The 61199-nt window shown below is 35.2% G+C and overlaps 3 protein-coding genes and 1 long non-coding RNA gene across 4 annotated transcripts; 1 reads left to right on the top strand and 3 right to left on the bottom strand.

Moving 5' to 3' along the window:
• Positions 1 to 16540: 16540 nt before the first annotated feature.
• On the bottom strand, positions 16541 to 26735 carry LOC128216552 (uncharacterized). The gene is made up of 2 exons (XM_052923150.1): positions 25948 to 26735; positions 16541 to 18494 (listed from the first exon to the last, which is right to left on the bottom strand). Exons 1-2 carry the CDS (start codon positions 26280 to 26282, stop codon positions 17096 to 17098), a joined length of 1734 nt encoding a protein of 577 aa, XP_052779110.1. The 5' UTR covers positions 26283 to 26735; the 3' UTR covers positions 16541 to 17095.
• Positions 26736 to 31425: 4690 nt separating this feature from the next.
• LOC128216556 (uncharacterized) lies at positions 31426 to 33143 on the bottom strand. Its single transcript, XR_008258085.1, has 3 exons — positions 33060 to 33143; positions 32726 to 32789; positions 31426 to 31923 (listed from the first exon to the last, which is right to left on the bottom strand). It is a non-coding gene; the product is annotated as an uncharacterized LOC128216556 (long non-coding RNA).
• A 4159-nt stretch (positions 33144 to 37302) lies between these two features.
• Positions 37303 to 44842, top strand: LOC128216553 (uncharacterized). Its single transcript, XM_052923151.1, has 5 exons — positions 37303 to 37439; positions 38287 to 38362; positions 38952 to 39083; positions 42090 to 42772; positions 43827 to 44842. Exons 1-5 carry the CDS (start codon positions 37417 to 37419, stop codon positions 44077 to 44079), a joined length of 1167 nt encoding a protein of 388 aa, XP_052779111.1. The 5' UTR covers positions 37303 to 37416; the 3' UTR covers positions 44080 to 44842.
• Positions 44843 to 50065: 5223 nt separating this feature from the next.
• Positions 50066 to 60305, bottom strand: LOC128216554 (dual serine/threonine and tyrosine protein kinase-like). The gene is made up of 8 exons (XM_052923152.1): positions 60100 to 60305; positions 58759 to 58913; positions 57725 to 57877; positions 56597 to 56687; positions 54438 to 54516; positions 53521 to 53691; positions 52836 to 52954; positions 50066 to 51920 (listed from the first exon to the last, which is right to left on the bottom strand). Exons 1-8 carry the CDS (start codon positions 60112 to 60114, stop codon positions 51804 to 51806), a joined length of 900 nt encoding a protein of 299 aa, XP_052779112.1. The 5' UTR covers positions 60115 to 60305; the 3' UTR covers positions 50066 to 51803.
• Positions 60306 to 61199: the final 894 nt, after the last annotated feature.

Consider the following 61199-nt stretch of genomic DNA (forward strand, 5'->3'; position numbering starts at 1 on the left):
AATGTGTGAAAGTGATACTGAACACTTAAAATTATTTCTTTGTGCATTAAATGAATATATACCAGAAAAGCAATACTAAATCAAGTCCAAAATGTATAATAACATGAAGAACACCCCTTTATGAATATCTTCATAACAAATCAGAGTACATGTAAACAATAATCATTTATATCATTAGTATCAAATGTGTCTAGTTTAAAGTGTGTTTTCATTTGCATTAAATTACATTTTAATATATACCAGAAAAGCAATTATAAAAATCCTTAAATGTATAAGAAACTGAAGACAATAAAGAATAACACCCATTTATGATATCTCTAAAACAAATCAGAGGTCACCTAAACAATAATCATTCATATAATTAGTATCAAATGTGTCTAGTTTTTGTGTGTCTGTTCATTATCTTTAAATGAGCATCTTTAAAGTGAAACTCTTATTTGAAATCAATACATATAATTGTATTTATAATACACATCAAATTGAATGATAAAACAATAACTACTAACTAAATAATGCATTTACTGAAACATTGTTTACTGATAACAAGCTTGTGACCCTGTTTATAATAGCAGAAAGCATGACCAATATTAAATGATTGGTGATTGCTTAAAGATTTACTGTGGTCTACTATAGTATCACAAGGCAGAAATACCATGTTTTATGTTCATTCTTATTAGCAAATTGAACTCAAGATCCTTCATTAGAAACATTGTTGTTGACATATATCAACCCATTAAAAAAATCAAAACAATAATACAATAATATTAATTGTGATAAGTCTTATATGGGAGTAAGAGTGCCCCTGCGAGGAATTCTAGAATTATTCTAGAACAGATTCTAGAAGATAGTTCTAGAATAGTAACTGAACTCTAAATGGCAGTTCTAGAACTAAATGTTCAAGAACTTTCTCTAGAACTTCTTGAACCAAATTCTAGAACTTATGAAAATTTGTTCTAGAACCCAGTTCTAGAATAGTAACTGAACTCTTAATAGATGAGTTCAAGAACTTGTTCTAGAAGTTCTGGAGAAAGTTCTTGATTATCTAAGAGGCCATTTGTTGTTCAAGAACTAGTTCTAGAACTAGTTCTTGAACATTTGTCCTCAAGCACTCCAAGTTCTAGAACTGTTCTGGAACTGTTCTATTAGTTCTTGAAGAACTCCCGAGTTCTAGAACAGTTTCAGAACAACAAATTGCCTGAATTACCCCAGTAAAAATGTCAGTGGAATACCAGCTGTATGCTGGTGGTATACCAATGGTATTTCAGTGGTATACCAGCGGTAAACTTTTAGTGGAATACCACTAGAATCTGTGACATTAATTAGAAACAATATCCATATTACATGTTACAACATATTTACTTCCAGGCTTAATCAACAGCATTACAGAATAAAATCTTAAAGAACAAAAACATTTGAAATTAAAAAAAACTAAGAAATGCAATTGAACACATATTAATTTATAAAACTAATTCATTAAATTTTAATAATGGTTTAAGAAGTTATAATGAAACAAGACTAATCATTAGAAAATATGACAGTTCTATGGTTTTGTCAGAGAGTCATCCATTTATAACACTTCCACTTTTTATAACACATAACACTGTTGTGAGTATATACACATTGCAAAATGATTACATCATTGTAGATGATGATGGTTCTTCTTTAGGGTTGATGTGTAAGTTTGTAATTTATTTAATCACAGCAACTTGCAAGAAAAATTTTAGCATCTAGTTAGTGTAAACAAGTCTTTCACTATACAGGAACGGTTTTTACTTCTGCATTAGTTAAGATAGAGTAACTCTTATTTTTGAACAGTTTCCAAAATTGCATCTGTATCAATGTTGATGCCCACAGCAACTAACATGGAGTTGGTAGATGATTTGATTCTATACTGTGCACAGTGCAGTAATATGTATCGCCCATGTACTCCTTTTTTTCTCAAATGGCAGTTGTCTTCCTCTATTTTAAGTCCGTTTTCCCTGAAAAATATATGACATTGAATTTAGATTTTAATAATAAGAAGCAAGTTTAAAATAAAGTCTTCTTTCTTTAAATAAGGCCAATTGTAAATTATTTGAACTCAAGATTATAGAATTGATGAGATTTTAAGTTGTTCACATTGAAGTTTTACTTTGCAGTTGAAACAAAATTCACTAGTATTAATTGTAGGTACAGGGCGATTTACATAAGCCTCAAAGTAAAAGTAAACTATTTGCAATCTACTGTCAAGTCATATGACAGTTAACAGGCATTGTTCTCGTAGTAGAATGGCTATGTTTGAGAGAAATGGGTCCTCCCAGAAAAAACCCATAAATGTACGACTTTGTATTTACAGCTACACTCACTTCTGTCAAATATATATTTGGTTCCATTAAAATCCACTATGACGCTTTCATGACAAGAAAAAACTTCATAAATTTTAAAATTATCTTAACCCAAATCCTTACCAATAACTCTGGTGTCATAAACAAGTGAACACCTGCAGAAATTGTACAGGACATGTTGGTGGGTTGGGGGTCTGTACGGTGTCCAAGTGATCAGGGGTCAGGCGTACCGGAAACAGGGAAAATTAACATCCTCACTTAAACGGTCTGGTTGTGTATTACTCGTCTCCATTGAGTCTAAAATGGACAAATATTTCAGTGAATATCATAAACAATTATGAGTAACACATGGTTTCTTTACCCAATCACCCAAGAACATTAAATGAATGCAGTCACAAATCATGAAGTCTAAACTGTCACATATTTTCGCGACTTCTTTAAATTGTCTCTTTTCCGATCAAATGAAAGTATTACACAAGTAAAACTATTTCAAAGCGATGAAACGAAATTGCATTAAGTGATTATGATATTTTTTGTAAAAATAAATAAATATTTAATTATAAGAATTTAAATTAATTAAAAGAAAATTCAAACTGACGATTGACATTCTCTTTCCAGAAATTACAGTCACTTTATATTGTCATTGAATAATTTTGTATATTAAGTAAGGAGTCAAAACCAATTTAGTTCAACAATAGTCTACAAGTGATAGGTAAAAACTCACCAGTGTGCCATCGTGGTCAAATAAACGACACAAAAATTGAAAGCTTCATCCATTATCGTCTGCAAAAGTGTACTTCCGGTTCAATTCAAAATGGCGGCTTATTGTTGTTATTCAGTTGTTTGTACACATTTCGTCAGTGATTAAGACAACTAATGGACTTTGAATTGCTCTAGAGGATAGAAATCACATAGATTAATGATCTTACCAGCTATCAGCCAATGTGTTACATTTTCACGCTGTGGAGATTAAAAACTACTGTTTGGTACATTGACGTCATGGCAAACCAAAGACTCCAGACATTTGCTTAAACAAAACGTAAGTCCATTGTGAAGTTTAAAAGTCATATAAACGACTATAAATGCCTATCAATTATATATGTACAGCATGGTCACTAAAACAGAAGTTGTATGAGAAAACTATTTCTTAACCGATTAAAAAAATATTTTAGAACCAGTTGTTTGCGTTCATGAAAAAATCTTCTGTAAACGAAGTTGATAAACAAAAAAGGTAAAAACATCCCCTCTCAATCCCTGGTGTACCGGGGTGGGGGAGGGGGGGGGGGGCGCGGTTACAATTGTTTGACTGGTACATTAACAACTAGAAAAGCTATAACAACAACAAAAATAGACAAAGCTCAATATAACAGGAAATCTATATGAAAACACAAATCCTTAAAGGCCATAATTATTTTTAAACTGAATTAAGGTATAAGTAATACACACTTTTATAAAGCTTTTACCAACAACATAGTCATTATCATGGAACACTATGGGACTTTTATCCAAATTTTGAAGATTTTTTTTACCGTGAATTAAAAATACTTTGTCTATATTTGATTTTTTTTCACATTATCAGAGATTATGAAATAAATATAACAGTTTCTGGTAAAATAAACTTCAGTTAACAGAAAAATTAAGTTCAACCCAACATATTATTGATACACATGGAAAAAAATCATTTTCATTGATCTTGTGAGTCTTCGGAACAGAGCAGTATTTCGATGATTGAAAATATATAGCAGTTTTATAAATTCATAAAAAATAGTTAATAATAAGACAACCTGCTGAAATCATTTTAAATATTTTCTATGATGTCTAATGAACAATTAAAAAGACAATTTATGATAGTTTACCGTTCAGTTTTGAAGAAAATATACATAATGTCATGTAACTATACATTTTTATAACTAATAAAATGCTTAAAAATCAATCTTTTTCTTGTAAAAATTGATAAAGCTTAATTGGACTTATTCATATATGTAATCATTCAAATAAATGAATTTTACTTATAATACTAACTCAGAATTCAGATTTAAAAACAATGAATGTACTTTTAAATGAATATATATATGTAAAGAAAGAAGAACACTAAGTAGGCAGTAATGCCCCTCCAAAAATGTCAGAGTGAAAGATCTCAACTAATGTCTTTTTAATATTATAACATGTAAACAGTCTCTGTTGGTAATCGATGTCTATTTCAAATAGTATTTGTTTTATTTAGTCAATGGTATTCTAACATTTAGAATTTTTCACAATAATTCTTCACTCTTCAACATTTGAAGTTTGGTTTGTTCCCATGCGTTTGTACTTGTAGTGTGTGCACAGATGATAATTACTCAATGCTGAGTCAATGCTGATTTGGTTTTCATGCCCCTTCAGGTTCTTTACCCATCTAGAATGTTTAGTGCTGTAAAAGAAAAAAAGTACTTTCTAACTAATTTGTATAGATAATAATACTACCACACATATATACAAAATAAAATATAAACAGTTTAATATTTCTCAACATTATTTAAAAACAACAACAATAAGCTGATACATACATGTATATAATATAAAGAAAATTACTAAATTTATCAATAAAATTCATCATCACCACCACCATCACCACCTTCACCACTGGATTATTGAATACAGTGCGTTTATAAAACAACAAACACCAACTCAAATATGTTTTATATGAAATACTCACATCATCTCTATCAGATGTGACTGCCTTGTGGATAGACATGGATGTCAAATCTATCTCAATGATCCAACAAAGTAATTAGGGTATTTGTATTCGTGAGTTGAAGTCGCTGCATGCACTTTGCACGATTCCATTAAAATAAATATAAGGGTATATGTATTCGTTAATTGAAGTCGCTGCATGCACTTTGCAGGATTCCATTAAAATAAATATAAGGGTAATTGTATTCGTTAATTGAAGTCGCTGCATGCACTTTGCAGGATTTCATTAAAATAACTATAAGGGTATTTGTATTCGTGAGTTGAAGTCGCTGCATGCACTTTGCAGGATTCCATTAAAATAACTATAAGGGTATTTGTATTCGTTAATTGAAGTCGCTGCATGCACTTTGCAGGATTCCATTAAAATAACTATCAGGGTAATTGTATTCGTTAGTTGAAGTCGCTGCATGCACTTTGCAGGATTCCATTAAAATAAATATAAGGGTAATTGTATTCGTGAATTGAAGTCGCTGCATGCACTTTGCAGGATTTCATTAAAATAAATATAAGGGTCATTGTATTCGTTAGTTGAAGTCGCTGCATGCAGTTTGCAGGATTTCTTTAAAATAAATATAAGGGTATTTGTATTCGTTAGTTGAAGTCGCTGCATGCACTTTGCAGGATTTCGTTAAAATAAATATAAGGGTATTTGTATTCGTTAGTTGAAGTCGCTGCATGCACTTTGCAGGATTTCGTTAAAATAACTATCAGGGTAATTGTATTCGTTAGTTGAAGTCGCTGCATGCACTTTGCAGGATTTCGTTAAAATAACTATAAGGGTAATTGTATTCTTGAGTTGAAGTCGCTGCATGCACTTTGCAGGATTTCATTAAAATAAATATAAGGGTATTTGTATTCGTTAGTTGAAGTCGCTGCATGCACTTTGCAGGATTTCGTTAAAATAACTATCAGGGTAATTGTATTCTTTAGTTGAAGTCGCTGCATGCACTTTGCAGGATTTCGTTAAAATAAATATAAGGGTATTTGTATTCGTTAGTTTAAGTCGCTGCATGCACTTTGCAGGATTTCATTAAAATAAATATAAGGGTAATTGTATTCGTTAGTTGAAGTCGCTGCATGCACTTTGCAGGATTCCATTAAAATAAATACAAGGGTAATTGTATTCGTTAGTTTAAGTCGCTGCATGCACTTTGCAGGATTTCATTAAAATAAATATAAGGGTAATTGTATTCGTTAGTTTAAGTCGCTGCATGCACTTTGCAGGATTTCATTAAAATAAATATAAGGGTAATTGTATTCGTTAGTTGAAGTCGCTGCATGCACTTTGCAGGATTCCATTAAAATAAATACAAGGGTAATTGTATTCGTTAGTTGAAGTCGCTGCATGCACTTTGCAGGATTTCATTAAAATAAATATAAGGGTAATTGTATTCGTTAGTTGAAGTCGCTGCATGCACTTTGCAGGATTTCATTTAAATAAATATAAATGTAATTGTTTTCGTGAATTGAAGTCGCTGGATTTTTCAAAATACATCAAAATGCATAACCTGTTCAGATATTGAATCCATCTTGTATGTATGCGAGTATGAGAGAGATGAATATGTGTTGAAACTTATGACGTGGTTGTGGTTTTGATTCTATTCATAAATTGTCAATATTTAGATCGAATTGTAGCAGGAATTTAAAGAAATCACAGCTTATAGTTACATCAAGTTCTTTTTGGTTGTTTTTGATTGGTTACACATGGTTTTTGACACTAACCATCTAAATTCAAAAGTATGGCCGAAAAGGGTTTGCCTCCTCGTGGCTCGGCTGGGAACAAAACACGAAGTGCAGAATGTCAAAAACACCAAACAAGCTGGGGATCATTTTCTTGTATAGCTGACAAAAATAAACTTTATCACTTAAAAAAATGCAATGATCCTAAGCTTGGTTAATATTATTACACTTTGTGTGTGTTTTGGCTAAATAACCCGTTGCAGATTTCTATTTCTCTAAAAACTTGAACACATTTTATAGTTAAATAATTCATAATATACTTGATTTAAACATTGACGCCACGTGCCCCTCCGTGCATTATTTCATCACGAGCGGGCACACAGGAAGAACCACCGACGTTCCATAAGCCAGCTGGATGGCTTACTCACATGAAGAATTCTTCGCCACGCTTGAACCCAGTTTAAAAAATCTAACCACTCGGTCACGGAGGTCCCTCAAATGTTAATGTAGACCTACAGGTCTCTTCATTACCAATTCATTCTACCTTCTATGTCATTTAAAACAAAAATTAAACAATACAAAAATGTGTGATCAAGGAATACAAGCATATTCTATAAACAGAATGACCTATTATATACATGATTTTGCATGACGTGCATTATCGACATATTTCTCAGTTTTTTAATAAAGTCATAATTTCAAACTGTGTTAGATCAAGACGGTCTACACATTTCTGAATGCATTAAATGTGTTTTGTATCAGTTTTGTATATCACAGCTTCTATCGATTCTATGAATTATTGCACAAAACTTTCTCTGGTAAAATAGAAAATATAGCATTTCATATGCTCTAAATAGCTTTCTGCTAAAAGTCCAAAAGTCTTTGTAACTTACTGATTTAGGAGCTTTGGTTCGATCCCTACTATACTGATATTTTTGTGAAGCAGTAGTTACAATAGTGGGAGTAGTTAGTTATACATGTGTCATTTGAGTGATCAAAACCTGCATAGTATAGTTGAATAAGTAGCACCTGCAAAACGTGCGCTGACCCACGTCTGACTCCAGCTATGTGTATTGGAGCATGAATTTGTTTGGTGCGTGTACCAGAATCATGAAATAAATACATCATTGACTTTAACTTAACAATTCACAGAAACATCCTATCCTAAACTTCTTCATCAATTTTGTGAAAACTTTACGGTAATGATCCTCCATTCATTGTTTTATTTCATTTACCTTATTTGTATACATACTTGCAGTTACAATTCCACCATAAAACGGTTTCTTAGTATTGTAGGAACCCTTTGGCTCGATATCCCAGGGACCGGCCAAACTACTTTGAGCCTCGCAAATATCGAGCCAAGCGGGAATGCTTGCAAAGAGTAAAACAAAAGCGGTTCTTAACATCCAGTTCGTGCCAACGAGAAAATCGAGCCAAGCGATATCGAGCCAACAGGTTTCGACTGTATACTGTTGTAGAATATTTTTACTTAATTATGTTAATGATAGTTCAGCGTTGTCATGGCGTCATATTTGTCTTTCGCTGAACGTAAAAAATCGGCTTGATTCGCAAAGGAAATTTGCTTTTTTTTATATTTTTCTACGATACCAGGCCCCAATATAACGAAAATACTGAAGTCAAATCTCAAACTCATTCTCAACTCATTTTACCATGAACATGTACTTAATTCCATTCGTATGATCTTTCATTTTTGTAGCTCATTATTTAACATTTTGAAAATCAGCGAGACTAAGCCAAATGCCGCGTATAATGTGATTTTTTTTACTTGTTTTGATTACAAGATTGTTTTATTAGTAACATATTGTGATAGGCTGTGATTGGCAGTACTTTTATGTTTTAGCTGCGATTGACAGTACATGCATGTGTTAAGCTGCTTTCTGAACTTGACTTCACTCAAATTTTCAATAAGAATCTGCTCTTAATAGGTTTAAGCCTTTACATTTTCAATAGTTGATAAAAATGTACAATTTCAAACGTGACATATGTCTTATACTGTTTCACGTGTCCAAAACAATTTTAAAAACTTAGTCTATAACTTATGTTATATATCTTGTCTTGAAAGAAAATACACCAAGCAGCTATTGGCAGAATTTTGTAAATCCAAGCTTGAGGTCATTCCATGTTTAATGCTTGTCGGCACAAGGGGTATTTTCTGTCATATTAAGATAAATATTAACAAAACAGCTTCAATATGAATATTATCATCATTTTGTGGACATATAAAAATGAATGGATGTTTTTCTGTGATGTTTAAGCCTTAAAACGTGAACAAGCCTTTAACTACTCTAACATTTTATAAGATGTTCTTGCAATAATGTGTGTGACTAATTGTATGTGTTTATTTTTACTATTTATCAAACAAAATATACATAAATAACATGTTTGAAATATTTTATTTGTTCATATTTTAACAGTTTGCGCAGGTCATGAATGCATTGTTCCATACAAAACATATTGCCTTGCAATTTCTCAATTTTAAAATGCGTGTATTCATAGTTGAACAATTTAGTTAATAAATTATTGAATACAACTTGGAGAAAAAAGTTGAATTTATCAGTTGGTACATATGTATACTTTTAAGTATGGTGTTTATGATGTGTATGAACAAACTATTTTACATGTACCTCAGTATTTCAAGACCATTTCGAATAAATAATTAAGGAGAAACAGGTCCTAATCAAAATGATATTTTAAGTATCTATCATGTGTTTCCGGTACACACACTTGCCCGAGGGTCGGATTTTTCGACCCGGACCTGAAAAACATGGTTGATATTTTTTTCTTGCATATCTAAAATTATAAGCTTGTGGAAAAGTTGACGTAGAAAACGCACTTTTGTACAGTTCACCAAAAAGGGCGTGCGACGTTGTTTACTGACGTTGTAAAACGCAGTAATTTTAAATCACTAGTGACGTCAAATAGTTCCTCTAAAATGAGAGAAGTCTAGTGGAATAGCCTTACACCTTCAAACTAAAGCAAGTATGTGCCTTGCCTGAAGTTTCACCTCGCATCTCGCGAGATCCTGGTTTCCGATTTTCCCTTGCACTAATCTACCAGCTGGGAACCAATATAAAATTATACGGAATGCTGTTATGGCCATCGCCTATGAATGTGTTAATCTGAAACACGATACTTGATAGTATGATGATGTAAACGAGAAATCACGAAACTACGATAATGAAAACGCGACAATACATTGATGAAAACGCGATAGTACGACAGCGATACTACGGCAGTTCGATGGTGATAATGCGACTATCGTTTTTCACCATCGTATTGTCGCATTTCACCAGCGCTTACATAATCGTAGTATCGTATTGTCGCGTTTTCAACGCCGTACTGTCGCGTTTTCATCATCGAACTGTCGCGTTTTCATCATCGTGATTTCGCGGTTTCATCATCGTACTATCGCGCATTCATCATCGTACCGTCTCGTTTTCATCATCGTACTATCGTGTTTTCATAATCGTATGTTGTGTTTTCATCATCGTACTGTCGTGTTCTCTACATCGTTCCGTCGCGTTTCATCATCGTTTTGTTGTGATCCATCATCGTACTAGCCTTCCGGTACACATGCGCATAGAATAATTTGCCCTCCATGTGACAAAATGTCGGTTTCAGGAGTCCTTGCATTATGTCTTCAACTGAGGATTTTATCACGTATTTGACATTGATCTGAAATACTGTTTATTTAAAAGATTTAACAACGATTTAAACAATAAAGATTGAATTATGAATTGTCTTTAACAATTTTTGTTCAATATAACAAACCAGTCAAAACAATATCTCCGAACAGTTTTCAAAATGCAATACCTCTCAGTTCTCATCATCATCATCATCAGCAGCAGCAGCAGCAGCAGCAGCAGGAACATCATCATCGATATCGTCACCATCATCAACGTCAGTCGTCGTCGTCGTCGTCGTGATGATTATCATCATCATGATCATGACCATCATCATCATCATCATCAGCAGCAGCAGCAGCAGCAGCAGCAGCAGCAGCAACATCATCATCGATATCGTCACCATCATCAACGTCAGTCGTCGTCGTCGTCGTCGTGATGATTATCATCATCATGATCATGACCATCATCATCATTATCATCATCATCATCATTTACGTATTGTTATTTCTACCATTTCTCTTGTACAAAGTATTGAATCGTTGTTTATGAAACAAATCAATACACGTAACTCAAATCAACAAGCCACATCTTTCCGATATCATTTCAATATCATTATATATTCAAAACATATATATATACATCTTTTTCTCAAAAATAAATGCATTGACAACCCTGAATAGAATTTGACGCTTAATTTCTCAAGGCATTTTTAGTTTTAACACATTGTTTGGAAGAAACAACATATTTGTGTTTGAGTTACGTCTTCGAAGATGACAGGCTTATTAGAATCGATATGTCTAGAAGTCATTAAATTGAAATCATTTAAAGCAAAGATGTTTTTCAATATCTGTCATACAGACAGATCGCAATTCAGTATGAATATAAGATAATAAGACTTAAAGGCCCAACCCTTGTTTTAAAGGGACTCACTCATGGACTGTAAAATGCACTTTTTAATTACGAAATAAAATGTAGCAAATCGTAAGAAGTGTTAAAACAAAAATACCAAAAGCTCGAACCCTTCAGCAAATGGCGATTGAAAATTAATTACGGCTGTGGTGTTAGTTGATTGACATTATCTCGTGATGTCATCAATGTATCCTTAAGATGTTAACATATCCTCGTCACTTTTTAACGTCCCGGTGGCCGTTAGGACTAAACGGATGTACTCTACTTTTTTCTTGACTTTACCGGCGTGGGTTCGAACCCCACTAAAGCCAAAATACTTTTTAATGCTATAATTGTATATTTTCTGCAATTTCGATATCATAGAGTCAAATAATGATAAAATAAGTGTTTCCTGATGCATTAACAATAAAAGTAATTTTTGGTAAAAAGACATGAGCGAGTCACTTTAAAGTGGCACTCAGTAAAACAGAATGTCCTAGCTAGAGCGTTAATAAAGCTAACAGAAATATACCTGAAATACTTGAAACCAGTCTTATCTTACATGCAAATTGCTCAATTGACTATACATGTATAATATATAGGAAAAGTATTTATTGGTACCTGAAGTTGTCTGTTGGTAACCATACACAATACGGTGTACTTTAAGTATGTGCTGGCTGATTTCTAATTCGTTCAAAAAAAGTAACAATCGACAACATATCTTACATTAAGTTATGTACAGTTTGTATATTTGCTATTTTGTTTCAATTTAAATGGATGTTAACGCCATATTTTGCAATCTTTGAAGGGCCTAATAAAAAACATTTTAAGTTATTTTTGGTAAAAAATAATTCTGGACACAAAACCCTTTCAAGTGATATCAATATAATATGACGTCACCAGGCAACTGTAGTTCACATCTGCTTGGGTCGAATACCTTATTAAGGTTGTCTTATAAACCCGTTGGCTCGATAGCCCAGGGACCGACGAAATAATTCGAGTCTCGCAAATATCGAGCCAAGTGTGTATCCTTACATATTTTTAGTAAAAGATAATAATAATAATAATAATAATAATAATAATAATAACAACTTTATTTAACGAAGGTTACATACTAAGTGTACAATCATTACAGACATACTACTTATTTCCAGCATGGCCTTCACACAAAAAGTATTACAAAAACACATGTACTATACATATTAAGCAACATACAAAACATACAATCACACTATCACTATCATACATTTCTTCGACAAACACAACTCAGTTTAATATGATGATTATAAATTACAATAATTTCATACTGTAAATAATGTAGATATATTCAGTAAAACCACATTCAATCAATATATTTACATATTTGGTAGTATCCATTACAAGTTGTTGCAAGAATGTCATATACGTACATTAACACAATTCATGTAAACAATGAACTATTTATTATAATGTGATTTAAATAAAGTGTCAAGATTTTTTGTTCATATGATAAAATTATTTTGCCAATAAGTAGCCTTTTAATGCATGTTTAAAGGCTGGTAGCTTATCTTGACATTGTATGTATGTAGGAAGATTATTCCAAATTTTCATTGCTTTATAGGCAAATGTATTTTTGATATAGTTTGTTCTAGGTTTTACAACAAAAAGATCCTTGTTTTCTGAAGAACGCAAGTTATAGTGCTCATTTTTGGCAAATGTTAACAATTCTGTGAAGTACGAAGGAGTCAAACAATTCATGCTTTTGAAAACAAGTAATGAGAGATGATAATAGCACCTGTCTTCAAAAGATAGCAACCCAGACTGTTTGAACATGTTTCCACAGTGGCTAGTTCCCGACTTCATTATTAGCTTAATCGCTCTTTTCTGAATGTTAGTGATTTTTGTGGTATCTGAGGAATGTGTAAGTCCCCAGACACTACAACAGTACTCCATGTTTGACATGATATATGCATTATAATACAATGATTTCATCTCGTCTGTTAAATAATATGCTATTCTTCTTAAAAGTGCCAATTTTGAATTAAGCTTATTCACTATAAGCGGTTCACAACGTTCAGTTCCAGCCAGCGAGGAAATCGAGCCAAGCGATATCGAGCCAATGGGTTTCGACTGGATGATTTATAAAATATATATACCAAGAAGAGCGAGTTTGGCCCTTTAAACATAATGTAGATTACAGGACACGTTTCACTGGTGAATCCAAGGGCGGCGCCCCCGGAAGACCACCGCCCCCCCCCCCCAATTAAATCGCAAAAGTTTACTTTTTATTTAAATGTATGAGAAAAATAAAAATTGTAAAAAGTTTCTTGGGGGATTGTCGCCCCCCCCCCCCCTTTCAACACTTTAAACCAAATTCATTTGGTTCTGAGGGAGGGGCACAATTCAAACGGTTACGCCCCCTAAGTTACGACACTTGTACGCGCTCCTGCATTTTACTTCGACAAATTTCTGACGCTTCTAATAACTCAAAAATATCCGCAGGCTCTAATGAGTTTTATAACACCAAAAAATGGAAATAATGACAAGGTTTGACATTTTTGTACCTGCGATTCAGAGGTTAGTGGAGACCGCATTGACACTGTATAATTGTTATATTTTATACTTTCATTTTACAAACAACATGTCGAGCAATTTAATTCCTATATTTAGATATTGTATATACGACCTTGCATACTTTGTATGTTTTTCCTTTAGTAATAAAATATGTTAAACCATATGTCGAGCGTGATTAAATGCCTTTTACACTAGTGTTGACTTGAATTAAACTATTTACGTATTACATACAAATGTAAACGACTTACCTGGTATGCACATCCGCGCCAAACACTACGATTGCTTTTGTTATTTTTGCTGCTATTATTACACAGTGATTTGATGGGAATTAACTCCTGCTTTGGTGTCTTTTGACCTGTACACAATTAAATGGCATTTAACCTAAAATATTTTTTTTCTTCATATTTATCAAAGGGGTCGCTCCTACCAACTATCAAGCATAAAATAACTATGAATTACTGCAGTTTAACAATGTTAGAAAATCTCGAAATCCTATTAAGGCATTTCGAGATTTTATGACATTGTTAAACTGCAGTAATAGCACTGTCACACAGGACACGCATTTTACGTCCGTCCCGGGAGACGATTAGTATTTTATTTTTAGTGGCGCGGCGGGGATACGAACCTGCGACCCCTGGATTGACAGTCAAGTGTGTTACAGTAGACCACGGATCCGCCACGGTTGCAATTTTTATTAACGAAGTATCCTTTAAGTAGTCCATTGAATGGTTAAATGACATTCAGGGTCTTTTTATTCTTTAGAACTAATGAAAAATGTTCGCACTTTAATGTGTCTCTCAAGTTATAGGGGCATACAATTAAACATGCTTCCAGGGGCGTAGCTAGCCCTCTATTAATGTGGATTCATAATTATGCTATGGGATTCCGGGGGCATGACCCCTCGAAAAAAGGGGAAAAAATGGTCCAATCTGGTGCATTTTTGGCGTTCTGAGGTGCTTTATTTAGCACTGGAAAATGGACAGTTAATAATGGACAGGATTATGGAGTCAAGTACGCATACTGCAACTTTGGCTGATTTTTGTCAGAATCATGTGGATTTAGCCCCATACTCGCGTATAAGGCAGCTTCGCGCCTGGTTTCAGGTACGCCTATTATAGGTGAACGAGTGCTTCATGCCATCTTTGCTTATTTATTATATTTTATTTCTATTTTTTCAGACCGCGCATGTGCGATGCCGAAGCACCGATACATGATGCATTTTTACTTCAGCAGACAACCCGTGCACGTGAACGATTCGCTCGTTCGTGAACTCACAAACCGGTTCCGGTACGGATGAGCCTGATCAACACTACCTTGCGTGTGACGTCAATCTTGTGACGTCACAAGACCGAAAGCTCATGGTGCACTTTCAGAAAATGATGATTATGTATCCTTTGCACTTTTGTTTGACCATGGTCCATAATATCCTAAAGCTAACTGTATATGTATTTATTGTATGCTTTACGGTGGTTTTAAGAGATTAATCAGTGAAATAAAAATGTATAATTCACTGATTGAAACAGTCGTAAATGGATATTTTTCACTGTTTTGAAATTTTTGCCCGCTGTCAGTTCAAAATCAAACGTCAGCGCGCACAGGGCTAAGGCAACGACGCCATTTCCGAAATGACGTTACGTGAGCATACACATTGGCGTATTTTGAATATACGGGCGTGGCTGGACCCGTGCACTAAGCGTGTACGGACCCCGTACACGAATACGTATACGGAGCACCACGTGTACGGACTTCTGTACATCCACACCCCGAACTTAAATAAACTTAAATATATGGAGTTATTAATTTCTTAAATAATTTAACACTTATGCAGAAAAACATATTTTAACCGTTAATTTTTTGGCCAAAAAAATAATATATAAATATACATATGGATGTATGGAAGCCGTATCCTGGCATGCTCGGGACAAAAGAACGGACTCCATACATACAACGTGCACACGATGGATATACGGACCCCATACACGTAGCATGTACGGAAGGGATAAAGGGACCCCGTGCATGCAACGTGTAAGCTATGGGAATACAGACCCCGTGCATGCAACGTGTAAGCTATGGAAATACGGACCCCGTGCATGCAACGTGTACGCTAAGGAAAGACGGACCCCGTGCATGCAACGTGTAAACTATGGAAATACGGACCCCGTGGATGCAACGTGTAAGCTAGGGAAATACGGACCCCGTGCATGCAACGTGTAAGCTATGGAAATACGGACCCAGTGCATGCAACGTGTAAGCTATGGAAATACGGACCCCGTGCATGCAACGTGTAAGCTATGGAAATACGGACCCCGTGCATGCAACGTGTAAGCTATGGAAATACGGACCCCGTGCATGCAACGTGTAAGCTTTGGAAATACGGACCCCGTGCATGCAACGTGAAAGCTATGGAAATACGGACCCGGTAACGTGTACGGGGAGGATATACGGATATAAAACAGACTCCGAACAATGCAATATTATTATTTTATAAATGCAGTATTATGTTTAATTCATTTGATAATAATTACTAAAACAAACAATAAACATAATTTGCACGTTTTTGCACGTTTTAATGGCCACGTAGCTATTAATTAAAAATATTTTATTAAAGGTATTTTTTACTTAAAACGTATCGCGTTATGTTTGTTAATGTTTTGATCATACTGTCTAATGAGTTCAACATAATTCTGCATTTGATATAAAAACAAAATGTTTTTTGAATCCATCTTTATTGTGTGCCTTTAATTGAAAACAAAACCAACTATAATCATGGTATGTGTTGTTATTGTTTTTACTTTAAAGAAACTCTGCATAATTAATGCAACTACGTTCATCTAGGTTTCCAGTGAAAATAGTTAACATATAACTGGCTCTCTTGTAGTTGTAGTAAAAGTATTGAAGCTTTTTAAAGGCACATGGCAAAACGGGCCGTATTATATATTTTATTTTAACATTAAATAAAGAATAAATCTAAATATATATATATACGAGTATACATACACACTAACAACATATTGAATATACGGGAATAACATTATACAATAAACAGTCATTAAGTTGAATAACATGTGCACGATAAACATTATAACTATGTAGCTAAAAGCAAATAAAATACGTCAAATATAAAGGTATATGTACGTTTAAGCAAATATGATTCTTGTATTATATACATGTACATTTTCCATCCGTACTTATATTTACGAGAAAGGTTAAAGTAAAAATCAATCAGTTATAATAATTGTATTTTTTGCCACTTGTAATTGGATCTATTATTTATTGTACATTGATGACGAGGAGCGTGTTTTTCTCTCCGCCGACAACCAGAGAGGAAGAGCGGCTGCTGAAGAACAAAGCCAGAGAGGAAGAACGGCTGCTGAACAACAAAGCGGTAGGTGTGTACACTCCGTCTTGTTTCCTTGCCAGTGTGGCCAACTTCGTCTTCCCGTCCTTGTCAACCTGCAGCACTGTGTCGGACTCACAGCAGCAGACGAACACGTGTCCAGCAGTTGTCGCGTGTACTCCCCAAGGTCCCCACAAGTCCGGATCAGTGAATGTGGCCAGCTTGTTGCCGAGGTTGTCCAGGGTGATAAGTTGATTGTTTGTGATGTAGATAGTCTTCCCGTCGTTACTGATGGCAATTCTCCCCACCGTGCTACTACCGGTCTTATCCTCGTACAGCTTCTTAACAAGCTTCCCCGTCATCGTATAGACGTACAGCGCGGTGCGTGATGAAATGTAAAGGTTGTTCCCGTGATGAGTCGCGCTGTTACATTTATGGGAGAAACTTAACTTTCTCGTAGTCACAAGTTTCCCTTTTGTAATGTTAATGAAATGAAGTTCATGTCTATCATCATTGTTAACACAAAGCGCAACCTCATTCCCGCCAATGTGGCACACATCAAATGGATACTTCACATCACAGTGGTCGACAACCCTGTACTCCTGGTCCAGGAGTGTCACTTTACTGTTGTTGAAGTCTGTAATAACAATCTCTCCACCAGGCAGTCCACATATCCCGTCAATATGACAGTCATATCTGTCTGAACTCATCTTCAGGTTGTACTCCTTGTAACCTTCTGTAGCAAATACATGATCTCGCGGGAATAGCGATGTACATGGTTGTTTACAAAGAACATTCGATTCATTTAACTCTCCAAATGTCTTCATCGAAGACAAGTTATCTTCTATTCCATTATGTTTACGAAAAGTTAAATCGTATTTGACAACACTTGACATGTTTTGCAGAATTTCTTTTGCTTGTTTGATTTTTTCTTCACATTTTTTGAAACCAATATATAGGGGTGGTTCGCCTGATGAGTCTTTGCTTTGTATGTCATCTATGATGTTCTTTAATTCATCGTGCATCTGTGTGCAGGATTCCATATCTTTCTTAATGGACATTTCCTGATCAGCTACCAGACGGTCTAATTCTTGAACGGTTGTTTTCTCCATCTTGTCAAGAATGCCGTTGATCATTTTACGAATTGCTTTGATTTCATCAACAATGGCTGTTCGAGTCTTCCTCAATGAGGAACTATTTTTCTTTCGGTCGTTTTTCATATCTTCTATCTGCTTCCCAAGAACAGCAACCTGTTGAGGTAGTTGGCGAAACCCGGGATCTTTGCGGATGTCCCTTGCAACGTCTGGAATGTGCTGTATTGATGAACATAGTCTGCAATGAAAGAAGGAAAACTTGTTTTTCATGAAGACGCTTGTTTATAACATTTTTCTAAAATCACTTTGATTTAAATACTTATATTTCGTCGTCGTTTTCGTCGTCTTGCAAACAGACAGACAGAAAGACAGACAGACAGGCACAAACACAGACAGACAAACAGGCAGACCTACATAAACACATATATAAACACAGCAAAATAGACATACAGACAGACACGCAATCACATAGACAGACAGAAACACAGACAAACGGACACATATACAGACATACGCACAGGCAGGCAGACGGACAGACACACAGACAGTAAAAACCACAGGCAAACACAGACACACGGGCAGACAAAATACAGACAGACGGACAAACATACACACACAGAAACAGACAGACACGCACACAGACATACACATAGTTCGGCAGACAGACAGGCAGACATACAAACAGACACACTGATATACAGAAATAAAGACACACACAGACAAACAGACCGACACAAAGACAGACCGACACAAAAACAGGTGGACACACAAATAGACATAAACACAGGCAGGCAGTCAGGTAGACAGTAAGAAATACCGACAGACAAACAGACATACAGACATACAGACAGATAGAAACACAGAAGGACACTCACTCACAGACAGTCATACACACAGTTAGGCAGGCAGGCAGACAGACACACAGTTAGGCAGGTAAGCGAGCAGACACAAAGATAAAAGATACACATATATAGAAATACACACAGACAAACACATACAGACAGGCAGACACACCTACAGACAAACAGACAGACACAGGCAAAGACACAAACAAACACACTCACACACACACAACCTCACACACACGCAAACACACACACACAGACACACTCACGCACGCGCATTAACACGCAAACGTGCTCGCACACACAAACACACACACACACTCAGGCAGACAGACAGAGGAAGACACACACACACACACACACACAGACACAAAAAAATACACAAACACAGACAGACAGATAGACAGACAGAAAGACAGACGGACACATATACAGACATACGTACAGGCAAGCAGTCAGGCAGACAGACGAACAGACACACAGACAGAAACAAACTCAGACAAACACAAACACATAGTCAGACAGAAACATACACAGAAACAGACGGACACGCACACAGACATATACACAGTTAGGCAGGCAAACAGACAGACGGACATACAAACAGACACACTGAAATACAGAAAGAAAGACACAGAGGCAGACCGACGCAAAGATAGACGGGCATACAGAGAGACATAAACACAGGCAGGCAGGCAGACAGACAGAAATACTGACAGACATACAGACAGATAGACACACAGAAAGACACACACTAACAGACAGCCATACACACAGACAGGCAGAGAGACACACATTTAGGCAGGTAAGAGAGCAGACACAAAGATATAAGATACACATATAGAAATACACACAGACAGGCACACAGACAGACCGACACATATATAGACAGACACACAGACAGACGGACGCACAGACAGACATACACACAGGCAGTAAAGCAGGCAGGCAGGCAGGCAGGCAGGCACCGCGCACACACAAATACTCACATACACATAGAAAGAAACAGACAATCACAGATACACGGACAGACAGAATCACAGTAAAACGTACAAACAGATAGACATAAACACAGGCAGGCAGACAGGCAGGAAGGAAGAGAGATTGAAATAAAAACAGACACCGTGATATACAGAAAGAAAGACAAACACACAAACACAGACAAACATACACACAGACAGACCGACACAAAGACAGACGGACACACAGATAGACATAAACACAGGCAGCCAGGCAGACAGACAGACATACTGACAGACAAACAAAACAGAAAAACACACATACAGAAAGACACACAGACAGACACTCACCCACTCACGCACAGACAGACATACACACAGTCATGCAGGCAGGCAGACAGTCACGCACACGCACGCACGCACGCACGCACACACACACACACACACACAAAGAAACACAGACAAACATTAACTCAGGCAGGGTGGCAGGCAGACATACTTTCAGACAGACAAGCACACAAAAAGAAAGTCACACATGCCAAGAAATACCACTTTTCATTTCTAAACAAGAGTTAACTTCAGCTACACATTAACCCCTAATTGACCGAGAATCTTAGGTCAAATTCTCATGATATCATGTTTTGGGAATTGCTGTTGTTTGGGTCAGATTTGGTAGAATGTATTAAATTTGGCAATAAAAACATGAAGAAGTATTCGGTGTTTTACATAATTATTGACAAGTTAAACTTATTACAAACTTATATATATATATAATTTGTTGTTTTATAATGAGTAACATGAACTGCTAACAACCGTTTTATTTGGAATGTAAATGTTACCTATATTGCAATATTATACCTTACATAAATGTGTCTCTTCTTTGTGTATATAAAGTTGATCGGTCCTTATAACAATGTATTTTAATAAAAAAAACTAGTTTTTATGACGTCAGCGGTCCATATCATGTTTTTGGCCGATCCGGACCTCGCCAAAAAAATTATATGGACCGCTGACGTCATACAATATGGACCGCTGACGTCATAAAACTGGTGAGTGCTGCTTGTAATTTTCTCAAGGGCATTTTTTCGCAAGTAAACATTATTAGATTTGTTCAATAAAACACATTAAAGGTACTTTAAAAATTTTAAGTGGTAAAAAAGTGTTCGGTTTAATATAAGAAATAAAACACACCGCCTCGGTCCATAAACACCTTCTGGGGCTGACTGGCCGGTCCTTATAATGTCATATGACCCTCAGTGGAGTGTAATATTTCTTAATTATATATGAATCTTGTTGTTTCATAGGTCGAATTGTATTAAGGGGAATGCTTTACTAAGCGTATAGATGTTGATTTTACAATGGCAGATTTATTGATTTCGCATTTTATGAAAAAACAAATACTCTTTTATTTATTCATTTTAAAAGCTTTGTTTTTCAGTTCAGTCGAACCCCGTTGGCTCGAACTCCTAGGGACCGGCGAAAATACCTCGAGTCTCAGGAAATTCGAACCAAGCGGTAGTTTTTATCTCCAGTATAATGAAACATGCCCATAACATCCAGTTCGTGCCAAGGAGGAATTCGAGCCAAACGAATTCGAGTCAACGGGGTTCGACTGTATACGTAAACAAAATGGAAAATTCAATCGAAACTTGTTGAAAATACATCATATGTGAAACTGAACCTCCGAATGTAACATTTACTTGAATTATGTTTACATCATTATGAATACATTCTGGGGCATTGCAAATTCATTTTCTTAAAAAAGATTTGTTTTGCGAATGATTCAATCAAGAAAATTGCTTTGTTTTGTGTGAATCTTGCATTGTCTTCATACCGTGATCAATGTAAAAACTTACTCCCCCCATCCTCCCCTACACCTCCCCCAAACAAATAATAAAATGATTCCCCACGATCTTGTCTGTAAAAATGTATACAACCCCGAACAGAACCGACTATGTTCTATTGAAGTTTAAATAAATATATAAGGTCAACATGTTTGGTCATTTAAAACTGTGCTCTCATATCTTAGTAATAATGCTGGTAATGCTGCGGCTTTTGCTGTTAATACTTCCACTACTGCTACTGCTACTGCCACTGTCACCGCCAGCACCACAATACCTCCTCCACCACCACCACAACCAGTACCACCACCGATAAAGTGATGTTGCATCCCCTGAAACAACTGTCGCTGCTGCTGATACTGTTGTTGTTGTTGTTGTTGCCCCTTCAACAGCACCAGCTACTTCTACAACTACAAACTATCCAATACCTAATACTACTGATGCTAATCTCGCGATAATTAACTATATGCAGTTGTGGAAGAAGGGACTACGTTTTTGTCTCAATGCAAGACCCTTCATTTATGTATTTATAATAATGAAGGTTCGAAGAAAAAAAACATTATTTCCGCAGATTTTTACATTCAAAGAAAAACGACTCCCCGAATCATTTTTCTTCGTGTACAGGAGTCAAAATATAAGTTTAAACATATTTATTTTATATATATATTATTTATTCATATACAACGATTGTGTAAAAAAAAATGTTATTTCAACATTTTATTATTTACTCTCGTTGACACGATTTCACGCGAGAGTGGGGTCTTGTGTTGTGGTGGGAACCGGAGAACCCGGAGAAAACCCACATGTCCGGTTTCGTGACCACAAACCAAATTCACATGCGACCAAGCCGGGAATCAAGCCCGGGTCGCCTAGGTGAGAAGCGAGTGCGCTAACCACTGCGCTAACCGGACAACTAACCCGGTAGTCGATAAAGTTTTGCACCAGTCAATTGTAACCACGCCCCCCCCCCCCCCAAGGTCCGGCGAATAGCGGGGACTTTCGGTCCAGCCAACTACGGGTAAAATCCCCGCCCTGAGGGGATATACTGCTGGTAAAATCCCCGACAAATGCCCTCGACCCCAGGGACTCTAGGTAAGGTCTATCCCCGGTCCGGCCCGGACCGGGGGGGGGGGGGGTCGCGTGGTTACAATTGACTGGTTCATTTGGCTCGTAAAGAATTATTACTGGGTCGTGATTTGGGTTAAAATATATCCTTACGAAGGCCAAATCCTAATAGCCCCTTAAACAACAATACTGTAATCAAGTTGTTAAATTAATCGACACAATCAAAGCTTAAGGCGCTACTAGTATTAATACATTTAGATGTTGCGAGTTCAAGAAATATAATCATTAATTTATAGTTACACTTGTACTTGATGTTTTCAATCTTTAAACATAACTCAAGGGTGTGGTTTAGAGAGTTAAATACTTTTGCCCAGGAGATTATTAACACTATCAAAGATTTAATTCTTAGCTTAGTTATAGTTCAGAAAATCATGTCTATATTCAGTAAAAAACTACTGTTGAACTATTTGTTAGTTTTGAAAAGTATCAAAATATACAAATTGAGATGAAGCGTTAAACCTAAGAAACATAGACTTTTACAAAAACTGACCAAAATAAGAACTCCCATGCAATTAATGCTGGACATAATGGCCATTAAATTTCAATGATTTAGCTGTTGTTTGCAATTTACTAATAAAGTTTGACTGGAGAATCGCAAAACCACTGACTGGAATATTCTGTATACACACAGACAAACCCAGACAGACAGACAGACACGCACGCACGCACGCACGCACGCACGCACGCACGCACACACACACACACACACACGCACACATACACACACACAAATATACACAGACAGACACACGCACTGACAGACACGCTCACTGACAAACAGACACACATACAGACACGCACGCACGCACGCACACACGCACGCACGCACGCAGACACAAACGCACACACACACACAGACAGACACACAAACAGACACACACATAGTCAAACACACACAGACAGACACACCCAGACACGCACGCACCCACTCACACACTAACACACACAGAAAACACACACACGCACGCACGCACGTGCGATACACACACAGACACACACAGACAGAAGGACACACAGTCAGACATACACACAGACAGACAGACATACATACAGACATATATTCATAAAGACACACAAACAGACAGAAAGACAGACCGAGAGACACACAGACAAACACACAGACAAATACACAGACAGACAAACAGACAGACCGAGACACAGACAGAGAGACACACAGACAAACACACAGACAATCACACCGGCAAAGAGACAGACAGAAAGACAGACGGACAGACGGCCATACAGACAGCCATATAGAATGCCATACAGACAGCAATACAGACAGACAGACGGACACAATGAAATATGGCATATTAAAAGTAAAAAACAATAAAGACAAGTAAAGACAAATAAAAGCATAGCATATGTTTAAAAAATACCAGATGATTAATATCTAAATTGAAAGGTAAATGGTACATGTATAGGAATGTTGGGAGGCTAATAGCATAAATTACTGTATAGTCTAAGTCTTGGTATTTATAATAACATTTCATAGAAGAAAGGCTTGGTTTAAAAATAACTTAGATTTCTTGCTATGACGATGTTTTGCGAATTCATTCATTTAATGACATACAGTTTGTATTCAGTATTCTATAAGTCGCAGAGAGTTTATATTCAGTATACCATAAGTCGCATACAGTTCAAATTCTGTATATTACCATAAGTCGCATAGAGTTTAAATTCAGTATACCATAAGTCGCATAGAGTTTAAATTCATTGTACCATAAGTCGCCGAACAACATTGGCAGTATTTGTAGTAAAGCTCATAACTCTTAGAATGTGTCGAGTTATGGCCCTTGACTATCTGAGAAATAATGAAGAGCATTAGAACCATTCGGAACTCCTCGGCCATTATCCATCGAAAACAACCTCGGATGTATGTCGGTACAGCAGTAGAAGTAGATCGTAAAAAATAAATAATAGTAAAAATGAATCGTTGTGTTTAGCGTGTATTTTGAATCACTAAGTTTTGTTTGAATTGATTGTCAGTGAAACGTATTATTGCAAAGGCAATTAAGATTCCAAACAGAAAAGTCATTAAGTGTAACTTCTGAATTTAAAATACTACACTATCTACTTGCAAATTACTTAAATGTAAAGAATTCTGTCATTGTAAACCATCCATATACATCCGAGATTGTTTTTGATGGAAAATGGCCGAGGAGTTCCGAATGCGTTGGAACATAATTATTACGCATTATTATGTGATTTACAGCGTCATTTTATGTACGTGCACGACATATTCATCTAGTCAAACCGCACAGCTAGAAATTTTGCCCAAATCATCGTGAATTAATAGGGAGTACTTAAGTATTTCTCAATATTTCTCCATTCGAATAAAGGTCTAATAATATAGGATCTGACACGAATAACGAGTCTTTATATCATGGTATACAGGGGCGGACCTGGATTCGACGTTAGATGGGGCGCTACTTAGGGGCGTAACTATTTTAGTTGCTCATCTCCCTCAGAACCGAAATCTATTTTGTTGGAAGTCCTGGCAGGGGGAAGGGAGTTTGGGGTATCCCCCACCAAAAAAAAAGAAGAAAAAATAATAATAAAAGAAAAAATAATTTTAGTTCAAATTGTGCACTTTGGGGGTGTTTTATTATTTCAACTATATTGAAATGTAAAGAAAAAAATCTTGGACGATTTCAGAGGGGGTGGGTTTGCCCCCCCCCCTCCCCGATCCGCAAGTGATATTTAATCAACGAGTTCAAAAAATGTGTTAGTAAGCAAGGCTTTGTTGACAGTGTTGACGAATAAAAAATATAGCATAGTCTAATAATACACATATGTAAAATACAATTTTGTTATGATTGTATAAACCGGAGAAAATTTTAAGCATGCTTAAACTATTGTTTGATCAGTATAAATACTGTGATTGTTTTATTTTAACTTAAATCGTCTTTGAAACATACCTATGATCCACGGCAACGCACACATGGCAACACAGCTGGTCATGGTCACCACAGATCAGCTTGAGCGCCTCCCCGGGGTGCCTCTCGCATCTCTCAAGGACGTCCACCGTCCCTGGTGCTGCTGCCCATTTCTTCACGTCCTTCCGGTCGAGTACCGAGTGTCTCTTGAATAGCTTGTTGTGAACTGGGACACAGTTTACGCAGTAATATTTCGTGCACTGATTACAGAAATATTGAGCTTCCGTGTTCAATCTATCTTCTTCGCATGGGGAACAGACGAAATCATGGATGAAATCACAGCCCCTCTGAATGGAGGATTCAAACTTCGATGCCATAGTCCTGTAACATATAGGGTTTCATTTATAAATGTCCTTTCCCTGGCCTTCACTACCAACCAGGAAGTTTATTTTAATAAACAACTTATCGTCTCAAATCTATACAAACAAAAACATTGATATCTCAATTCTATACGAACGTAAAACTTCTGTCGTAAACAATTTCGACACTATTTTCTTCACTAATTGTATCCTTTAAATAATATTTTTGATATAAAAACAAGAGTATAGGAAGTAATTGAAAATATTTCATGAGAGAAATCAACCTTACAATGATTGTTTATAACTTTACGTTTGAATAGAAGTTGAATGTCAGCGTGTTTTTTGTTTGCATAGATCTGAGACGTCAATCTTTTATAAAACACTCTTACATGTAAATTCTATACAAACGTTAATTTTCTGTTAAATTGAATTCACGTTGGATGGACTGAGATGATTTTCATAGCGATGGTATTCACGTTTCTGCAATACATGTCCTCAGAATGTTATTAATCGAGAGGAACGGCCAAAACCTTTATAGATTGTCCAAGATACATAGTTTAATGTTTAATTCAGATCATGACCTCTTATCACTCTAAAGCAGTTTCTAGAGAGTATGTCATACTAATGTATACATTAATTTTGGTAAGGATGGCACTGTTGTAAAGTTTTTGTGTCTTATAATATTGATTAAATCAATCAAAAGTGTTCGCTTTAATAAATACACTTTCATTTTCTATGCCTTAAACGAAAGTAATAATACTTTGCGGCAAACGGTCCACTTTACGATAATTGTGTTTGCATGTAATCGAAGAGTATCGTTTGTATAGAGTTTAACTATGGCGACTTATCTCTAGCCTACGTAATAGGTCATGTGACTGATTTTTGTGTACAGACTAAAACGCAGACAACATGGATAAATATTTATATAGTAACGCATACAACAAATGCAAAGAAGGGTTTCAACTTTGCATACAATATACACTAAGAAGGTGTTACGAAACGCATACAATATAGAATCAGAGCAAAATATTGAATTTAAAGTTTAAGTGTATTAAAATAAAGTTAAGTTTTAAGTTTATTATTGTATGACTTATATTAAAAAGAACACGTTTATGATGTAATTGATTGGGGATGATGTCTTTTGTTATTGTCTTAGGGAAAATACTTTCACCCCTTACACGTTGCATGTTCGGGGTCCGTACTTTTATCACTTAAAAGTTGCATTCACGGAGTCTTACTTTCATCCCTTACACGTTGCATGTACGGGGTTCGTTGTTGTATCCCTAATACGGTGAATGTACGGGGTCCGTACTTTTATCCCTTATCATGACGTTGTTTATACAGGGTACTTTAATTCCGAACATTAGCCTGGGTGTACGGGATCCGGACGTCCATCCCAAACATGCTAGTGTATGGGGTCCGTACTTTCATCCCAAACATGCTAGTGTACGGGGTCCGTACTTTCATCTCAAACATGCTAGTGTACGGGATATGAACTTTCATCCCAAACATGCGTATGTACGGGTTCCGTACATCCATACTTATTTTGTCAACAAATGCTACGGATGAAATATGTTCTCTTGTTAACAAATACGTTAAAAAAAAGGATTTTTATCATAGATATTGAAAACTCCATATATATTAACGGGTGCGGGTTCAGTGTACAAAAGTCCATACAGGTGGCGTTCCGTATACGTATTCGTGAATGGGGTCCGTACGCGTTTAGTTCAGAAGTTCAATTTTAAAGTAAACTCAACTAGTTTGTACACATTTAGTGTGAGCAATACATTCTGTACATACAGTTTATTGTTTATTACAAATGCATCAGACAAATGTTAAAGGGGGGACATAAATGAAATACTTATACAGGTAGATTAAAGGGACAAGACACCAGATAAAACCATTGTATGAAAAAAGAAAATTGTCAAAAGATTACATAAAATCGATATCGATGTGTACAACGCATTGCATCTTTCTTACTGATGTATCACATCGCTAACGACACAATTTTGTTTGTGTCTTTCGCAGTGTTTGCATTTTTTTTCCAATGCGAAATTCACTGGGTTTGTCCCAGTGAATATAAAAATCGAGTCTGTTTATGCACCTATTCTAATCACGGGAATTTCACGTGCTAAATGTATACACTATAAACTGGGAAATCTGAATGCGCTATTTTTTTAACCGGGTAAACGCAGCTGAGACAGCGATAATTATTTTAGTAATGAAAAATAATGAATTATAGGCCTCAGTCCACTGCTTTCATATTTGAAAACAAATGAAATTAGATGGATCCCTGGTCAAATAGCCGTACAGATAAGCCAGAAGTGGCCCTTCTACGTATTTGAACAGATACAGAAATGGAGGGTCTTTCGGTAGGGCGAAAGCCTAGTTCTGGGATAGACCTCTACTAAATATAGCTATTGAAAAACCAAACCAACTTCGGAAAAAGTCAAACAATAAAACGAAAATATATGCGGATTTTGACTCTTCTTGTGTGCAACAATAGAGAAAATATATCCTAAAATGCTATACTATACAGTTTACCGAAACTAATTGAAATTGCTGATGTCACTTGTCTAAAAGCCAGTTATTGTCATATCACGGGGACTTTTTCCAGTTCCCGAAGATATGTCCCTAAATGATTATGACGCGTGTTTAGTGTATTGTCAGCAGTGTGATATACACGTCTGGCATTACGGGTCAATCGTTGTAATAACAAGACAAACGAACTTTATACACAACACAGAGTTGTAGGCAAAAGGGTTCATTATTTTGTTTATTCAAAAACAAAAACAAAATCGACAATTCGAATTCCGATTTTGACATTCGAATACCAAACGTTTAATCGAATATTCGAATATTTGTTCAATTGACATCTATTGACATAAAAAACATTTCTACATTTCTTTCCCCTTCCCCACACGCACCTAGCCTCCCGTCTAAAAACGACCATACGTTATAAATACTATATGTGTGCTTTTACTTTGTATGACAGAAATGAGAATACTGGGGAAAATTACCGGTTTGCCTTTATAAGCTTTGTTAAATTCTATAGCGTCTCTTTGGACCGCTGGCGCGTTCACGTCACAAACTGGGCATCTGACCTTCTGTAAGATGACATTTTAAATGTAAAGTCGGCGACGATTGCACAAGTGTCTCATAACAACCCGAGGCTTATTCTATAAGAGCTTGAAGGCCAATTCTCACGCAGAGGCCCGGCTTTGTCATGTTTTAACCCCTTAAACACATAAGTGTTACTTCTGTTTACCAATATAGTTCTTTTTAAAAAACACAACAATTCTAACTCTAGTTGTTTTTTTATAAGCTGTAAGCTTGACAATAAAACGCACTCTAGTCGGAAGAAAACAAAAAACAATGTTCTGTAATTACGTTTTTCTATCATTTTTTTTAAAAATAGTAATTTCCTGAAGATTCCCTTTAGTTGAGTTTGGTATAGGTTTTCTGATGTGAGGAATAAGGTATTTGTTAATATAAATATCATCATGAAACATCTGTTCTAGCGAAACGATATATATACATACATAATAAATTGACAAGTCAGCAAAAACTTAATATCTCTGATTATTGTAAACTTGTATTGTCGTGTTGAAGTCAAATTGTGATAAATAGATTACACAATAAAACATTTTGATTCACTTAGTGTAACAATGCTGTTGATATGGGTTTTTTTAATATTTAGTCTTATTTTCTATACATATGTATAATAGTATGCATTGTCCACATTGCCCTTAGAATAGTTTGTAAATAAATCTTGAATCCTGTATGTGACGATAAATGTTTTTCAAATTCATTAAATACAAAAGTGTGGTAACTGATAATGATAGTGTTAGGGGAAGGTAATCCAGACTAAAAATACTACTTCAGATTAAAATCCCAAAGTATAGTTGTGTGTAACCTTTTTTTTCTTTTGACAGTATGAAGGTTACACACCACCAGTGTTATTCCCTATATAATTCAATGTAAAATTATAATTTTTAGACAACATTTAAAGGCATTTCGAGCGAATGCAGGCTATGATAACCAGATATATTCTTAAAGAAAAAGCTTTTAATTAGCTTTTAAGCCAATAAAAAAGAGGGCTCAAGTTATTCCTAAGAAAAATTACTCCACTTGAAAAACAAACTCTGAAAATTGCACCGTCCGCCATGACAGTTCTTCAAAAATGACCTTTCAACTATAGGGCAACGGTTTATGCTTTAATCTCTACTCTAAATGATAAATCAAGCAAAAATAGATACTTAAGGTATAAAAGTTTCAGGAATAATGATAGTTTTGATTTACAGTGAATTGAGCAGGTGAAAACATGTCTATCAATCATAAGAACTTTTTTTATTGAGAATTTTCCACACAAGTACGGAAGTACATAAAACGTTATGGTGACGTCATTCCTGAATGCTCCTGTCAACTGAAATCTGAAATCCGGTATTTAAATTACTTTTTTGAAGAAATAGCTTGTGAATTTGCAAAATGGATATGTTTATTGATAAGAATTAAGGTATTTATTGGCAGTCTTAAGCCACAGAATACAAATGAAGAACATTTCATTTCATAGACAGTTTTTACATGTTTTTGAATTTTGTTATGAATGACGTCCAGGCTAACCATCATAAAAAAAGCCTGGACGGCATTTTAGAATGACTAGTGTCTAGTCCCTTTAAGGTTATTATGAATCATGGTCAAACAAAAGTGGTAAGGCTAAATACTCGTCAATATTTAAGCACATGATGGTCATGCATGTATTTATCTGTCATGGTAAACAAGCTATTTGTTCAACAAAACAAATGCGCATACAAGATTTACACAACGGTATTCAGCGCTAGAATACCACAAATTAAACAACATATAACAAACAGAAGTAAAATTGTTAACACTATCAATCACATGGCATACAAGCATACTCATTTAAAATTAAAAGACACAGTTAAACAACAAAATAATATAGGTTATTGTTAAGGAAATCATAACAAACATTAACTCTCACATACAAATTATTAAGCAGTAAACTTTATTAAACTTTCTTTTCTTTTTATGGGAAAAAAATTCACCAGAATAAAGGCAAAAATAGTTCAAGACCTTTACTGGCTTTTGTCCTTTAAGGACTTTTCATGAATTTATGCAAGAATTTAATAGATATGGGTAAAGTAATATGCTTCAAAGGAGATTGGAAATATTGATAATACGAAGGTGGCTTTCTTTTGCTCGAATTTTTAAGTTTTAAAATATTTCAAAGCCCTTTTTTAAATAGTTGATTGTTTTTCATTTTTATGAAAATTTAAAATGTATTCACGTCGTTCAAATATTTCGAGTATTCCAAGGCCATGGACATTATGATTGATCGATTGAATATATGAGGAATATTAAAAGACTTTTCAATGGACTGGAGAAGAAAGTTCAAGATCATTTTTATTACCTGGGGAGAGAGTTCAAGGCTTTTTATGGACTGGTGGAAAGAATTTTATTTTATGCACTGGTGGAATGATTAAAGGTTTTTGATAACCCTGGGTTGATAATTTAAGGATTTTTGATGGACTGCAAGAAGAACTTGTAGGATTCGAAGACGCCATTGGGATCCTCCCACTGGGGATAGTGTCCTATCGCCGCGTCTAGTACAGTTATACTTGGGGATGGTACTACTTTCCTGTGGATATAAAAAGGAGATGACAGTTATACTCGCGGATGACACTACTTTCCTGAATAAATAAAAAAGAAGACAGGAATTATCGCGGATGGCACTACTTTCCTGTATATATAAAAAGCAGATGACAGTTATACTCGCGGATGGTACTTATACTTTCCTGTGAATATAAAAAGGCGATGACAGTAATACACGCGGATGTAACTACGTTCCTGAAGAAATCAAAAAGAAGACAGGAATACTAGCGGATGACACTACTTTCCTGTGAATATAAAAAGGAGATGACAGTTATACTCGCGGATGTCAATACTTTCCTGTGAAAAAACAGTCACACTCAGGGATTTATTTTATGTCCTGTGGAAATAAAAAGAAAATCGCAGTAACACTCTGGAATTGAACTTATTTTCTGTGGAAATAAAAAAAGAAGACCGCAGTAACACTCTTGGATTGAACTACCGGTACTTTTCTGTGAAAATATTGGATTGAACTACTTTTCTGTAGAAATAAAAAGAAAATCGCAGAAACAGTCTGGGATTGAACTTCATTCCTGTGGAAATAAAAAGAAAATCGCAGTAACACTCTTGGATTGAACTACTTTTCTGTAGAAATAAAAGAAAATCGCAGTAACACTCTTGGATTGAACTACTTTTCTGTGGAAGAAAAAGAATATCGCAGTAACACTCTGGTGTTGAACTTATTTTCTTTTTCGATTTTTTGCTCTTGTTTTTATGGGAATAAATTAAGCTAAATCATACATTAAATCAGTTTTATAACACAATAAAATATGTATGAAATGGTGTTTTACTTGTAATGATCAACGAAGGCGTATCCACTGTTAACTGGATCAGATGGCCCATAAATCATGTGAACTGAAATAAGATATATATCATTAAATAATTAAAATAGTTTGCTGAGTATACAAAATAGAATCATTGTTTTTAGTCATTTTTGCCGAATGTCGGCCATCTTGAAAAATGGCCGCCAAATCGCATACTGCCTGGTCCTCGATTTTCATATATTTCTTTTAGTCTATAGTTTTCATGCTTTTAATTGTAACTTATTCACTCTTTCTTTAAAGTTTAATAATATCTTGCCAATAGAGTCATTCATTATGTACAAAATGATGTGAAGTTTATCACCTGGAAGTTTCGTTTCCAAAAGTGCACCGACCCATCTGTCCTTGTTTTCTTCCCGTTGGTTGAGATATGTTATCAATCTAAAATACAAAATGTCTTGTTAAATAAACTCATGCATCTCGACAAAACATTTAAGTGATATAAATTTAACTAATGAATTTGATTCCATGTTATAAATAAGTCATAATTTTCAAAGGCATCAAAAAGTATTTGTTTTCGGTTTACCGACCTACTCTCAATGTTTGCACCTAATGTTTGTTTTTTAAATTGACTTTACGCGACTAGGCGGATGAATTCACATGATTCGGACAAAAATATAAAAAGAATCGGCACTTATTAAAGCAAGAGTTAATGGCCTTGTTTCACATATGCACGTTCTCACTGGTAATTTGTATACTAAGCATCATGTTAAAATCTTGAATGGTTATTAACCTACAGCTAATTTCAATTCTTTGCATGACTTTTTCATATTTTCAAGAGCAACCAAACTACTTAAGCCTTCTACAATTGCGTTGTTTTGTTTTTGTCATTAGTAGCATGTACGCAAAGTTCTATGTGAAAACTGTAAATGCTAAACATCTTTTATTGTGTTATAATAACCGATTTATTATTAATTATTTTTATTCACATTTAAGGCGCACAATAAAGGCTGACGTATTTTTAAAAAATAGTTTTGAAGCATTTTCATGTTAAACTCATTTGAATTAAATGATAAACACAAAAAATCGCATATGATTTTTGGTGCAGATAACAAAATATTAGCCTTACTAAATGAGGTTTTGGAATTCATAGCTACGCAGCCACAAATTCCACAGTTAGAAAAGGCGCCAAAAAATCGCTAATATATTTTTATCTGTATATGAATCATATAACTGTGATCTACGCTTTCATTTTGCAGGAAAGTAGTGACATATCAGAGTATTACTGTGGTCTACTTTTTTTATTTTTAACAGGAAAGTAGTGCCATTCCCGATAATAACTAGGGTCTACTTCTTATTTTAACTTGAAAGTATTGCCATCCTGGATTATTACTGAGATCTACTTTTTATTTCCACAGGAAAATAGTGCCATCCGCGGGTATAACTGTGATCTACGCTTTCAATTCGCAGGAAAGTAGTGCCATCCGCGGGTATAACTGTAATCTACGCTTTCATTTGCAGGAAAGTAGTGCCATCCCCGAGTATTACTGTACTAGACGCAGCGATAGGACACTACCCGCAGTGGGAGGATCCGAATGCCGTCTTCGAATCATACAAGTCCTTCTTACAGTCCATCAAAAAGACTTAAATTCCCACTTCAGGTCCATCATAAACCTTGAAATCATTCCACCAGTGCATAAAACGCCTTGAAATTAATCAACCAGGCCATTTAGGATAATTGAAATCATTATATCAGTCCATCAAAACGCATTGAAATAAAATTTAATAAATCAATCAGTCTATCAAAAAGCATTGAATCATTCCCTCCAGTCCATCATACGCATTGAAATCACCTAACCAGTCCATTTAGACACGTTAAAATCAATCCACTAGTTCATTAAAGATGCACTTTTACACCCAACTAAGTTTTACCACGTTTAATACAATTGTTTTAATTTACCAAAAAGGATTAATTAATGTCAAAAGAATGGTTCATATGAAGGATACTTTGTTTAATTTGAAAGAACGGTGCAGAAAACACGGTATTTCTACCTTATGAAACAATGCTAGATCGCAGTAAATCTTTTAGCATTCACCAATCATTTAATATTTTTGCGTTTTCAGCTTTTGAATACACGGTTATAAACTTGTTACCAGTAATTAATATTTTCATGTATGCATCATCTAGTAATAAGTTGAAGGTTTATTACTCAGAATTTATGTTTTTTTATACATGTGTATGTATTGATTTTAAATGAGAGTGTCATTTTAAGAATCATTGTCAAAGACAACGCATTGCAACAACCAACCAGTCCATTAAGAAGCATTTACTATCCCCCCACTCCATCAAAATGTCTTGAAACATTTTGGCATGCTCATTTGTAAGCCTTCTAATACTTACCTTATTCTAAAAATATAATAACGACAGGAATCATTAAAACATCTTAACATTATTACTTGAGTTTCCAATTACTTTTGTTTTTTTTAGGTTAAATTTCTATAAATAAAGGTGATCAAATACAGTGTAAGAAGTGTTCCCAATGGTATCATAATCATTGTGTAAAAGCACCAGTGGATATATCACATGTAGACGTTGAATTCATTATATCCAAACTGTTCTATATTACACTCACTCACTCACTCACTCACTCACTCACTCACTCACTCACTCACTCACTCACTCACTCACTCACTCACTCACTCACTCACTCACTCACTCACTCACTCACTCACTCACTCACTCACTCTTTCACTCACTCTTTCACTCGCTCGCTCGCTCGCTCACTCACTCACTCACTCACTCACTCACTCACTCACTCACTCACTCACTCACTCACTCACTCACTCACTCACTCACCCACCCACTCACTCTCTCAACCACCCACTCACTCCCTCAACCACCCACCCACGCACCCAAACGCACGCACGCACGCACGCACCTACCCACCCACCCAAAAAAAACTTATAATTTCAATAATATTTTTTTCCTTCTTTGTCTATATGGTCAGCAATTGGTCAGCAAATCTCCTCTTTTTCTATATCGTCAGCTAATAGGTCAGCACTTTTGCACGACCACTCAATATCGGGTGGTGCTAAAAGCTGTTACCCGGTATCCGGTATCGCCCGGTGTCCGGTACCACTTGTCGATACCGGATTGAGTGCTACCGCAATGTTATCAGATGACTAATCTCATTATGACATGACCCGCTTTTGTATTGCCTTCTGAAGGTATTATTATCGGATAATGATCTTTGATGTTGGCGGTATGCTTGATTGATCTATTGTATCTTGATTGTATTTTTTGAGTTATAAACAACCATTTAAAATCGTTTACTGTCATATTTTTGAATTGCAAGATAGGCAAACTAGCGACAATAACAAATAATAGCGAACTCTCACACAAAATGCATAGGTAATTGCACGGAAAAAGATGTGCACAACGCATGTTTAATTATTGTTATAATTTAAACACGCATGATTGATATAAGTTCGTAAGCATATAATGAAAATATCAACAAACACAAAAAACATAGGTAATTGCACAAACCATTATGTGCCAAACGCATTTTCAATCAATGTTATAATTTAAACATGCATCACGAGACCATCGGTGGACATTGGATAACGGGCCTATCGATACCGGGATTTCTGAAGATAGTATTTTATTATCCGTTACCGATTGTGATGTAAATCCCGTATGTATAATGTTTATACAAGAATTGGATATGTATTAGTCAGACAATGATATTGTCACATCTGAAAGTGTCAACTTTAAAAGGCACTGGACCAATAAACAGATACACAGGAAATTGACCCCATGCCATGAGACAAGTGCAATAAACAAGGGGAAATATCTTGCTGCTCATGCTTGAAGTTAACATATAATAAGAATGTATACTAAAAAAACATGTTTTAAAGGCTTGACAGACAACAAAATTGGAATTTTCTTTTTTACGATTTTTCATACATATAAGATTTAAACCTACCGAGAAAAAAAGAATAAGCACGTCGGCGTTTTGAAGATCAACACTGGATGTTAATTCAAATGAATTATTTCTATTCAAATATCACAATAAAAAACCAAAAGTCATTTATTATCAAATTATAATGTATTATATTCAAGATTTACAACTTGTTAAAATTGTGAATATTAAGGGGACTGTCAACATATTAATACAGGTTAATCATACTATTCTTCGTTCATCAAACTAACTATTATGTTGTATTTGTGTAACATAATCAACGATTCAAGATTCAAACATATTTATTAAGAAACGTAAACATATTTTTTCTTAAATTACATGATAAGTTAAATTTAGATTATATATCATGTGACATAGTAATAATTATTTCTAATCATGATTAATTGCATATTAATTAAGCATATTTAAGTGAAAGAAAAACAAAATAAACATGCATGCATAAATAACAATTTTAAAGGCCATGGTTGATTGTTGGGGACATTGATACCGGGCCTATCGATACCGGAATTTCTTAAGGGATTATTATATTACCCGGTACCGTTTTTGACGAAAAACCCGGTATCAACATAATCTGGTAGATATCATAAACAGTCATACCGGCTTTTCTCAATATCGACACCGGGTCTCGGCTTTTAGCACCACCCTCAATATCATTCAATTTCGCGACTATTTATTTTCATCATCTGTCAGGATGCTTAGCAATAAGTATAATCCACTGCGGGTCCGTGGTCTGGTGGTATGAAAATTGACTCTCAACCCAGGTAAAAAATAACCATCTGCCTGTAGTGTGGTAACCACAAAAATCGTGTTATTGACGATACCATGTAAGGGAACTTTTTTAATATTTGGACATTTATTATGTTTCCTTAACGAAGAGTTGCCAAAACCAAAAATACTCTGAAGTACTGGCTTTTTTTAAATGGAATAGTACTTATGGGAGAAACTCACAGGGCAGGTTGCTGTCTAGCTACACTAATGAGAGATCAGGGATACATTTTTATTACTTTGAGTTTGACATTTCTTTTGTTGCTCTGTAACGTCTCAAGTCTGCCATAGTGATAAAATTGTCAAAAGACTGGTTGATAGCTATTTAGGTGGACTAGGCTACAGTCATGCCACTCTACTCTAGTCATGCTTCTTCCAGTGTTGGTATTGGCAGACTTGTTGCATTCATCGCCTTTGTCATTCACTCCAGTTTTTATCGATATTCTTAAGCCTTTCAAAGTTAAAAGAGTTAAAAGTTGGATATCGGTCACTCTATTAACCCTTTTGATCGATGTTTCTACCCAAAATATCAAAAAATCAATACTTATATCAGTCATGACGTAAAAAAGGACTGTTGACAAGGTAAAAAAGGACTGATGCTTGTCAACGTATGCCTGTTATGTGGTTATAGCTACAATAATGAGCCTTCAGGGATACTTTTTTATATTTTGACATTAGATATAAATATATACATGGATGTACATTGAGATTGCACATAACTTTTTATTTAACTTGTGGTAACTCTTAATTTGTTATCATTCACCATTTCTGTGTAATGAGGTATACTCATCACTACCCAAGAGAAAGTAAGCAACGCTGACAGGATATTCTGATTTTTTTCAGACTTGAGTCCAATATGTCACTACTGTCTGGAGCAAAATCTGGACCGAGTTTTCAAGTGTATAAAACATTAGTGAAGGTATTTCACTTGTTATTTTCAATTAATTGAGATATATATATATAAATGCATAACTATATAATTGCTAATTTCTCAATGTATGACAACTAATATCACATTGTTTTAAACTTTTAATCTTGTATTTATATACCAATCGGACCCCCACCCCCACCCCCCTCCTTTTGGTCCTGGGAATAGTGGGGACTTTTGGTCCAGCCAATCCCAGGTAAACCTCGCCCTGCGTGGACAAACTGCTGGTCAAATCTCCGCCAAATGCCCCTGCACCCCAGGGACATCCTAGCTAAGGCCCATTCCTTGCTATTTTTTGCGCACCCCCCCCACCACATTCACTTGGCAATGCAGTGCCACCTGGAAGATAATAACATGGCCCATTTCCCCCTTTATCCGTGGTATACCCCGATCCTGGGGGGGGGGGGGCATGGTTGCTATTGACTGGTGCATGAGTGGAAACAAATAACTTCTTTGTTTCCCTAATTTCAAATTTACATGAGTGGTCTTTTAATACGTAATTAATTCAGCTGGGCAATACAACTATATAACATTGATAAAACGCTTGTTTGACTTTATATTTCTTTTCATGTTTCTCCAGTTTGTTAGAAGCTGTCGAAATGAAGCGTATGATCGATACCCACTGTTGTTTTACGAACAGTTCCAAACTTCAAAGGACAGACATTTCAGCTACATGCTGCAGAAATTGCGACCCAGAAGAAGAACATCCCAGGTATATGTTCACTAGAGGGTGTGTGAAATATTATGTTAGATAATAAGTATCTTCAGTGGTCGAGAGTGTAAGATAGGTTCATCCCAACCCGAGCATAGGTTTTTTTTACAAAAAAGATGTTTACTGATTTTCCGAGAACACCCTTTTGAAAGAGTTGGTATGAACTATTTTACACAAGCGGCCATGGTAGATGTTTTTATTCCCATCTCAGTTAAACTAAATACCGTTTAGCAAAAATGTATTTTTATGCTGGAACTCTTTTTTGTGTTACAAGTGAAGAAAAGGTTGTTCCATGTGGATATTTTTTATCTTTGCCCTTGGGCAAGGTAAGGATATCCAGCAAAAACATTTGGATCTACTTATATAGAAATATATAGGGCTTACATTTTTTCAGCTCCCCTTGAAACTTTTTTCCCAATATTTATAAGCAAGTTCCATCCCTCTGAGATATTTGCAGAGTTCTGTACCTTGATCTACTGATAAAAACAGACAAGCATGGACATCCTATCTTTTGAAGTTAAGCAGTTTGATGACTATCCCCCTCTGTCATAAATTTAACATTTAAATCAATTTTTCATAAAACTTGTCAACATTTAAATGCAAAAGTTTGTTTTTCTATAAACATAAATCCCAATTGATGCAAGTTTTCATTTTTCTTTCTTTAATTTCAACATTTTAATCCTATCTTCATGACTTTTGTTCAGAATATTTGAATCTGAGACAATATTCTACCATTATTTCTACTCCATAGACAATTAATGAAAGTAACAAGCAATTTTTAATTACTGCCCACTAACTATATAATCTTTAAAAAAAATCCATTGTCAAATAAAAAATCTATTTTACTATTATATGGTGTACCGAATTGCCTCATATCCAAAAATATTTTGAAGGCGACTATAAATTAATTTCTAGATTTTCATCCCCGCCCCCTGCTCTTTTTATTCGCCGCTTTTTAGTTTTATTGACTCAAATAAAAGATGTTGAACTCAGTCTTTTTGCATACCTGTCTGGTACTGTCTGGAAGTGGTGTTTATTCGTACCTACGGTTCAATTAAGGAATGAATTGCGGGGTTGATGTCATTATCGGGGTATGAACGCAATTGGGTTGGTCAATGTGTGTGTAGTCCGAAGGACTCCACGCGTACTTTGACCAACCCAATTGCGTTCATATCCCCGATAATGACATCAACCCCGCAAAAGCAGGACTAAAATTTTAATTGGTCCTTTAAATACCAACACGGTCCTGCAATGCAAATTGTGTTGCATGACCTCAAGGCCTGCAATGTCATAAAGACTTATATTAAGACTGATATTACTTCTCCCCCATTCATGGGGAGACATATCGTTTTGGTCCTGTTCTTCATTCCATCAGTCCGTATGTCACACTTTGTTTCCCCTCTATAACGTAGTAGAATGCTTTGACCCAGGAGCTTCAAACTTGTTATGGAGGTTGGTCATGACCAGTAGATAACCCCTATTGGTTATGAGATCAGTAGGTCAATGGTTGCCGTTACCAACAGGTTAAAAAAATATTTTTTTGGTGGGGACCATAAGCTGGAAGATGGTTTTCCTTCTTTTATAAGCTAAAGAATGCTTGCTACCAGGAACTTCATACTTGGTATGCCAGCTGTTCATGACTAGTAGATGACCCTTATTGATTATGCGATCAGTAGGTCAACGTCCAAGGTTGTGATGACATAAGCTGAAAAATGTTTTCAGCTCACTCTAAAGAATGCTTGTACCAAGGAACTTCATACTTGGTATGCCAGTTGGTCATGACCAGTAGATGACCCCTATTGGTTATCAGATCAGTAGGTTGATGGTCAAGGTTGCTGTTACCTTCAGGTAAAATATGATTTTTAGGCGTTGATCATAAGCTGAATAATCAGGTTTCCGCTTTATTATATCCTGAAGAATACTTGCACCAAGCAACTTCATACTTGGTATGCCAGTTGGTCATGACTTGTAGATGACTCTTATTGATTTTGAGATCAGTTAAACAAGATGGTACTTCTTACATCCATTAATTTTAAGCTCGACTATTCGAAGAATAAGAAAGGAGAGCTATCCTAGTCACCCGAGCGTCGGGGTCGACGTCGGCGTAACCACTTATGTTAAAGTTTTTGTAAGAGTTTTTGTACCACCTCAAATATTTCAAAGTCCATTGAAATATGGCTTTGAAACTTAGCACACTTGTTCACCATCATGCCCCCAACCTGTACACAGGAGGACATAACTCTATCAAGCATTTTGACATGATTATGCCCCTTTTTCTACGTAGAATTTATGTAAAAGTTTGCGTACAACCTCAAATATTTTCAAAGTCCATTGACATCTGGCTTTGAAACTTTGCACACTTGTTTACCATCATGCCCCCAACCTGTACACAGGAGGAGGTAACTTTATCAAGCATTTTAACAAAATTATGCCCCTTTTTCTACTTAGGATTTACGTTAAAGTTTGCGAACCACCTCAAATATTTTCAAAGTCCATTGACATCTGGCTTTGAAACTTAGCAGGTTTGTTCACCATTATGCCCCCAACCTGTACACAGGAGGAGGTAACTCTATTATGCATTTTGACAAAATTAAGCCCCTTTTACGACTTAGAATTTACATTAAAGTTTGCTTACCACAAATATTTTCAAATTAAATTTATGTAAATTTCTCAGCACATTAGATTGAAATCTAATTTAACAGTGATCCTTGCATGTTTCGCCAAAACTTTTCAATCCATACACCAAAAAGCGGCAGAATAGTCGAGCGCGCTGTCTCTGTGACAGCTCTTGTTAATATTTATAGGATCATTGATCTCATGCAGTAGATATTCACTATTGAATAGGGGTGAATAGGTCAAACAAGGTCACTATAGGTTTGTCCCAAGTTCAAAATTACCAATTTCATGTCCATCAACGATTATTTTTCAGCTACGACCACACAATGGGGGAGGCAAGCACTTTTACAATCCAACATTTTAGTTATGAATTTCATTATATATTTTTAGATGCCCAAATATATGAGACCAGAAGATTGGTATGCGCTGAGAAACCTGGATCCAAATGCCAGCAGCTTGCTTTACAAGTCAATCAAACAAGAGGAAGAGATTCTTGAAAGAATTAAACTCGGACACATCCAAAATGACGAAGAGTTTGTAAAAGCTATCGAGAGTGAGACTTCATTACAAAATCCATTTTATCTGGATTTTGAGGATAACACTTCACGTCAACTGTCAGCGAATGTTTGGAATGACAGATTAGCGAATTGTTTTGGAAAAAATGTCGTAGTGAATTGTCAAGGGATTAACTCATTTCGTGAACATATATCAGTTAATAGCATTTGCCGAAATGCTTTTAACAACTATTCAACAAACATTTATACTGATATGAACAGAAGTCATAAATGTCCTTTGAATTTGCACTTTGTATGTCAGAAAAATATTAACATTGGACAATCGGAAAAGGACTTTCCTTCATCAAATTTTCATCATGTACATCAGGAAAGAGAAATTTTTCCACGGGAAAAGTTGGTCTTCATTTCGAACTCTTCACCCAATGTGTATGAAAATAACACGGACGATATTCCTGTGATATTCAACTTCGGTTTAGAAATTCGGCAAGATCTTGTGTTAGAATACGCCATGAGAAATAACATTAGGCATGCCACATTGCCGATATCAAAGTTTGTAATGTAAGTCACCTCTTTCATTTGATTTGATAAACATGTTTGTTTTTCTTTACTGAAAGTAGCGCCAAAATAGACCAGATTCATTTCATAGTTACAAATATATCTATTTTCATAGTTTGGTCTAAAAATCGTTATCGTAAAAATTAGAAAAAAATGACCCCCATCCTGAAATCAAAAAATGTCCCTTTTGCATAACTGAAAAACTTAATACGTAAATATATTGCCATGTACGCTTGTTATTGCAGAATATAAAAATATCTTTATTTAAAGAGGAAGGTTTAAAAATAAAAAAAAATAAAAAAATACCCCTCCACAGCATTGACATTTTAGATGGCATTTCTAAATTTTTCCATGCGGTTTCCTATCAGGGCGGCAATTGGGGGTATCAATCACATTCAGTGAAATATAGAAACAATTTTGCTGAGAAACTATCAGATCACAAGTTAAAAATCGTTTGAAAATTGGTGATTAATGGCTAAAAGCGTGACTAGCGCTTTAAGAAAAAATATTTTTTTGGCATTTTCCAACAGATCTGTTCTATTGTGAGTTATCTTAATACATGTATATGATTGAATTGAAGGCATAGATGTCAAATTGAGCTGATTCTGAGACAAAAAATACAAAAGTCAAATCGGTCGATCTGTGAGAGTGCAGCTTTTACTGTTACTATAATGTGTGCAAGACTCTAAATACCTCATGAACTGTGTGAAGTGCTATAAATATTGAACAATACTTTTTAGTTTTAACATTATATATTTTACAACGATTGTGTAGAAAGTTATGATAAGTTATGATAATTTAAACAAAGTCACTCTCGTTGGCACAATGTTGCGCGAGAGTTTGGTCTTGTGTTGTACGGAAAATTGGAGTGACCAGAGAAAACCAATTGTCCGGCTTGGTGACCACTAACCAAACTCACATGTGCCCAGGCTGGGATTTGAACACAGGTCGCCTTGGTGAGAAGAGAGTGCGTAAACCACTACGCTAACCAGTCAACCACGTAGAAAACTTTTTGCTTTATACACATGTAATTGTATATGTGTTTATGCATTTTCAGGTTGACAAATAATCCTAACAGAGATGAGATAGTCGTAACACCAGTTCAACAGTTGGAGATTCTACGGGACGTCGAAGCTGGTATTGACTGGGAAACGGCTATTTTCAACAACCTACTGTACCCTTCACAAAGACTTGTTAGAACTTCAAAAGCGTACCAAGCCATTCGCAAGAATCGACATGCCGATTATTATTTACCGATTCATGATTTGGTGATGGATACTTTATTGAAGGCGAAGAAAAAGAAATGTTAAGGAACAAATATTTACAATAAAGCATGTGTGGCAATTGCAAAACACATGAGCCGATTATTTGGTTGCAGAAATACTTGTGTGTTATTATACCTATAGAACAATTTAAAAAACAAAACAATTGACTGGATTGTACATTGCATTGTCTTGAATATAGATATGCTGTTTATAATAAACAGACAAACAGTGTTGGAACGTATAAACTTCTTGTTATGACATAAACTACCTGTTATGACATTAAATCCCAGCTTCATAAAGTGATGTAGGGACTACATAGGAATTGTGTGCATGATCATGTTCGTTCGTCCGTCCATCTGTTTCTTTTTGTCCGTTCCATATCTTTCTCATTCAAGGTCAGATTTTCAATTAATTTGGCATGGTGATCACCGTAGCAATAGGATGTGTTGTGCACAAGACCGGTGTTCCTTCTTTAAGGTCAAGGTCACAGCAATGTTCTGAACTTAGTGTGTATTACGGTCCGTCCAGTTTTCATCCACTCCATATCTTTCTAGGCTTCCAAGGTCAGAGTTTTAAATGATTTGGCAGAAGTTACCACCATAGCATGAAGATGTGTCGCTCACTTGATTTTCCCTTCTTCAAGGTCAAGGTCACAGCAATGTTCTGAACTTAGTGTGTCCGTCGGTCTGTCCTGTTTTCATCCACTCCATATCTTTCTTAGTCATGGTTGGATTTCAAAATATGTTGCAGAAGTAACAGTACGGCAGAAACACGAGGACGAATCATGCACAAGACTTGTTTCCGTACTTTCAAGGTCAAGGTCTCAGCAAGCTTTGAACTTAGTATGTCTCGCTCTATAAGCCTAACTGATAAAAAATAGTGTCCTGTCCATATATATCTTTCTCATTCATGGTCAGATTTTAAAATAATTTGGCAGTTGACTACAATAGGATGAGGATGGGTTGAAGACAGGATTTCCTAATTTAAGGTCAAGGTCACAGCAACCTTCTGAACTGAGTATGTTTTGCTATATAAGCCTTACTGATAATAGTTTGTCCCTACCATATCTTTGTCATACATCATATTTTAAAATCATTAATCACATTCTGTGATAGCTCTAGTTTGCTCAAAGAATATTGACCTTGGAATATGAAAGAATATTGACCTTGGAATATGAAAGAATATTGATCTTGGAATATGAAAGAATATTGAACTTGGATTATAAAGGAATATTGACCTTGGATTATGAAAGAATATTGACCTTGTATTATGAAAGAATATTGACCTTGGATTATGAAAGAATATTGACCTTGGATTATGAAAGAATATTGACCTTGGATTATGAAAGAATATTGACCTTGTATTATGAATATTGACCTGTTATGAAAGAATATTGACCTTGGATTATGAAAGAATATTGACGTTGAATTATTAAAGCATGTTGACCTTGTATTATGAAATAATATTGACCTAGGAATATGAAATAATATTGTCCTAGGAATATGAAATAATATTGACCTTAGAATATGAAATAATATTGACCTTAGAATATGAAATAATATTGACCTAGGAATATGAAAGAATATTGACCTTAGAATATGAAAGAATATTGACCTTGGAATATGAAAAAAAATGATCTTGTATTATGAAAGAATAATGACCTTGGATTATGAAAGAATATTTATCTTGGATTATGAAAGAATATTTATCTTGGATTATGAAAGAATATTGATCTTGGATTTGAACAACGCCCATTATTTTAGTGAGTGTTCTTTATTGTAGAAAATCACACATCTGTAACAATTTGATACGTAAAACAAATAAATAGAGGGAGAATATTGGATATTCAGCTTATAATTACATAATCAAGAGAGTATAAATCATCCTGTATACACAAAGAATATAAAAACATTCAACAAATGTCTTGTTCGATATACTCTGGCGAAAAACAATGGAATCAAGTGGGTGAAATGAAAATGCATTTAAATACAATTAAAAACAGAAGTGGGCAAAAGCACACTTGTTTTTTCTATACAATTATTTATAATAATTTAATATATAATACAATTATCACTTTTAAGATATTAAAAATTAAAACTGTTTCAGCCTTTCTGAAAGGCCAGAGACCTACATTTTGCCTGATTTGATGCGACAAAATTCTTATGGCATTTAAGTTTGTTATTTATTTTTTTTAAATATAGAACTATTGTTTCAACGGACATTTTTTCTCGATTTTTTCTTCTGAAAAAACAGGAGCAGTCCTTTAAAAATGTTTATAAACACTTAATTTTATTTTCTAAAAAAACAGGGATGGTAAAACCATTCAACAAATCATTTGGTGTGGCCTTATGAAGAAAAGAAAATATTTATCAGCATGTGGACTGTGTTAGCAATGGTATTGACTAAATCCGACCTATATATTCATATAAAAATATCATACTTTCTTGTGAGATTTGGTCTATAAATACACTAAAGCAAGTTGGATGCAACCTTTCAGTGACATTGAGTCAATTGTTCAGAACTTGGTTTAAGTTAACAACATTGTTAACATCATCGTTGTTAACTTTCAAATCGGAATTCCTCTGGAGGTCTCACTGTAGGCTTATGCAGGCCTTCCAGCAGCCACTAACAAAAAAGTAGGAAAAAAGTAGGAGATTTTCTGACAGAAAAGAAGGAAAAAGTAGGAATATTTTTTACAAAAAAGTAGGAAAAGTAGGAATATTTTTGGTTAAATATGTAATTATTAATAGCTATAAACTTACCTAGAGGAGATGTTTTTAATGCAAAATCATACCATTCTATATGCCACATTGAATATTTTAGTGAATGATGCTTGGTCGGTTTCTGTTGCTGAACTGTGTGTGTGTGAAAAGAGGATGCACGTCAAAGTGGAACATGTTGCCACACCTTTCAACAACAGAAACCAGCCAGTTTGACATCTTTTATTCATTTTCTGCAAATAAAACTAGCTCAAAGAACAAACTTTAATATTTTTGCGGACTTTATTTTCAAAAGAGTAGGAATAGTAGGAGTTTTTTAGAAAAAAGTAGGAAAAAGTTTGAAGCTGTTAAAAAGTAGGAAAAAGTAGGAAAAGTAGGAAAGTAGGAACGCTGGAAGGCCTGCTTATGTTCCCTAGTATTCCTTATATAACAAGATTTGAGACAATTGTTTTAAATGAACTTGCCTTTTATAAAATTAGGAGCCCAACATATTATTTTTCACTTTTAAAGCTGCACTCTCACAGATATACCATTTTTACAACTTTTTTATTTTTGTCTTGGAAAGAGCATATTTTTGCGTAAATATCTGCAAACCAATGATAAAACATTGCTGACAAAAGATCAAATCGCAGATTTTCCTATTTCTGTTCAAAAATTAATGTTTTATGGCTTAAACCGTTACTAACGGCTTAAGAAATATGCATAAAACATCAATTTTTGAACTTACATATAAAAATCTGCAATCTTTTTTTTGTCAGCAATCTTATATAACTGGTTTCCATGGAATCTCGCAAAAATTGGCTCTTTCCAAGACAAGAAATAAATAAGTTGTCAAAATGTTCAATCTGTGAAGGTCATTCATCATGCTTTTAACTTCAACAAATTTCTGAACAAATGGCCCAATGACAGAAATAAGTGGCCTTAAAAGATTAATCCATATCTGTAACTACCTGATTATGATATGCATACAACAATACAAGTGTTTTTCTTCCCCATATCACCTGCCAAAATCACACACCTACATACAGGGCAGGGCCCGCCATATTTACTAACATTTGAGTCTGATTTTGAGACCTTAGACAGGCTCAAAAAAGCAAAATCTTTATTTTGTTGTAAACATGCTTTCATAGGTGCAAAGATGATAAAAGTGGTTGTACCTTTTACAAACAAAATGTACAACATTCAAACAGACATCTTTTTTATAAACAATGTTATATAATAGATATTTGGAAATAATTAAGATTTCAGTTATCTGAGCCCGAGTCTCAAATTCAGACTTACGATGTTAGTGAAGATGGAACCAGGTTTATTGTGGCAATACCCTGATTTCTTTTTGAAGAAACAAAGAGTTATATTTCATTGGGAATGGTTAACAATGATTTGTACATAACATAACAAAGATTAGACATGAAAATATTTTATGCATATCTTCACTAAATATTATTATAACATTTCTGATGAGAAAACGTCTGTGACATCATCAAATAACACATCATCAAATAACATTAATAATATATGTCATATGTTCCCGTTCCGGATAGAAAATTCCGACCCGAGGGCACCTGCGTTGCCAGGTAACGAGGCTTGCCGAGTTACCGGCTACGCAGCGTGCCCGAGTGTCGGATTTTCTATCCGGAACGGACACACATGATAGATATTTTTTTCTAGCATACCTTTAATTACATTTTTTGTGAAGAAAATACATAAGAAAGCGCGTTTTTGTACATATCACCAAAAAGTGCGTGCGATGATGTTTAATGACATCATGACGCGCAGTAATTTGTATTACCTGCATACGTCAATATGTTCCTTCGATATCACGTCTTTTAAGGGTTATTTTGTTTTGTTTTAAGGAATATTTTTGTAAAGTTAATGTTAATGGAACTCATCAATTGAAATCTCATAACTATGGTGACATTTAGTGTTTAATAAAAGAAATTGAAAGTATTACGTCACAGCGCGTGACTCATCTGGCATGGGGGGATGCCAGATGGAGTTTTCCAGCACGGCTGAATTCACCGGAAATGCCTATCCGGTGTGCTAGAAAATATTATCCAACACAAGTTTAACATGCAGGCTTGCAAACATAGTGGTAAAATGGTAGATCCTATAAAACTTAAAAGCCTGCTGGTAAGCAAATAGAGTATTGCACAAAATCATTATCTTGCATTGTCACATGTATAGTACAAACATTACTGCATTCCAGCACATACAATGGCACTCAAGAACATACATTTCTATTCAAAAACATGCATTGCCACTCAAGAACATATATTACCATTCAAGAACATAAATTACCACTCAAGAACAAACAGTACCTTTCAAGAACATACATTATCACTCAAGAACAAACATTACCATTCAAGAACATACATTACCACTCAAAACATACATTGCCACTCAAGGACATACCTTGCTACTCAAGAACATACATTACCACTCAAAAACATACATTGACACTCAAGAACATACATTACCACTCAAAAACGTACATTGCCACTCAAGAACATTCATTACTACCCAAGAACATACATATGAACTCAAGAACATCATTTTATTAATAAGAACACACAATTACCACTCAAGAACATATACTACCACTCAGACTTTCATTCTCACTCTAGAACACACATATTTACTCCTCAAGTGAAGAACATACATATGACAATATTCTACAGTACCTCTTAAAAACTTCACTTCCATTCTAGATCAAACAGCTTCAATCTAGAACATGAAGTTCAATCAAGAAAAATACCTCATTACTTTAAAACAAGAACCTACATTCGATAACAATAATTACCATTAAAAACATATATATATATAATCACTCGAGATCAGTGCCACTCAAGAACTTTATTTAAACTCAAGAACACAAATCTTGATCCAAGAAGAACAAACATCAATACTCTAAAACAAGAACCTACATTATCACCCAATAACAATCTTCACTCAAGAACCAGAACATTAATCACCATTGAAAAATAAGAACCTTCATTCTCACCCAAGAACAATCTTCACTCAATAACAAGAACATTAATCACCACAGAGAAATTAGAACCTACATTATCACCCAAGAACAATCTTCACTCAAGAACAAGAACATTAATCACCACTGAAAAATAAGAACCTACATTATCACCCAAGAACAATCTTTACTCAAGAACAAGAACATTAATCACCACTGAAAAATAAGAACCTACATTATCACCCAAGAACAATCTTCACTCAAGAACAAGAACATTAATGACCACTGAAAAAAGAACCTTCCAACCCACATCATCAAGATTGATTTGTAACCACTCAAGAACAATTATTACCACTCAAGAACATACTTTTCCCTTTATTACAGCTCAATTACATGAATGGTTAATAATGGGATAATAATTATTTAGAACAGTTGGTGCATACATGTATATGTTTTTCAAAGTCATTGTTCATGCCATTTTTGAAATGTGCAATACTGATGAACTACAAGCATATTAGAACAAACCAACACTGGGTAAATTGTTTCGAACTTTGTTAAAGTTAACAATGTTGTCAATGTTTTCATCGTCAAAATGTTACAAACTACTTCTACTGATGAACTGGCATTCATCCGGGGTTGTTTTTGATGGAAAATAGCTGAGGAGTTTCGAATGCTTTGGTACCATGTGTGCCAAGTTTGATAACATATCTGGAGTCTGGTTTAAGAAAGATTTTAGGCGTAAAATCCGCTTAATGTCATATTTTTATTATTCTGCAACATTTTTGTATGAAATGAATTGTATTCTGTATTAAAGATGAAACATAGCAGAAAGAAACAAATGCTAATAAGTCAATACCATCTGTGATGATACAACAGATTTAAGATTTTCACAGCTACTACTAAAAAGCATTTAACAATGTTGTTAATGTTCTCGTTGTGAACTTTCAAATCGTTTACTAGACTTGTGATCTGCTGTATTTCTAACAAGATTTGAGACAACTGTTTCAGCTGTACTTGTTCATATTTTAATTTGTGAGCAATTCATCATATTGTAAAAGTTTAAAAGTTAAAACAATGTGGCAATTCTTGTTGTTAACTTTATCGAAGTTCTGAACAATCGGCCCAAAGCTCTAAACATGAATGAAATGAAGAAAAGCACATTAATGTTAAATTCAGTGCATATTATTTAATAAAATATTGAATCTCATTATACATTATGTTATACATTGTCTATATTGCAATAATACCTTCCTTTAAAACATAACCCAATTAACAAAATTGTCACGTGTATTTAAAATTATGAGGTTATGGAGAACTAAAAATGAAAACAGGAGCACTGTAAATGGTTGCTTATGCTCGTTTCTTGTTTATACTCATTCAAAACTCAATCGTTATTGAAGCCAAAATTACCTGGGGCCATGGGAAGGGGCAGTGATTATGAACAGTCTCATGTCAGATTTAAGACTCAAGACTCCTTATGGCAGAACATCATTTCATTGTGATTTTCCTAGTATCAACACATTGATGGTGAATTTTGCTGAAATATATAACTTTTTGAATGTTTTACAATTATTTACTTATTTTTTGTAAAAGAAATGTAATAAATATGATTTTTTGTTCCTTCATAATAACGCTTTTTTAGTCTAGACTTTGACTTGAGACTGTTTGTAATCATGGTCCCTGGGCATTTGTGAATACGGGCCCAAGATGAGCCCTGAAATCGAGAGCTAATGACTTTTTTACAGCTGATATTTGCTTGCACACTTGCATCAAAATTAGAAAAAAAACCTACAAATTAGTATCAATTGCATCGGCTACAATTTCATATACCCCCACAGGGTGAAGGCAATTTTTTCTTAGTATAGGGGTGGGTATCTTTTTTCACTAATTTGGACCCCAAAAGGGTGGTTATATAATTCAAAAGTGCCTAATGTTTAAATGGAAGAACCCTAAGCCCTTTACCCTGCTTTGAACATGAAACCCTTAAATTATGAGACAAGTCTGTCACAAAGTCATTGATCATGGACAAAAATGGTTCCATAAAGGCACTTGGTTTTCCCATCTGCCTTGTTACTGTTAGATAGTCACTTCTTGTCCTTCAATTTATATTTAACATTCTTTTGGGTCAACGGTTTCGGTGGGGATTCTTTCGCTGTTTTCGTTGGTCCGCCTGGTTTGTTTCGATATCTGTCGTAGATGCCCTGAAAAAAAAATGACATGCCATATACAAAAGCACACAGAGCGGATTCAAAGTTCAAGCCAGGAAAGGTTAAAATACAATGAATTTTGATGAATGACCCTTGAGACCTTGACCTTTAACCTACTGACATGGATCTTGCACATGACACACTGACTTCTTATGGTGAACATACGTGCCAACAATTTTAAAATCAGCCAGAAAATGACCAAGCCACAGCTCCATAAAGCAAAGTACATGGGTGTTCTTATGAAAAACATTTTTGTACCAAGATATTATAAAGTCCCCATGAAACCCCCTGACAACCCCCAAATTATGGAATTTTGACCAATCATCATTAAGTGTGGCCATGACCTTCAACCCATATACTACATGGTTCACTGGACATGCTGTCTTGTTATGGTGAACATTTGGTGCAGAATTATTTTAAAATCAACTTATGCTTAGTTCAGTTACAGCCCATAGGCCAAATTACGAAGAACTTTGACCAATGACCCTTAAGTGTGGCCATGACCTTCAACTTATATATTATATGGTTCACTGGACATGCAGTCTTGTCATAGTAAAACATAGTCGCAAGTTATTTCAAAATCAACTTAAACATGGTTATGTTACAGTCTCTAAGTCAAATTACAAATAACTTTAACCAATGACCCTTAAATGTGGCCTTGAACTTTGACCTACAGAAGCTGGTCTTGCAGCAACACATAATCTTGTCATAGTGAACATTAGTGTCAAGTTATTTTAAAATCCCCTTATGCATGACCAAGTTACTGCCCAGAAAACGAATAGTTGAAGTCATCCCAATTGTCTGCCAGATCATAATTCTGTCCGCCCAAGGACATACCACAACCGTATAACCAAAGTTTTCAGACAACCTGGTTTATAATCAAAAGAAATTAAAATGGTATTGTGTAACCTGGAGTGTAGCATGCACTTCCCCGAGCAGCGGGCGTTTGGCTGGTTCACACTCCCAAGAATTCGACATCAGGTCCCAACATTCATCGTCGAACACGGGCAAGTGCTCTGGCCTTAAACCTGGAGAAGAAATCAATCAAGTTACGGCCAACCTTAAAAAAAATTTGCTGGCCATAGAACTTTGTAGTAGAATTGGATTTCCTCTTCTATGGTTGAATGGTGTCTTAAAGAAAGTATTTTTTTCAAACTAATACACAAACATCCCAATTTTTAATGAAACATGCAATTTTCTCAATGACATACTTATTTCCACGGCAAGATTACTGGTTACCCTGGAGAAAACTGTGCAAATATTAATCAACAGCAATTGACTGTCACACTCTTAATAATATAATCCAAGTACATGAACTTTTGGTCCTTCAAGACTTGTTTTTAACATATAAATATTCTAGATATGGCGCTATGCGATGAAAAGGAGTGATGGATATGCATACAGATCGGCAAGGGTATCGCTATTTGACAATGAAGCGGCAACAATGTAAAAAAATGATGAAAGGTTGTCAAATATCTAAGGGTTTTTACGAACATGGAACTGATATTTGGGGGTGTTCCCGGAGACTCGTTAGAGCTAAATAGTTTTTAATGATAATCTTTCAAAGCTTTACATAATTCACACACATATGTACCATTTTTTACGTAATTCCAAAGCTGTTCCTTGTTGGCGCACTGTTCGAAATTCTGTGGCAGACGGACGCTTCCCGCGCAGATGTACCAAAACAGAATTCCAAATGCATAAACATCCACACTGCTGTCATATCTTCCCGAAAACAGCTCGGGTGCCATATGGATTGGAGTACCTAAATAAAGAATCTTTTTTACAGAACTGCATTTTTGTAGTTTTAGGAAAGAATGTATTTCATTTAAATAGATTTCATCATGGAAAGCATTATATCAATTATATATATCTCAAATATTGAAAGACTGCTAGTTAGATAAATATTCTAAACCCCTGCTTAAACATTAACTGTGTATATTGCTCCCACTAAAATACTCCTACTGACTGATACTCCCACTCACTAAAATACTCCCACTGAGTGATACTCCCACTAAAATACTCCCACTGAGTGATACTCCCACTAAAATACTCCCACTGAGTGATACTCCCACTGAGTAATACTCCCACTAAAATTCTCCCACTGAGTGATACTCCCACTAAAATACTCCCACTGAGTAAAACTCCCACTCCCACTTAAATACTCCCACTGACTGATACTCTCATTAATATACTCGCACTGAGTAATACTCCCACTCCCACTAAAATACTCCCATTGATGAATACTTCCACTCCCACTTAAATACTCCCACTGACTGATACTCCCACTAAAATACTCCCATTGATGAATACTTCCTCTCCCACTAAAATACTCCCACTGACTGATACTCCCACTTAAATACTCCCACTGAGTGATACTCCCACTCCCACTAAAATACTCCTGCCTAGCTGAAACCAAGATCCGCTTGTCTCCCCAGTTGTATAAAGTCAAAAGTAGGTGATACATACCATTACTTTATTAACAAAGAACTAGATAGCAGACATACTCACCCACAATACTCCCACTCATCATTGCCTCTGGCTTACAGAAACCAAGATCTGTGATTTTCCCACGATTGTCCTTATCCAACTGTAAAGAATTATAATTATTCCATGCTTAATTTCTAAACAATCAAACGTTAAATGTCTAACACAGTTTTTTATTCTTAAAACTCAAAACCAATGGACTCAATGTTAACACATTTTCAATAACCTTAAACATTATACACATGCCATTGATGTTTATGAATTCAGAAAAACTTTGTCATATAATACGGTGTATATCACGGTAACTAAAACCATAAAGTTAAAGAAATATTTTTGCCTAATATAAAATAGGTACTGGTTTGAATTCTACTTAAGACCAGATTAATCCATCATCAGCCAATTGAATGAAACTGGTTAAATTCTTTGGTACATTTAAAGTTGTCCAAAATGTTTATTGGTTGGCAAAATGTTATCCAATAATTACAATTAACAAAATTATTGATATAATTTAAATGTGCAAATTGGGTTAAAGATAACCCAGCCAATTGTATGAAAACAGTTCATTTTTTGGTTTGGTTAAATTTAGTTCAAATGGTTATAGATTGATCAATATTTATCCAATAATGACTTTTGACCAATTAAATTGCTTGGATGTGCAAACTTACCAAAAGATTAACTTTGGATAAGTTATCAGGTTTTATACAGTTGCCCTCTGTGATAGGTTACAGAGGTTTTAATCAATAGGCCCTCTGTGGCAAACCTATCCACATTACATACAATTGGCCCCCTGTGAATAATTACATCACCATTGTTTACAATAACTGTACGCTATTCCGTAAAACATATTATTTTTTGAGGACCAAATAATGACTGGTATCATATTTCTAATCCCATTTCAAAGATACTCAATTATCATTAAATTTCTTCTCACTCAAGCTATTTTAATCAAGAAGAACAAACCAGTCTATTCAGTCTAACTTTGAAGCACAGTCTGGATCTGTTGATTGCAGAGTTCATAATCTCCAGTTGTAGTTAATCTCTGACATCGCACAGATTCCGCTTTCTTAGGAATAATGAAATAAACCAGTCTATTCAGCTTTACCATAACATACAATTGGACCCTGTGAATAATTTATCCAGGTTTTTTACAATTTCCTGTGGATAAGGTATCCATGTTTTTGTACAATTTGCCCCCTGTGGCTAACTTAACCAGGTTTTATACAATTGAGGCCCGGTGGATAAGTTATCCAGGTTTTTGTACAAGTGGCTTCCCTGTTGCTAATTAATCCAGCTTTTATACCATTGACCCCCTGTGGATAAGTTATCCAGGTTTTTGTACAATTGGCTCCCCTGTTGCTAATTTATCCAGGTTATATACCAATGGCCCCCTGTGGATAATTTATCCAGGTTTTTTTACAATTGACTCCCTGTAGATAACTTATCCAGGTTTTATACAATTGACCCCCTGTAGATAACTTATCCAGGTGTTATACCATCAGTCCTCTGTGGATAACTTATCCAGGTGTTATACAATTCCCCACCTGTGGTTTACTTATCCTGGTTTAACACAATTGGTTAATAGGGGATAACGGTTCTATACAATTGGCCCACCTGTGGCCAACTTATCCATGTTTTATACCATTGGCCCGCCTCAGGTCAACTTATCCATGTTTTATACCATTGGCCCACCTAAGGCCAACTTATCCATGTTTTATACCATTGGCCCGCCTCAGGTCAACTTATCCATGTTTTAAACCATTGGCCCGCCTCAGGTCAACTTATCCATGTTTTATACCATTGGCCCGCCTCAGGTCAACTTATCCATGTTTTATACCATTGGCCCGCCTCAGGTCAACTTATCCATGTTTTATACCATTGGCCCGCCTCAGGTCAACTTATCCATGTTTTATACCATTGGCCCGCCTAAGGCCAACTTATCCATGTTTTACACAATTGACCCCCTGTGGCCAACTTATCCAGGTTTTACACAATTGATTAACAGGGGTTAACTTATCCCACTTTTATACAATTGGCTTCCTATGGCTAACTTATCCAGGTTTTATACCATTGGCCCTCTGTGGATAACTTATCCTGGTTTTTGTACAATTGTCCCCCTGTGGATAACTTATCCAGGTTTTATACAATTGGCTGCATAATTGGTTAACAATATAAGGTTGACTTACTAGGACATTTTTCAGTTTAATATCTCTGTGAACAAGGCCCTGACCATGAAGAAACCGTATCCCCTCGACCACATCGATAGAAACCTGTAATCTGAAATATGGAAAATTGTTGATGATCATTACCTCCACAGAACTCATTTTCGCTGACATCATCACATTTGAAAACATCACCATTGTTTACAATAACTGTACGCTATTCCGTAAAACATATTATTTTTTGAGGACCAAATAATGACTGGTATCATATTTCTAATCCCATTTCAAAGATACTCAATTATCATTAAATTTCTTCTCACTCAAGCTATTTTAATCAAGAAGAACAAACCAGTCTATTCAGTCTAACTTTGAAGCACAGTCTGGATCCTGTTGATTGCAGAGTTCATAATCTCCAGTTGTAGTTAATCTCTGACATCGCACAGATACCGCTTTCTTAGGAATAATGAAATAAACCAGTCTATTCAGCTTTACCTTGAAACTCTGTCAAGATTTTATATTTTGCAAAAAAATTATATGCATACAGTTCTCTGTAGACAATCCATAATGAGTAAATAATGCTAGGATACCACTTTCTGAAGAATAATGAGATAAACCAGTCTATCCAGTCTTACATTGAGACCTAGTCCAGAATTTGGTTGATTGCCAAGTACAGATCCCTCTGTAAACAATCCATGATGAGAAAAACTGCTTCGATACTGCTTTCCTAGGAATAATTAAGTAAACCAGTCTATCCAGTCTTACATTGAGACCCAGTCAAGATTTTGTTTGATAGCCGAGTACAGATCCCTCTGTAAACAATCCATGATGACAAATACTGCTTCGATACTGCTTTACTAGGAATAATTAAGTAAACCAGTCTATCCAGGCTTACCTTGAGACCCAGTCCAGATTTTGTTTGATTACCGAGTACAGATCTTTCTCTAGTAGATCCATGATAGGCAAAAATGCTTGGGTACCACTTTAGTAGAAATAATTAAATAAACCAGTCTATCCAGGCTTACCTTGAGACCCAGTCCAGATTTTGTTTGATTACCGAGTACAGATCTTTCTGTAGTAGATCCATGATAGGCAAAACTGCTTGGGTACCACTTTAGTAGAAATAATTAAATAAACCAGTCTATCCAGGCTTACCTTGAGACCCAGTCCAGATTTTGTTTGATTGCCGAGTACAGATCTCTCTGTAGTCGATCCATGATGAGCAATACAGCGGGAGTACCACTTCCGTAGCTGTAGTCGATCACAGAGCCACGTAACATAACAACTCTGTCATGGTCGGGGATATTCCTGAAAATATTTCAAACCAATAAATTAACTGTCAACTTTCATCTCAAAGAATATGAGTGAGCTAGGACGCTCTTTACCTCTTGGGAACTTCGTCAAGCTCTGTAAATCATTGAGTCACACCACGTTACAACTTATGTATGATTAGGGATGTTCCTAAATCTATGTCTGAAAACAATAATAATTATATCAGCATAATTTTCATTGAATGTAAATCAGCTAGGATGCCTCATATACAGCTCGAGTACTTCTTCCGTAGCTGTTTGAGTTGAGAAGAGAGCCACATAACAATTACACCTCTGTCATGGTCAGGATTATTCCTTAAACAAATTGGTACGATCTCTACTTTATAATGTCACTGACAGTAAGGTCTGTTTTTCATTTGTTCATGATGAGTATACCATGCACTCTCACACTTTTAGGGATTTAAAATTATTTTGTCTATTTTTATTTCCATGTAAAAGGCATACTGTGAAATCATTTATATTGACAGGCGTGAAATTTCATGGTTTTTCGAAAAAAGGACAATTTCGTGGGTACTTAATTTCGTGGATTTTCATTTTTTGAAAAAATAAAATCTAAACTGGAATCCTGAATCTTCTGTAAATTCACCAATTTCAGAATAAAGGTCAAATTTTCGTTGGGATCTTAAATTCATGGATAAGCCAACCCACGAAATCCACGAAAATTAATGCCTCACGAATATTAATAGTTTATTTGAAAGAAAGGGAAAGGTTACTTATTTCACAAACAAATGAATGGAATACCAATGTTGTTTTTCTTAAAAGGGGTATAACTAAATTATTCTACAAAAACGGACGAGTCTATGAACGGATTGGCCAATGAGCGGACGAGCTAATAATGCATAAAGAGAAACTTCTTACTTTGTGTAGAAGAACTCAAGAGCAAGATCATTCCAGTGTTTCTCGTCCGGGGGAACAACCGACTTTATGGCACAGGGGGTAACTTGCCCATGAGTCACAAGAGTAGACAACTCCGTATTGACCACGGCCGATTTCTCGCCCCATCTGCGGCATACCTGAAAAGAATCATGACAGGAACAATGACAAAGTTATAGATTCGTAAATTTTGATGAACAAGAGGGCCCTGAAGGCCCTGTATGGCTCACCTGTTCCAATAAAGATCATCAAGAATAACATTCTGATCAAGTTCCATGAACATATAGTCATAAATGTGGCCTCTAGAGTGTTAACATGCTTTTCCTATTATTTGGCCTGGTGACCTAGTTTTTGACCGCACATGACCCAGATTCGAACTTGGCCTAGAGCTAATCAATATAAACATTCTGACTAAGTTTCATAAACATGCAGTCATAAATGTGACCTCTAAAGTGCTAACAAGCATTTCCTTTAATTTGACCTAGTGACTTAGTTTTTAACCCCAGATGACCCAATATCGAACTAGTCCAAGATTTTATTGAGGGTAACATTCTGACCAAGTTTCATTTAGATTGTGCCCAAATTGTGACCTCTATAGTGTTAACAGTCAATTTGTTGACGGACGACGATGACGGACGACGGATACAGGGCGATCACATTAGCTCACCTTGAGCACTTCATGCTCAGGTGAGCTAAAAACTATACAATTTATAACAAAACAAAGTACAAAAAGGCAGTACTAATTTTCTTGGAAGACTAATCATTTTGAATTTAATATTCATTCTTTACTACTCTGTGTATGTCAAGAATTAGTGAAGTTAAAGTTTCTGGAAGCTAAAAAGGACACTGAACTTAAAGCAACTGGGGCCGATTTCTCGAAACTACTTAAATTGTTTCAAGTCGTCTAATCGTAGCTCACCATTTTTGTTCTTCTAAATTTTGTGAAATGTTTGCCTCTGTAAGGGTATTTTGACTGTATATTTAAGAGATCTTTCTGATTATCACAAAAAAGTAAGTTTTAAAGTTTTATTTATCAAAATCAGAAGTACAAAATTTGCTTATCAACATAATATTATAAAGCTACTTATGTCTGTGAAATTTAAGAACTTTCGAAAAATCAGGGCCTGTGAAATAAATGGACTTAAAATAATAACTCTGCGACCACATTAATTTTAATAAATAGATTGTTAAGAACAAACACCTTGATTTCATAATGAAAAAAAATAAAAATAAATAAAAATGAGGCCTAATAAACGATTTTAAGTGGGTACTTTAGTGAGTTGGCAGGAAAACACCAAACACGCTAATAATCGATCGTAGCCTTACCATAAAGTATGACATCTTTTAGCGAGGTGCTTTCAAGCGCAACCTTGGCAACTCTCGGTGCATGCACTTTCCGTAGTTTCAACCGCTCCTCTTCGATCTTAGTAAGTCGTCCCGAGTGCTTCATTTCCAGTTGCTTGAGTGCTGTCAGAAAGGCATCGTGGGATTTGTTAAGACGATCTTTGATCTGGGATGATATGCTCTTTGCTAATCTGAAAATGTAATTTTTTTAACGGTTTAAGAAAAATGCATAAAACATCCATTTTTTAACTTAAATATTAAATCTGCGATCTAATTTTTTATCAGCAGTGTTATATAACTGGTTTCCATGGATTTACGCAAAAATTGGCTTATTAAAAGACAAAAAAAAAGTTGTCAAATTATGTTCAATCTGTGAGAGTGCAGCTTTAAATACATTTACGTACAATTTGAAGGAAGAATCTACCTAAAACATCTTTCCAAATCAAGAATCTACCAAAAGATTTCAGGAGAATTTTTTTTTTAAAATGTTATAGTTGGACATAAAAACTTAGAATAGGTCAGGAAAACAGAAAAAAATAATTTCATTTGCTATGCCTTAGGAATGACATCATCATCTCTTACAATGTAATACTTGCCTACTTACTATTTATTTCCTTTTTCAATACAAAAGAAAAGATTTTCCCATTCAATCCTCAGACTGTAAAATGCTTGGACAGAAACGCGCCTATCTGTCTGTCTCTCTGTCTGTAGGCCTCTCAGCCACAAGGTTCAGGTTAAAAGGCTACTTAGCAGAAATATTAAACTTCTTAATTTTCATGTATTCCTACATTTTCAGAACCCATGCTTTTTTCTGCTTTTACAGAATATTTCATGGGGAAAATAGGCTAGCGATCTTTGAATTTAATAACACTTTTTAGAAAAACCCGCCTATTTGTATGTGCAAGTAAAGTCACTTTGTAAATTTAGTCATGGGCTAAAATTTCAAAATAGTGAAAAATATCAAATTGATATTTTCAATGTTTGAAACAATGAAATATCAATTTTATTTCACTGATAAATCTCTAAAAATCACTGGAAAGCATAATTATAATAAAACTTTTATAATAATTGTTATCAACTTT

Source organism: Mya arenaria, chromosome 14, assembly GCF_026914265.1.
Source record: "Mya arenaria isolate MELC-2E11 chromosome 14, ASM2691426v1".
NCBI lineage: Eukaryota > Metazoa > Mollusca > Bivalvia > Myida > Myidae > Mya > Mya arenaria.

Excerpts from the sequence above, each read along its gene's own strand:
- LOC128216552 (XM_052923150.1), bottom strand. The coding sequence starts at position 26,282 with ATGGCATCGAAGTTTGAATCCTCCATTCAGAGGGGCTGTGATTTCATC. Across the intron at positions 18,495-25,947 it reads TGCGTTGCCGTGGATCATAG|ACTATGTTCATCAATACAGC; the intron begins GTATGTTTCAAA and ends CTTTCATTGCAG.
- LOC128216553 (XM_052923151.1), top strand. The coding sequence starts at position 37,417 with ATGAAAATTGACTCTCAACCCAG. Across the intron at positions 37,440-38,286 it reads AAAATTGACTCTCAACCCAG|ACTTGAGTCCAATATGTCAC; the intron begins GTAAAAAATAAC and ends GATTTTTTTCAG. Across the intron at positions 38,363-38,951 it reads TGTATAAAACATTAGTGAAG|TTTGTTAGAAGCTGTCGAAA; the intron begins GTATTTCACTTG and ends ATGTTTCTCCAG.
- LOC128216554 (XM_052923152.1), bottom strand. Across the intron at positions 53,692-54,437 it reads GATGAGTGGGAGTATTGTGG|GTACTCCAATCCATATGGCA; the intron begins GTGAGTATGTCT and ends TTCTTTATTTAG. Across the intron at positions 52,955-53,520 it reads TTGGAATTACGTAAAAAATG|GTTTAAGGCCAGAGCACTTG; the intron begins GTACATATGTGT and ends TTTCTTCTCCAG.